The sequence below is a fragment of the Beta vulgaris genome, chromosome 2 (assembly GCF_026745355.1).
Source record: "Beta vulgaris subsp. vulgaris cultivar EL10 chromosome 2, EL10.2, whole genome shotgun sequence".
NCBI classification, from domain to species: Eukaryota; Viridiplantae; Streptophyta; class Magnoliopsida; order Caryophyllales; family Amaranthaceae; genus Beta; species Beta vulgaris.
In genome coordinates, this window is record NC_079203.1 from 29,579,782 (window position 1) to 29,651,870 (window position 72,089).

The 72,089-nt window shown below is 37.2% G+C and overlaps 3 protein-coding genes across 3 annotated transcripts in view; 2 read left to right on the top strand and 1 right to left on the bottom strand.

The window, feature by feature from the left end:
* The window catches only part of LOC104887019 (major allergen Mal d 1-like), a 4,443-nt gene extending 814 nt beyond the window's left edge, over window positions 1-3,629 (top strand). The window contains 2 exon segments of the mRNA XM_010671595.4: window positions 3,090-3,190; window positions 3,192-3,629. Of these exon segments, the coding sequence (XP_010669897.2) occupies window positions 3,090-3,190; window positions 3,192-3,392 (302 nt within the window). The 3' untranslated portion in view covers window positions 3,393-3,629.
* A 36,018-nt stretch (window positions 3,630-39,647) lies between these two features.
* On the bottom strand, window positions 39,648-40,235 carry LOC104887045 (uncharacterized). The gene has a single exon (XM_010671628.1). The coding sequence runs from the start codon at window positions 40,233-40,235 to the stop codon at window positions 39,648-39,650; it is 588 nt and encodes a 195-aa protein (XP_010669930.1).
* A 12,606-nt stretch (window positions 40,236-52,841) lies between these two features.
* Window positions 52,842-56,613, top strand: LOC104887020 (CASP-like protein 4C2). The gene is made up of 3 exons (XM_010671596.4): window positions 52,842-53,469; window positions 53,577-53,712; window positions 55,862-56,613. Exons 1-3 carry the CDS (start codon window positions 53,171-53,173, stop codon window positions 56,081-56,083), a joined length of 657 nt encoding a protein of 218 aa, XP_010669898.1. The 5' UTR covers window positions 52,842-53,170; the 3' UTR covers window positions 56,084-56,613.
* Window positions 56,614-72,089: the final 15,476 nt, after the last annotated feature.

Below are 72,089 nucleotides of genomic sequence, written 5' to 3' on the forward strand. Positions count from 1 at the left end.
ATGGATCAGGAATATTATGCGACTTTAATTTAGTTGAGTAAGAGACTATTTTGTGTGTATTATTTTGAGGTTTAAAAAGTTTAAATAATTTTACATATCTTTCTAATTCGTAACTAACTTAACTGGCTCTGGGAATTTTACATAGGTCATATTTAGGCTTCAGAAACTTTTTAAATCAATCAAAGTATTCTGGGATGAAAAAGAACAAAGTTTTTTTTTTTTGACAGGAAGAAAAATAATTTCATTGATAAGGGATAGCCAAATGGCACTTACAATCAATTCTTGGAAAATCGAAAATTCCAACATAGGTATATAACACCTTAGAACTAGATACATCGCATATTTGATAAAAAATAGCCTTAATAAAAACCTTCATCTCAAGCAATACAATTTGTGAGTTCGCCTTGATTCGGCTTAACTTCCGCTGATGCATAGTCGTTTGGGTGAAAAATACTTCCGTGGTCTTCTAGATTCTTACAGAGAATAGTAATTGTTAGATCTTCCTTCTTCATTAGACGAACAAAAAAAGAAATGGAACATCCTAAAATAAATACATTTAATGATGGGATATACTTATTGGAAGCAATTAAAAAGGTTTTTGGGGCTTACCACCGATACGAACACCAGTGGAAGCCCCTACAAAGATTCACAATTGAGACCAAGAAGAAAAGTCATGAAAAAACAAAGAGAAAGAAGAAAGAATGAAGGAAAAACCTTCAAAAAAGAAGAAAAACCTAGCAACGGAGGCTAGGAAAAAACCCTCCCAAGGAGAAACCTAGAGGGAACAAAGAACAAGGTTCCTGTTACTAAATATTCACAAATCTAAACAATAGAGTTACTTATTAAATAGAAAGTAAACAATAACACGGAAAATTTGTCAAAAAGAACATTTAAAAGTTTAATTTTTACAAGAAAAAACCTTTTAAAACTTTCTTTTTTTAAAAAAATCACAAACTTATTTTTTCTTGCAAGTTGAAACCTATTCTCATTTTTCGGTGTGGTTTTTCTCGATTCCGTCATTGACCCTTCAATCTTCTTTTAACCCCCTATTTTCAATAACTACAGTATCACCCTTATTCATCTCAAAAACCACATCAAAAAATGGGAATAAGTTTTATTTTGAAAGGAAAATTAAGTTTGTGGTTTATTTTTGCGAAAAATATTTTAAAAGGTTCTTTTTTCATAAAATTGAACTTTTGAAAGGTTTGTTTTGGCAAATTTTCCTAACATCAAAGATAATCTCTCCTTTTTTTTTTTTTACCGAGACACTTTAATTTGGCACAATTTTGAATTTGGCGTGTTTTCCTAATGCTAAGGCGTATCTTTTACAATTAATATTTTGATAGAAACAAATCTGATAGAATATGCATATATTTATATTAATATGATATTTTGTGAAGTCTACTAGATTATTTTAAAAAAATGTTATCTGATGATTATATTTCTCCTTATCTCTATTATATAAGGGAAATGAGGAGCAATGATGTCCTCTTTTGAAATGCCTTTTTTTGCCCCCCTTTCCTTTCTATATTAGAAAAGAAATGTCAAAATCAAAATCGACACTCAAAGAAAACTACCGAAAATTAATTTACAACACTCACTCACAAATCACTTAAAATAATAAACTTTACAAATCACTCATACAATTGAGAAAAGCACGTTATAAAAATCACGCAAATCACTCAAATAATAAGGAAAAACTTAAAATCAACATACAAACTAAAATCAATAACCTAGAACGTCAATACATACAAAAGTATTTACAAAAAGTTACTCAATTCACTATTCTCAAGAACCATTCATAATTAATGGTGGGTTATGATAAAAAATAGAGGTGTATTTGTAGTAAAAATCAGAATTTAGAAGTTAGACAAGGGAAAAAAAAATACTTTTTTATAGTATTTCCTATATATAATGAAACTTTTACATATATTTGGAACTATCTTTTTCTATTATATAATAGCGATTAATTATCAAGGTAAAAAGGTTTATGTAAAATATCATTCAAGAATTAAAGTACAATATATCTTTATTATATAAGGAAAGGGACGAGCTATAGTGTCCCCGAATGAAGAGACTATGTTACCCCCTTCCTATTCTAAATTACAATTTCAAAGTATCCACTTTCTTTACAATTTGTGAAGTATTGTACTTAATTCAAAAATCAACTAAAAAATTATAATATTAGAAATCATAAATAAATTCAATAAAATTTCTATTTTGTTCATAGAATTTAACTTTGAAAAATAAAAAAAAAAACAAAAAGAATGGTGAGAGACTTAAGTGACAGAAATTAAACCAATCAAATTTTGCAACTAAAAACAATTATACTTTGTATGTTTAATGTTAAAATTTTGACTCTTATGCCGAAGAAAATCGAGTTTCTGTTTCGAAAAAAAATTCAAGCACGCATCGCGTGCAAAAAATTTCTAGTTTATAAATAATGCTTCTTGTCATCAAACTGTTATATGTGAATAATGTGTCAATCTTTTTAAAAGATTGGGAGTAATAGTTATCTAATACTCACCCTGTTTCTTTTTGTTCTTCCTATTTTGAGTTCTTCGTTTGTCAATGTACGTTTTGACCTTAAATATCTTTCATTGTGTATTACTAAAAATAATAATGATTAAATATTAATAAAATACTCACTCTGTTTTTTATCTTTCCTACTTTGACTTTGCACGTTTGCCAATGCACTTATTCTACATTAGATATTTTTCATTACATATTAGTAAAAATTATAATAATTGAATATTAATAAAGTACTCATTGAGACGAATCAAACAAGACCCCACATGACTATATTTTTTTTATATATTGAGAAAAATCTAAAATATTCTCTCTCATTGTGAATAGTGTCAAGATTTTAAGTGAGAAAGATAAAAAAATACAGAGGGAGTACTCATTAAGACGAATTAAACAAGACCTTACATAGCTGTATTTTCTTATCATATGTTAAAAATAATTTAGAAGATTCTTTTTAATTGTAATAGTATCGAGAGTCTACATAGGAAAAACAAAACAGAGCGGAGGGAGTAATAATATGGTTAGTTATCTAATTTGTTTAAATGATGATGATGAATTTTTAGGGGCTCCATTCAAGTATGTGAAAAATAGAGTGGACGAGATTGATTGTAGTAAGTTTTACGTCAAGTATACCAGCTTCGAAGGAGATGTACTTCGTGATACTTTGGAGTGTGCAGACTGCAGTCTACGAGCACAAGTTCGAGACTTCTAGCACCGGAACTCACTACAAGATGTTAGCACACTTTCACACTAAGGGAGATAATGTCGTGACAGAAGAGCATGTTGCACATGGAAAAGATAATATTATGAAGATTTTCAAGAATGTAGAAGAATATCTCATTGCCAACTCTCAAGTCTATGCTTGAAAGTACAATACTCTATCCAAGTCTAATGAGTGATCTTGACTAAAATTTTACGTCTTTGGTGTGATAATGAAAATTGCAAAAACAAAAAATAAATAAATAAATATGACTATGTAGTATACTATGTGGTGTTGTCTTTTGTTTACTATTTTTTTTCCTTTGGAATAATGTTGTTGACAAGAATAAATATGTGTTCAAAAGTACTTGGTGATTTATAAAATATGAAAGACGTCTTCGAAATATCATGTTACACCATAACTTATTATATAACAATTTTTTATATGTGTGAACTAATTCATATTATTATTAATTACTCATTTTTATGTCATTATTGGCGTGTTTCATATCATCTTTGAACCGTCTCATATCACTTTCTATAATTTGTTTCATGTCATTTATAAAATATTTTCTTGTCGTTATTACTGACTTCCATCACACTAATCTGTAAACTCTTATTGTTTTGGAGCTGGTTCATGTCATTTTCCCGTATTTCATTATCGTTTGTCAACTCTTTACCACCATATCATTATTATTCATTTCCGTATCATTTTTACTCATTTTTATGTCATTTTTAGCAAACTTACATCATTTTCCCTATTTTAATATTATTTATAAACTCTCTATATCCTATATTATTATTATTATTATTATTATGTCATTATTACTTATCCTTATGTCATTTTTCCGCAAACTTGTATCATTTTATTATTATTATTATTATTATTATTATTATTATTATTATTATTATTATTATTATTATTATTTGTCAACTCTTTATATACCATATATTATTACCCATTTCTATGTCATTTTTCAGCAAACATATATCATTTTTCCCTTTTTTAATTTATTGTTATTTGTCAACTCCTTATGTAACATATTTATTCTTGTATCAATTTTACTTAATTTTATATCTTTTTGAGAAAACATATATCATTTTCCCCATATTTTATTATCATTTGTCAATGTTTTTTTTTTGTAAATCCTATCATTATTAAACAAACTAATATCATTTGTAAGAGAAATGATATCATTATTACTAGCCTTTATGTCATTCCATATCAAACTTATATCATTTATGTCATTCCATTGTAATTCACCTATTTAAACTCCCCCCTCTCTCTCTTCCACCACTTTTTCTCCTCCTCCACTCATTTCCCTCTTAAATATCAAATGGCCACCTTTATGTCATTCCACTCTTTCTCTCTCATCCACCAATGCGAATGACATGATCTGGAAAAGCTGGATCGAGCGCCACTTCGTCTACATTCTGCTCATCTGGCACGTCGGGCGTTGATCCGCTCGTTAATTGCTAGATGGACGCTTTAGAGGGCTTTAGCGACGAATTGTAGGACTCCCCAGCGGCTTTCTGCTCGCCCTTAATCTCCTGGACGCGCATTTGGTAGGGAATTTTAACGTCTGATGGTACGTCGAGGGGACTGCTTTCATTTTGTGGATCCAAGGTGTCCCAAGGATGATGTTGTAGGCAAAAGGACAGTACACGACATTGAACCTCGTTGGTATATTGATACCTTTGGCTAAGGTTGGCAGCACGATCTCACCAACAATTTGTTGCACCTCTCTGCTGAAACTAACTAAAAAAAATAGATTTTTTAGTTATATCTTTATCACAAAGACCCATACCTTTGAGGGCGCTTTTGAAGATGATGTTGGCTAAACTTCCACCATCTACCAGCACACGTTGCATCAAGCAATTACTGACAGTTAGAGAGATGATCAATCCATCATGGTGCTCTCTGTCGCACACATCGTCGTTGTCGAAAGTGATGATCGATCCATCATTGGTAGATTGAAATCGCGTCCAATTTGCATTCATCATCGAACCTCCAAGATTTAGAAACAGTGGACGAGGGGGATCCCTCTTTAGCTAGCCTTTTTGCTGTTGAATACGTTAGTCCACAAACATCTAATCCACCAGAGATTACGTTTATTACCTTGACGTGAGTAGGGAATGCAAGCGGGTATGGCTTAGAAGGATTTCGTTCGAAGGATGCCTTTCCCTTGTCGCTTAGGAGATCTTGGAGATGTCCTTTGTTTAGCATGAACGCGACCTCTCGCTTGAGCGCGATGCACTCCTCCGTCTTGTGGCCATGATCATGGTGAAATTGATACCACTTAGTCTGGTCTTTTTGAGTGTCTAGACGATCACTCTTACTCGACCAACTGACAGGGACTCCGATCTTTGTTAATGCATTAACGACACCTCCGACGTCGATAGAGAATCCATAGGATCCAATGTCAGGGTATGATAGGTGATCCGCCTTACCCTCAGTACCTGCATTTTCAATTACGTCATTAACATTGTGTACCTGATTAGGATGGTTATAGGAACGATTCTGCCATTTATTTTCTTGGGGATGAAAGCCTTGCAATCTCTCGCACTCTCCGGCACACGGTGAGTGGAGATGGTGTTGAGAATGGTATCGTCTTCCTCCAAGCGCATCTGAGCTAATGCCCTTGCTTTCACCTCTTCGAACGTTGAACACGCGTGATTTGTTAGGTAGTTGTACAGTTTCGACCAAAGGATGAGACCTTTCCTAAAACAATTAATAGCAGTCTTAGTGTCAACATCTTTAATGCTAACCATTTCCTGAAACATACAATAGCAGTCTTCTCAATGAACGACGATGCTGCATAACCATCTCGATGCTCGATGACGCTGGGTGTGGGTGCCTCGGGGAAATGAGACACGAGCTTCATCAAGCGTCGATTTTGCTTCTCGATCAAAATCATCCGCTTCACCATAGGGTCTTCATCTCCATTCTCAGGAGTCTTCTTGAGGTTTCCTTCTTATTAATCTTTCAGGGGAACGTCGTTCATAAAGTCTTCGTCGTCGTCTAACTCGGGTTGTCTGAATCAGTGAGAAGGTGCATGAGGGGAATATCATCCGTACCGACACGACGCCAGGTCTTGGACGCTTTTGTCAAGGCCCATTCTTCTTGTAACTTTTGGATCTTTTCTTGCGAGGATGAGAAGTTAGAGGATAGACGTTCGTTGGTCTTTCTCATTTCAGTCATCTCTGCCTTCATTTGATCATAGAGTTTATGCATTTCGTCAATGCTCTTTGGTGTGGCCATTTCGATGGAGTTTGGGAATAAGTGATCAACAGGAGTCTCCAGTGTACCGAATTCTCAGATCCCCAATAGATGCAGATGCAGATGTAACAGATGCAACGGATGCAACAACAGATGTCTCCCATGAGGCCGGCACCGCCTACGCATCCTTTCATGCAGCCTGGGATAGGCTATCATGTGGGTGAGACGAGTGGGGTCCGGGTCGAGGAGCGGGAGGATTCCTCTTCGAGAGAGTAGGATCTGCCCTCCTCTTAGATTTCTACATTGATTTGTGTTCTTGTGTTCTGCACTTTTGCTATGATGTGTATTTTGCATATTGCTATGTATTGCGCGTTTTGTTCAAACATTATGTGTAATCCCCCGTAAATTTATGAATTTTATAAATATATTTTGGAATATATATATATATATATATATATATATATATATAACTTCTTTAAAAGGTTGACTATTTGAAAGTCAAAGGAATCATTTTAAGGATTTAGAAGTTAAAATATTTTGATTAGGCATGCTTTGAAAAACATTTGAAATACTTTTTGGATTTGAAAAACGAGTTTAATGGACTTGAGGAACCCAAATAGTAGTTAGATTAGGAAAAGGACTTCTAGTTGTGTTAGGAGTTTTAATCACCAATCCTACTCATCATTAAACTATATTTAAAGCCCAATTGCCTTTTCCTAAGCCCACAAGGAAAACACATACTTCCTACGTGTTTTTACATGTTACACTTTTATAAATTGCGCATACATATGCAAAAATTTAATTGAGGATTAAGTAAAAGTAAGGATAGAGACTAAAGAAATGGGCCCACCCCTCCCCACCCACCAACCCACCCCACCCCACCCAACAACCAATGCCCTTCCCCCACCCCATCTCTTTCCCCTCCAACCTAGCCCAAACCCGCAAACCTTCCCTCTCCCATCCACTCCACCGCCGCAACCCCCCACCCCTCCCGCTGATTTTCCCCTCCACTTCCACCGTCACAACCCCTCCCCCTCCCGTCGATTACCCCATCCACTTCCACCTCTGCAACCCCTTCTCTTTCGTACAAGAAATTCCAAATCTGAACGAAAAACGACGGGGTGGCGAGCTTCGCACTTACGATATTCCAGATCTGAGCATAAGGAAGTTACAACAGTGACGGGGTGGAGCTTCCTCTAAAGATTCACGAGCAGTGGTGGCGCAAAGAAGGAGAGCAGAAACAACGGGGAGGGACTGCGGCGGTGGAGTGGAGGGGAGAGGGAGGAGGTGGGGGTTGCGGCTGCGGCGGTGGAGTGGAGGGGAGAGGGAAGGGGTGGGGGAAGGGGTTGGGTTGCAGGGGAATGGTGGAAGGGAGGAAGAAGGTTTAATTAATTTAGATTAGTATATAACGAGGTTAAATTAAGTAGGTTTAATTAATTTAGATTAGTATATAATAAGGTTAAATTAAGTAGGTTTAACTTAAGTTAATCCTTACAAATAAGGGTAAATTGGTAATTTTGCAGCATAAAACTTTCCATTTTGGGGAAGAACAAAAAGTGTAACATGTATTTTGAACTATTCCATTTAAGGAAAGTGTAACATGTAAAGAAAAACGGAGGAAGTATATAAATTCATTAAACCCATAATTTTACTCACACATAATTTTCTCTCTCCTCACTCCACACAACCCAAACCGGTGCCCCTTTTTCTCTCTTCCTCTCTCACGATTTTTCCCCTTCTTTCTTTCTTCTCTTCCCAGAAACGATTTCTTCTTCAACAAGAAACCTCCATTCCTCACTCAAACCATCGCCGACCATCGTGCACTGCTGCCACCGCTGCCAACTCACCACGCTGGCGCCCCCTTGTCTTTTCTTTCCTTTGTTTTCGATTTCATTACCTTTCTTCCTCCTCAAGTTTTATTTAAAAATTATGCTTTAAGATTTATTTTTAGTTTAATTATGTTTATAAGCTTTGATTTGATGATTTGATTATGAATGCAAGATTAATTTTTTTTTGTATTGAAGAAATAACAATTTAGATTAATATATTATGTATAGATTGGATTTTAAATGGATTTTTAGGGTGTTAAAGATTCGAAAATCATAGTAGTATGTTATAAACTGTGGAATTGATTATTCTTATAACTTTAAGTTTGTTTAAAGGGAGTTTTGATAAATTATATGTTTCTGGAATTTTCAAAAGGATATTATTAATGGAGTTTTAAGGATTTTAATGACTGGTATAATAGTACTATGCTAGGACGTATTAGTAATTGAAGTTTAATTAAAAACGACTTTTAAGTATTTTTAAAGGAGGGTTTAAGTATTTTTAAAGTTACTGGAATTATTTGAGTAAGTATTATAAATAATATTGGTTGTTCTAGGCGGAGAATTCTCTCTAGGTGACTTTTATGATTGTTAAAGTGGCCTATCAATTTGTTTACACAAGGTACGTACATACCTATGTGTTGGTTGATGTAGTATCATGATTTTAAGAAGGAAAGTTATGTAGTATCATGTATAGGAACTATGTGAGTTCATATATGATTGTTATTATGTTGGATTTTGCATGTTTTATGCCTTTGTGCTAACATGTTAAGTATGAGATTTAATTATGAGATCCATATCATGTTTGTATGGAAGATTGATGCAGCATGTTGGTTGGGAACTTTATTTTATTAATTCACATGGGGATATTAATGTATTTATTGGTATGGATCATGATTGAATCATGTTGTTCCCTTTTATTATTGTTTCACTACTCTATGAGGATCGAGAGCTTTATTTGATTAGTTGATATTTTTATACCTTTCAAAGGTAAGTTGGTTATTGACTAGGTTCAACAAATAAGAAAGATTGGATTAAAAAAGGAATTAATCTTGAGTTGTAAGTTGTGTGATCACTTATTTAATCCTAAGATAAAAATGAAGTTGTGAATGTTTGATTATGTATTATCCGTGTTGCTTGTGTGTCATAACAAGCAATAAATGATAAATCATATAAAGTGAAACTCTGATAGTAATAAGCTTTAGGCTGGTCCACGTTTGAAGTTGGACAATCAGGAGTTGGGGTACATGGTGAGTGTGCCATGGCTTTTGTTGGGTTCAGATTAATCGTCGTTCCTATTTTTATTCAAAAGTTTCCTTGATATCGTAGGTCATGGGAATATGGAGTCGCACCCGTAATGGAAGGCTGGTTTTAGTTAGGCAACTCGGTCTAGTGACTATTCCATTAAAAGTAATAATAATGTTGTTAAAGTTTAGTTCAGTAAAAGTTATCTGCAAGTTATTATGTTATTATTTATCACTGCTTACTATTTATTAGCATCATGTTAGGATTGTTTATTTATTTATTACGTAGTACTCATCTTTGCTGATTACGTATTTTTTTTTTGTGTGTTGATCATGGCTTCACCATATTGATCCTGTGATGATTCATTCTTGGATATCATATTCTCTAGTGCATTGTCATTTATAGGTGTGAAGATAATGCATCATGGGGTTCGAGAATAATGGAGAGCTGGTTGATTAATTATCGTACTTTAGTTGATACACTTTATATTTAACTGGTTTGAATTAATGTTAAAGTTATTGGTTGGTTTTAAAGTTAACTTGGTTAATTATTTATTAAATTCAGTTCTAAAGTTTTGTTATAGGCTTTCTGCTGCAAAATTCTAAATAAGCCGATACGTTATCACACGGGCGATAATGCTTTGATGGTTCTCTATATTTTATATTGAAAAGTTATTTTGGAAAAGAGAATTATCGGGGTATTACAAAGTGGTATCTTGGAGCTTTAGATTTATTTTAAAATTTTAGACGCCTAACTAGCTAGTTATTTCAAATGAATTTCTTAGATTAAGCTCCTACTTATTCATTGTGTTTGAATTAATTTTTGAAACACGTTATTATTCACAAATCACTAAAAAAAAAATTTAGTCGAAATATATAAGTCTCAAAATCTTTTTTATTTTTCGAAATTTATTTTCGAATTTTATTTATTAAGTTCGACCTTTTTTTTATTTATTTATCTATTCGAAAATTATAAAATATTATTAACCATTATTTTAATACTTCTAATTTATTTTCTCTACCTTATTGTTTTGTGAGAGATAGGTAATATAAGAAAGGCATATAGGATAGACATATTATATGTCTGCATTAAATAGGTAGTTCAGCATAATTATATTTTTTCTTCCCCGCTAACTGTTTATATTCTTATGCCTATATTGTTGATTGTGTTTACTTATTGTTTATTTCTGTCAATTACATTAAGTGAGGGTAGCAAATATTTGTGGAAGTACGTTTAACTGTTGTAGATCCATAGCCATGTCTGACAAACAAGATAATAGGTAGGAAGCTCTCACAACCCGATTATCCAGAGTGATAATGAGATTGATGGGGACTATGAGTCTGACAATGATAGCTATACTAGTCTAGAGTTCATTATGAGTAATGTATTAAGGGCAGACAAGCTTAATATTGATGATGACGTAATTCAAGAGTTTGATCGTACTAGAGCGCAAACCTGGAAGGACATCTACAATGTTACTTGGAGACCTTATCTGAGCGATGTGAGTGATTTAGAGTTGGATGAAAATGGACATCAACCCAAAAGGATTCGAAGATCTACTAGATCTAGGAATTCAAATTATTATGAGCCTAGTGAAGACTCTGGAGACTTGGAAGATGAAATGTTTACTCCATAAAAGTATAAAGGAAATAAGGATAGGAATGATATTATAACTCCATAGAATATTTATTTGTGTTCTAAGGTTAGTAGTTTAATAAGTAGCCAAGTTACAATGGTTTGAATTTCCTTATTTAGCATCTTCATATTGTTGAGGAAGAAGTTGGTTATTTTGGATTGGAAAAATATTCTTATCATCATTCGAGGAATAAGAGTTATTATTGAGTTATTTGAGTTGAATGAGAATATATTTTAGTACGCGAAAGGGGGAATATTTTATTTATTGTTATTGGTTTCATTTGATTCTTATGTGATTATTAATGTGAATATTTATTCATGCGTACGTGAATATATGATTGTTATGGTTCATAATGTGTGAACTTAGTGCTATAATAACTCCATGAGAAATTGTTTTTTGATGAGATCATTAGGATCAAATCAAATATTGTCTTCGTAGAGAATGACAAGTAAGTTGTGAATCGAAACCAAAGTAGAGTCACGTTAAATTTCAGTCGCGAAGTAGAGTGTCAAATAACAATGATGCCTTAGCTTCTGTTATTCGCCTATTGGCAGAGATCCTGACCCAGGAAAAAGTTGAGCGTCCCAATTATGCTGGGGAGATATTTGAGAGATTAGCTAAGGTAAGCCATCATACTTTAAGGGGCAAGTCCTACCTTTTTAGAGAACTGGATTAGAGAGTTCGAGAACATCTTTAATTTGGGGCTGTGAACAGTCTTGAGGGCATGAGAGTGGGTCAGGATGTGTTGTACCTTAAGGATGAGGCTCACTTGTGGTGGAGAGAAAATGGAGCTAGAATTAGTATGTGGAAGAGTTTCATTGCGAATCCTTCATTGCTGCTTTAAGAGAAAAGTTCTCCCTGCTTTTATGAGGAAACTGAAGGCCCAAGAGTTTATCAACCTTAGGATGCGAAGCATGACCATCTCTGAATATTATAGAAAGTTCAGAGAATTGTCTAGGCTTGCACATGAGGTAGTAGCCACTGAGGAGTTAAAGGCTCAGTGATTTGAGCAAGGTTTGACTGAGAGAGTTATATGGGTTGGGGTTGTAAGGGAAGGAAATGGCTCGCGCGTTTTTTTAAGAAACTCTGATGCAGTCCACAAGAGGACCGCATCAGATTTTCCTTCCAACTTTCCTTCCCATTTTTTAATTGATTTTCTGATGCGGTTTTATGAAAATCGCATCTATTACTAAGTGACAGATGAGGTTTTTTCCACTAGTGCTCTAGGAACCGCATCGGTTAGTGTTCCCAAGTTTCTCACCCAAAATTTCGAGGACTTACCGATTCTGTTATCTTAAGGACCTCAGTTGTTGTGTTTTGACATATAATGCTCTTTCCACTAGTGTTACCTATTGCTACTATGTTACCTGTAAGATTGTCTCCAAAAGCCACCGTTCCTCCTCCGTAAACTGAAAGTGAGAAAAATATTGATTTGTCTCCTGTCATGTGCTTAGAACGACCGCTATTGAGAAATCACAAGTTCTTCCCTTTCACTTTAGTCTGCATCCACAATAATTAGTTAGTGATAGGAACCCAATCCTACTTGGGTTCCTTTGTTGGACTTGAGTCACTCATTAATACAAAAACTGGAATATGGAATGCTAGATAGAGAACAGTTATGTTTTTTAAGCGTTTTGTAGGTTTATATAGAATGCCTTTCTCTCACAACCGTTAAGTAAGTAAACAATATAGAACGCCTTACTTTAGATAACAATTTGTTGGTCTTTACCAAAATAATAAATTATTACATTTACGAAAAACAGTTGAATTTTTTTGGGTGAAATAACAGTGGATGACTCTCTCTTATTCCTATATCTTTCTCTAAACGACATTTCTCTTTCCTTCTCTCTCTTCCTTTCCACCTCATTTTTGTACTTGTCTTCATATCTAGGCTCTGTTTGGCATTACCAGTAGAGGTAGCGGTTAGCGGTTGGACAACATTAAAACACTACTCAAGAAAATTATGAGTGTTTGGTAAGGTAGTGGTTACCCCCAATAGCTACAGCTACAGCTACTGCAACCGCTAACCGCTAGTTTTGCCAAACCTGCCCCCTAACCTTCACTTTAATTAACCTCCCACAATTTTGTTCCCAACTTTGCTAACACTCTCTTAGATTTTTTTTCTCAAGTGCCTCTAATAATTAATCTTTCGATTTCTACTAGGTATGACTTTTCTATATGTTTTTAATTTTGGCCTCTGATTTTGATTTTGTTCCTTTTTCCTCTCTTTAAGAGGTTTATTAAACATCGCCCTGAAGCTACTTAAAATTGCCCAAGTATATTTTTGTAGACTATTTTACCCTTCCTCTTTTCCACACCACCACCTACCTTCTCCACCCACTCTCGACCTCCACCGCCATCACTGACCTCCACCACCCACTTGCGACCTTCTCCACCCACCCGCAACCTTCTCCACCCATTCACGACCTCCACCTTACCTACCTCCACCACCCACCTTCGACCTTCTCCACCCATCCGCGACCTCCATCACCCACCCGCAAAAATTGGTAAATTTTTTTTAGGGTCGTGGGCGAACGTCCGTCGTGGACGTTCCACCCATGACCCGAACGTCCAGGCCAGACGTTCGGGCCATGGGGCGAACGTCCACGGCGAACGTTCACCCACGAACCTAAAAAACTTTCACCGGAGATCAGCGCCACTGAAGAGAAGAGGAACAAGGTAAAGGGGAGGCCCGATTTCCAAGTTTAATGGTGGAAGAAGAAGAAACAGGAGGTTGGGGTATTGAGGATGAAGAACCAGAAGGTTGGGGTATTGAGGAAGAAGAACCAGAAGGTTGGGTATTGAGGAAGAAGAAACGGCAGGTTCACTGGTGGAGGAAGAAGAAACAGGAGGTTGGAGTGGGGGTTGAAAGAGAAAGAATGAGGCAAGAAGGGTGGTTGTTGGGTTGGGTTAAAAATGTAATTTTAATTTTTTTTGGGCGATTTTAATAATTTTGGGGCGAAGATTAGAAGTTCATCTCTTTAATACCACTGGAATTGCAATATAACTTCCGCTCTATTTTGATTTTTGTAAGTCTATACAAGGTATTCTCACTGAATTACACCATCTTTCTTCTCGTTATGATGATTGTCGGTTATTTTGGCGTCATCACCGACCCTTATTTATGGTTTCTGATTCATTCTTTTTGGTTTATTTTTAATCTTGAATGCAGTTGATTTTATTTATCAAATCGAGGTTTTTGGGGATGATTTAGGCTTGCAGATTTGGATTTTGAACCAAGAAGCGGTTTGTGAAGATTCAAATGAAGCTAAATAACTGCAGCTTGTTCAACCGACTTTCAATGCCATATTGGGGATATTCTGGGATAGTGGAGAAGCTTAACTGTTTAAGAAAGCATTTGGCAAAGGGCATGTTTGGCACAAGCTTTTGAGGTAGCTTTTAGTGTTTTTACTTGGTCAAAACACTAATTAAGAAAAAAAAAAAGGAGTGTTTGGTTAAGTAGTGGTATGAGTAGCTTTTAGTGGTAGAAGTAGTATTTTAGTAGTGTTTGTCAAAAGCTATAATTTGTAGCTTTTGGAGTAGTGTTTAGTGGTCTAAGAATTTTATATTGAAGTTTTACTTGAGTTTTTTACTAGTTATTCGTAAATAGTTACTGTTTATGCTAAAATTTATCACTAATGATGAAATTGAAGTTTGTGGGACGTGTCAACCAGATGATGCTAAAGTCGATGCGACAAAAGAATGCAAAGGGGAGTCAAAGGGGATGAACACACAAAAATGGTGACGCGGAAAACCCCAATGAAGATGGGTAAAAAACCGCGGGTGGTTGGAGATCCACCAAACTAATATAGTTCACTATCTTTCTTGTGACTGATTGTCGTTTACAAGAATGCTTAGTTCACCCTAGTGTCTTTCTCACAATGTTGCGTAAAAAACATGACAATGACCTCCTCTCTCTTTTATATGCCTTCTTTTTCTTTGGCTTTTCCCCAACGAATACAATAATAAATCTACTCATTATTACATTGATTTTCATGCTTAAATCACGTGATTCCTTCACTTATGCTCCAACGTCCTGACTCACGCTCCTCAACGGCTGAATTTATGGCTTGTTAAACTCTTCCCTTATTTAGCCGGACCGTTACTTATTTAATGCTCTAGCTTCAAATCTCACATTGTTTGCTACGTCTTCGGGTCTGAATTTCTTCGTCACTGTGCCACATGGCGTCACGTCATCGAGTCATCACGTCATTGCGTCAATGCGTCAATGTCAACCTGTAAAAAATTCAGCCATAACAGTTTGCCCCCAATTGTTGAAATCGGGGTAACACAAAGCCCATGAGACAATTGTAAAAAATTTCTTAAATTAACAAAGAAACTCTGTTAAATCTATTAGGAGATCAAAAATCATAAGCTAAATCTTTGCACTTGTCAGTTTTTAGAAAAAATTCCGAAGGGACATAAGGAAGGAAAGGAGATCCATTTGAGCGGTTTATCTTTGGCAGTTCAAGAGTCACCAACTGCAAAAAGGTAGTTGTTGTCAAAATTGTCGTTTTAATTATAACCGTTGGTCCCATTGTCATGATTACTTTTAGTTGGCATAAATAACTAAGGCGGTTTTTAAACAACTCAATCCCCACTTCCAATTTCATTAAATCTTTCTCTCTTTTTAAGTAAGGCAACTTCCTTAACTCTCTTTATTCTCTCCGCCGGAAAATCGATCGCTGACACCAGGTAATTTCGCACTTTTTCGCTCATTTTTTCCTTTGATTCGCTCTATTTTCTCTTCCTCTACCGTTCTCATGGCACCCAGTAGACGCAACATTAGGACTTTTGTGAAAAACCAAGAGAAATCGAAAGGGAAAGAAAAAGCTGTAGAATTAAGGGTAGAAAATGAGGACGAACTGTCAACGATGTCAGAACAGGACCTTTTAAGGTTTTTAGACTTAGGAGATTTGCCTAAGAGTACTGTTATTAGGAATGCTTAACCTGACGAACCCCCAGAGTCGTGTCCCCAAAAATGGGTAGTGCTCTATGAATACCCTTTCAAAATAGGTCTTAGGCTTCCCTTCACCCCCCTGGCAAGGGACTTGATGCAGATTTACCAATCAGTCCTGGCAAATTATGCCCCAAGTCTGAGGATTCTTAGTGTCATCGACAGGGTGACACGTCATGGGAAGAGGCCTTCACCCTTCACGACCTACTGTTGCACTACGAAATTAGGGTTAAAGCAAAAAATAGGATAGCCCTAATGCAAAAGCGAGGTTAGAACCTCTGGTCGGGGGAATTCAATCAAATGACAGGGGTTGGAAGAACAGGTTGTTTTTGTGAAGAGGTCGTCGCTAGGGGAACGGGGCGTCTCTGGTTGGTGGCTGGAATACCGAAGGTGTGTTTATTTCAAGTTTTTCTAAGTTCGTGACATGTCGTTAACACCATTCTTACATCGTTTCTACTGTAGGTCTTAATCCAAAACTATTGTCGCACAGAAGAATGAGCTAGACATGCTCGAGGCTGAAGTGACAACAAGGGTTAGTGCCAAGCTGATGTACCAATTCCTGATGAAAAAGACAGCATCATGGACGCCGCAAAAGGACATTGATCTATACATCCAATTCATGGGGTCAATGAAAGATCTTATGGATGAGGAGGACTTAACTGCGACGGCGGATTCTTCATCAAAGGTTGATGAAAACGCCCCGTCTTGTGCTGGGTTCATAGCGTCAGATGTGCTACCTGACCCTGAGACTGAGAAGGAAGCCCCAACCACTGTCTTGCCAGCTGAAGCGTCACAGGAGAAGGAAGCTGAGAAGGTCCCTGACGTTTAATCTCCTAGTCCCTTATGTCACGCCTCTTATCGTTTAAACTTTTTAATCAAACTATGTTTTAAGTCACTCAAGGGAGTGACTGTTTGTATTATACTTTTGGGTCACCTATGGGGGTGACCATAACTCTTATAATTTCTATCGTCGTTCTTTTTGGGTCGCCTATGGGAGAGACCATTTACTTCATTGCTTTTGAATTTTTAACATAGATAATCTTATGTCTCTACTGTGTGTCACATGCATGTGTCTCGGTCGTTATTCTGACGTTTCTAGAGGATTAGCCAGGCGTCCAATATGCCATCTTTAGTCGCTCGGACGTATCATTTGGACTTAATAAGAGTCATCATTGGTCGTTCGGACATATCATTTGGACTTAATAAATGTCGTCATTGGTCGTTCAGACGTGCCGTTTGGACTAAACGACTTTTTAGAATACACATAGGAAATACATAAAACTTACATGTGCCCGTCAGGGAGATGGCTAAAATGTCATCAGTGGCTATGATTTTAAAATGACTGTGCCCCTGTCGTTGCGTCGGCTGAGACAATGGTGGAAATCGTCGGGACGTTAATAAGTTGAATGGGGATAATTTGCCTGCGACTTCAACAAGTACCCAGTGAGAGAACACTATGGTCGCTAACACCTAGCGACCCAATCATTATAGCATTACCAACCAATCTACATCTCTATGTATACATATGTTGTTGTCTTTTTTTTTTTTTTAAGACTGAGAAAACAAAGCTCGTCACTTGGCTTTTAAAAGTAGTATCGTTTGAGGTGTGTGGCATTCCAGCTACGAGGCGGAGCTTCCGTCACGTCGGACCAATTGGTAGGCTCCATGGCCTACTACTTTACTGATTTGATATGGTCCTTCCCACTTCTGGCCTAACTTGCCAGCGTTAGCCTCTTGTGTGTTCTGGAATACTTTCCTTAGGACCCAATCTCCTTCGACGAAGGACTTGGCTTGGACGTTTTTGTTGAAGCTCCTCGCTACTATTTGCTGTTGTGCTGCCATGCGCACCAGCGCTGCGTCACGCAATTCCTCAATGGTATCTAGGTCGTTAATCAACTTGTCGCGGTTCCGTCGCTCCGTCGCTAGGCTGCATCTCGCAGTTGGGACGCTCACCTCCGAAGGCAAGACAGCCTCGCAACCATAGACTAGTGAGAACGGAGTTTGTCCGGTGGCGGTGCGCGGTGTCGTGCGTTTGCCCATAAGATGGAAGGCAACGCCTCCGCCCATTTACCTTTCTTGGCTGTGAGCCGCTTCTTCAAAGAGTCAATGATCGTTTTGTTGCTGGACTCAACCTGTCCATTGGTTGCGGATATCTTGGCATTGACGTTAGCAACGCTATGCCCCATTCATCGCAGAAGCGTCTTGTTTCGTTGCTAATGAACTGCGACCCGTTGTCGCATACTATCTCGGACGGGACGCCAAATCTGCAAATGATGTTAGTGTATATAAAGGAAATCACTTCCTTATCACGTTCTTATTGAAAAGAACCTGCCTCAATCCACTTAGAAAAATAGTCAGTTAGTGCCAACATAAAGACCTTCTGACCTGGGGCTGGAGGTAATTTACCAACTATGTCCATGCCCCACTTCATGAAAGGCCAAGGTGTTAGAGTAGGATGCAAAATTCACAAGGTTTGTGCGTCATACCTGCATGTCGTTGACAACTATCACATTTGGCGACATACCTTATTGCGTCCTTCCTCATTGTTGGCCAATAATAGCCCATGCGCAATACTCTATTAGACAAGCTGCGTCCTCCTGAATGATTCCCACAGGTGCCGTCATGCATGTCCTTCAGGACTTGCCCCCACTGCTCCTTTTCCAAACAACGTAGGTAGGGGCTGCGGCAGACTTTTAAGAGCTCCTGAATGAGTACGTATCGCGACGCCTTGAATCGAATTCTGCGTGCTTCCGCCTTATCTGTTGGGAGTACATCATTAGCAAGGAAATCATAAAATGGTTTTTTCCAACTGACACTTACTTCCTCGTCGTCAGGGTCGCTTCCTGGTGCGGGATTATCAACATTATTGACGACCCACGACTGTCTCGAGGCTGGTCGGTCGCTGTTGCGACAGCGTCCCCGATACTCCTAGGGATAGCAGGGTTTGTCAAATGAACAATAGGGACCGACGTAAACGAAACGTCCCTTAAAGAAGATCCGAGGTTGGCCAATGCATCCGCTTGTGTATTTTGTCCCTAGGTATCTGCAAAATGTCAAACGAATTAAACACTTTACTTTTACTCTGAGCTATTTCCAAATACTGGCCATTTTGAGTCTTTTGCTGCGAATTCGCCTTTGACTTGGCTGACTATCAGCAGTGAATCGCTGAAGACTTTCAATGCTTTCGCTCCCATGTCTTCTGCTAACGTCATTCCGGCTATGAGCGCCTCGTACTCGGCTTCGTTATTCGTCGCTCTAAATTCACAGCAAATGGCTCGTACTATCTTGCCCCCTTGTGGTGACTTTAGCACAATGCCTAGACCTGCACCACGAAAATTAGAAGATCCATCAACGAACAATATCCAGTAGTCGTCGTTCACTTGGTTAATCCTTGCGACTTCGTCTGTGAGCTTTTCTAGCTCTGGGCTAAAGTCTGCCACAAAATCTGCCTAAGCTTGTGACTTGACACGTTCTTGGATGAAACTGGATGTCGTACGCGCTGAGTGCTATTGCCCACTTGCTCATGCGACCTGTCAATTCCGGATGTCGCAAAAGACAGACTTGATAGGATAATTAGTCATAACGACAACGTATGCGTTTCGAAATAATGCCTAAGTTTTCTTAACAGCTACGACTATGGCTAAAATGAGCTTTTTAATGAAGAATACCTGGTCTCCGCGTCTAGCAGAGACTTACTGACATAGTAGATTGGTAGCTGCTGGTCTCCGCTTCCCGCGTCAGGACAGCGCTGACGGACACGTTACTTACCGCAGATAGAGCTGCAACGTTTCCCCGATATTCGGCTTTGACAGCAATGGCGGGAGCTAAGTAGCTTTTCAGCTTTTGCAGCGCGTCTTCATGTTGTTGCGTCCACTCAAACCCTTGTTCTTTCTCAGGACGTCATAAAATAGATGACACTTCTCAGATGACCGGGATATGAAACGATTTAGCGCGCCACGCGACCGGTCAACTTTTGCACTTCCTTGACGCTTCGTGGGGACTGAATGTTGATGATGGCTTTTATTTGATCTTGGCTGGCCTCAATTCCTCGTTGCGTCACGACGTACCCTAGAAATTTTCCTGCGGACACTCCAAAGGTGCACTTAGTAGGATTTAATTTCATGCCTACCTTCGTAATACGTCGAAAGCCTCCGACAGATGTTGAATGTGATCGCCTGCTTGCTTGGATTTGACGAGCATATCGTCGATGTACACTTCCATGGTGTCACCCAGTTGATCTTTAAACATTTGATTAACAGTCGCTGATACGTGGCACCTGCATTTTTCAAACCAAAAGGCATAACCTTGTAACAATATATACCTTTATCAGTAACAAACGCGGTCTTTTCCTGGTCGTCCGGATGCATCAATATTTGGTTGTACCCGGAATACGCGTCCATGAACGTTAAAAGCTCGTGACCGGCCGTCGCGTCGACCATTGCATCTATATGAGGGAGAGGAAATGGATCCTTAGGACATGCTTTGTTTAGGTCTGTGAAGTCGATGCAGACTCTCCACTTTCCGTTCTTTTTGCTGACCACCACGACGTTGGCTAGCCAATCTGGGTACTTTACTTCGCGGATCTTTCCGGTATCGATCAATTTCTGGACCTCTCTTGATGACTTGGTTCCTTTCAGGAGCAAACTTGCGTCTTTTCTGCTTCACAGGCTTGTGAGCGGGTTCGACGTTGAGTTTATGCGTGATAACGTCAGGACTGATTCCTGTCATGTCTTCATGGGACCAAGCAAAACAATCTTGGTTAGCTTTCAAAAAATCAACTAACTGACCTCGTATCTCTTGTGACAATGTCGCTCCAATTCGAACGACGCGATCGGGGATGGATGGATCGAGCATCACTTCATCCACGTCCTGCTCGCTGGGCGCGTCGGGCGCTGACCCATCCTTTAATTGCTAGATAGCCGCTTTTGGGGGTTTGAGCGACGAACTATAGCATTCCCTTGCAGACTTCTGCTCGCCCTTTATTTCTTGGACGCCCCATTTGGTAGGAAACTTCAGTGACTGATGATAGGTTGAAGGGACGGCCTTCATCTTATGTATCCATGGGGTACCGAGAATGATATTGTACGCTGACGGGCAGTCCACAACGTTGAACCTGGTTGGGAGGTTGACGCCTTTGGCTAGCGTTGGCAGTGTGATCTCTCCGACAGTATGTTGAGCCTCTCCACTGAAACCTACTAAAACAGTAGATTTTTTAGTAATATCTTTATCACACGACCCATACCTTCGAGGGCGCTTTTGAATATGATGTTGGCTGAGCTGCCCCCATCGACCAACACTCGCTTCAACAAGCAGTTGCTGACAGTCAGGGATATGACTAATCCGTCATGATGCTCCACGTCGCAGACGTTGTCGTCATCAAAGGTTATCGCCATCGCTTCGAGCTTGCGCTCCTCAGCTGACCTGCAAGATTTATAAACGGGGACGAGGGGACCCTCTCTTGCTAGCCTTTTGGCTGCGGAATACGTTAGTCCACATACATCAGATCCACCAGAGATGACGTTAATTACCTTTACAGTGTGGGCGACGCAGGAGGGTCGGATTGCGCGGTATTTCTTCCAAAGGACGCTTTACCTTTGTCGCTCAAGAGGTCCTTAAGATGCCCCTTATTGAGCATGAACGCAACTTCACGTCGCAACGCAATGCACTCCTCCGTCTTATGACCATGGTCATGATGGAACTGACACCATTTTGACTGATCTTTTTGCGCCTCCGGCGGTCGCTCTTCTTCGGCCAACGAACTGGCGCTTCGATTTTAGATAAGGCATTCACAACGCCTCCGACGTTGACGGAAAATCCGTAGGAGTCTAAAGCAGGGAAGGTTGGCGCTCCGTCCTTGCCTGTTACCTGCACTTTCGACAATGTCAGTAACATTGTTTACCTGGTTTGAACGGTTGTAAGGGTGACTTCGCCAGTTGTTCTTCTTAGGGACAAAGGCCTTCCGATCAGCGGGAGTATCCGGTGCGCGTCGGGTGGATATGGTGTTGAGGATGGCGTCGTCTTCCTCCAACCTCATCTGTGCTAATGCTCGCGACTTGACTTCCTCGAACGTCTGGCACGGGTACTTCGTCATACGATTGTATAGCTTCGACCGCAAGATTAGTCCTTTCCTGAAACATTCAATAGCAGTCTTAGTATCAAGATTTTTAATGCTAATCATTTCTTTGTTAAAGCGATTATAATAATCGCGAACGGATTCTTTGGGTCCCTGCACGACGCCATATAGGTCGCTCGTTTGCTTTTCCAGGCTGCGACTGCCTTCAAACTTCTCATAGAACTTATTGACGAGGGTGGAGAAATTGCAATGCTTCCTGGCTTGAGAGATCCCACCACTTGAGAGCGGGACCGGGAGCGTGGCTCCAAACGACTTGCACATGCATGCCTCACCAAATGCCAGGGAATTGACGCTTGCCACATCCGTTGCTTGTATTGGCGAGACGTGGTCGCCTGGATCGGTTGAACCATCATAAGTAGCAGCTAAGGTAGGCAGGTTGAGCTTTTTGGGGAGCACGCTCTTGAGATCCTATCAACGAAGGGTGACTCTGCGTAGCCGTCGGGGTGTTCCACGATGCCTGGTGTTGGAGCTCCGGGGAGCTGGGACATGAGCTTCATCAAGCGCTTGTTCTGCTTTTCGATTTGAGCCAGGCGCTTTGTCATAAGATTCGCTTCTCCTCCACCTTGGTCGTTCTCTTCATTGTTCAAGGGCTCTTCGTCTGGGCTCTTCGTCATCTTCAGGTTCTTCATCATCCGACTCACAGAGATTCCCCATAAAAGAGATGTCATTCAGATTTTCTCGACGTCGGGTTTACGAGGCCTTGGACGATGCTAACTCCTCTTGCAATTTCTGGATCCTCTCCTTCGATGTCGTAAAGTCGGTAGTTAGACGCTTGTTAGCTTGCTTTATTTCGAGCATCTCTGCTCTCATTTGCTCGTACCGCCTTTGCATTTCCTAGAGGTTAGGTGTTTCTCCCATTTGACGGATTTTGAATAGTAGATGGTCTGGTTATGCCCCACGGTGGGCGCCAAATTGTTTATGCTAAAATTTATCACTAATGATGAAATTGAAGTTTGTGGGACGTGTCAACCAGATGATGCTAAAGTCGATGCGACAAAAGAATGCAAAGGGGAGTCAAAGGGGATGAACACACAAAAATGGTGACGCGAAAAACCCCAATGAAGATGGGTAAAAAACCGCGGGTGGTTGGAGATCCACCAAACTAATATAGTTCACTATCTTTCTTCGTGACTGATTGTTGTTTACAAGAATGCTTAGCTCACCCTAGTATCTTTCTCACAATGTTGCGTAAAAACATGACAATGACCTCCCTCTCTCTTTTATATGCCTTCTCTTTTCTTTGGCTTTACCCCAACGAATACAATAATAAATCTACTCATTATTACATTGATTTTCATGCTTAAATCACGTTGATCTCCTTCACTGATGCTCCAACGTCCTGACTCACGCTCCTCAACGGTTGAATTTATGGCTTGTTAAACTCTTTCCTTATTTAGCCGGACAGTTACTTATTTAATGCTCTAGCTTCAAATCTCACATTGTTTGCTACGTCTTCGGGTCTGAATTTCTTCGCCACTGTGCCACATGGCGTCACGTCATCGAGCCATCGCGTCATTGCGTCAATGTCAACCTGTAAAAAATTCAGCCATAACAGTTACGTTGACAACTTATTTACCGAACATCAACAAGTTATACCGTTACTTTAACATCTAACAGCTAAAAGCTAACATCAACCACTAACAACTACTCTCACAGCTAACCGCTAAAAGCTACACCACAGCTACCGTTGTTGAACACGCCAAAAGCCTTCAATGGAGGGGAAGGGTGTTTTGCTGCGTCGTCCCACAGATGCGAATGATTGAATGAATAAACCATTAATGTTTCGGTGAAGGATATGCAGATGTTGTATTGAAAAAACTGGGATATGTGATATGTCTGCTTGGTTTGCTTTTTTTATTGAAAATTAAGTCCAAATTGTCTGTGATCTAGATGAATAAATTGGTTCTATAATTTTCAGGGTTGTGCAATAGTAGTATAATTTTCATTTGTTAAATGTCAATAAGTCTTATTGAAAGTTGCAGATTAAACCAAGTCAAGTTCATATCTTTATCTACCTAATTTGTAGTTAAAGTATATAATTAGCTATAGATGAATGTAGATCAGTTGCATGTTCGCCTAAGATGTAGCCTAATATCAAGTTGTAAAGTTGTATATAGCTGACAAGATGAATGATATATCTCACAACAAATATTCGCTTAATTCTTATATAATTAGTTTTACTAAATCCGAAATTATAGTATGCAGAATTCAATTAGCTAATAATAGAATATTCATTGGTTTATATTTTTTTTTTTAAAAAATGGAAGAATAGAGGACAGTTATCTACTATAATAGTTCTTTGTATCAGAAGTTTACATAACTGTTTGGAATGGTAACTGCTTTTTACTCTTGTCTTACTTCCTTGTTTTAGGAAGGAAAAGAAAATGGTGCTTTGTGACAAGCGCTCTCTTTGAATGAGCATATAAAACGCCTCCCAGGCCCGTTCTATAACTTATATAGAGCACTTAGCAGGAGAACGCTCATGAGGCGTTTTATAAAGCATATTTCGACAGTTCTCTAAACCCTTTTTTGTGGAAGTGACTCTTTATTTTCCAAAGCTTTTTAACAAGATTAGTGTTCCATTCAATTCGTTCTCCTCTGGTGGAACAATCTGTCACTAAGTGACCACTGTTTCCACAATAAGAACATATTTTGTTACTTGGTAGATTTACATACTTTTTCTTTTTGTTCTTGTTTTTATGGTTGAAACCAAGACCATTATTTCCTTTATTCAGTTATTTTTCGATCCAACTAACTGGATCAGGAAGTTTGTTCCTTGAGGATCCCAGCTCATTTCCTAGTACCAAATTTTCTTTTAAAGCAATTTCATAATCGAGTTTTAACTTTTCAACAATACATCTTGGGGAATGAAATGTTCCTTTCGGAACAAACAGTTTCAACTTTGCGAGTTCCATATTCAAGAGGTAATTCTCATTTTTCACTTTGCCAAAACCTTCTTAAATAGCTCTGTTTTTGTCAAAAACTTCAAAAAATCGTTTTTCATTATTAGACTTTAAAGATCTTAGCCCAGTATAATGTTCTTTATGACTATCAACGCATTTTCTACTTGTTCTCTTTTTAAGCAAACTTCTTTATAGTTTAATGTTTGTACAAGTAGTTTAAGAAACTGACTTTTATATAGTTTTGTAAGTTCTTCTTCAATAGTACCTAGACATACCTTAGAGTTTAATGGTTCCTCGTTGTCATCAAGCTTTGCTATGAGATAAAGAAGGGAATTATCTTCTTTAGCTTGCTCCTGCTCCTCTTCTTTGTCGGACTCTCCCCATGTTGCTACCATGGCTCTTTTCATGTCGATCTTTGAGAAAGATTTATGTAGTTCTTTGCCCTTCTCCTTGAATTTCCCTTTTGCTTTCTCCTTCTCCCATAGAGGGCATTCTTTGATGAAATGATCAAGGCCTCCACATTTGTAATAGCTCATCTTAGTTGGGTTTCTTGCATTCTTCCCCTTGTAATTCTTGTTGAAGAATTTCTTGAACCTTCTTACAATCATGGCTGTTGCTTCATCATTATTATTTGATCTTCTTGTTCCTCTAATTTGAGAGCTAGAGATTTGGGCCTGATGGTTTCAGTATTATTGGTTCCTAGATGTAAATCATGAGTCATCAAGTACTGAGCAAGTTGTTTAATATTGAACGTTGGGAAGTCCTTTGTTTCTAACAGTGTCATCACATTCGCCATCTATTTTTCTTCTTGTGGAAAACTTCTCGGTAATTTTTGTACTTGTTCTTCTGGAGAAATGACTTTGCCAAGATATTCAAGTTCATTGATTATGTTTGAGAAGCGAGTAAGCATATCCTGAACATGTTCTTTAGGGTTCATTTGGAACGACTCATACTTATGCATTAGCATATCAATCTTGGATCTTTGACCTCGCTAGTTCCTTCATGAGTCACTTCGAGAAGTTCCCACATTTGTATGGTAGTCTTGCATCCCATGACTTTTTTATGCTCATGGGGACCAAGACTACAATGGAGAAGTTTTTTGGCTATTTTGTTCATTTCCATCTTGTCGAAGTCATCTTTGTCATACTCTTCAAATGGTTTACGAACCATTTAACCCTTTTCATTATATTTCGTAACTTCAAAGGCACCTAGTTTAATGACTCGCCATAATTGGTAGTTCTGAGCTTTTATAAAGATCTTCATTCGAGTCTTCCATTATGGATAGTGTTTGCCATTGAACATTGATGGGTGTTGGGTTGAGTATCCTTCATCTAGCTTTTCTCTAGTGGCTTCATATTTCTAGGTACTATCTCCTCAGTGTTAGCTGATTCTGGAGGCACCAGGCTCTAATACCAATTGTTAATCTTTTATAAACACGTTACCAACTATAAGGGGGGGGGGGATTAGTTAAGAGGAATTTTAAAGTATTTTATAGAATAAATGGAACTTTAAAGTAAATAAAAGAAATATTGATACTAAGAGAAGAGACACAAAGGTTTCAACCTATAATGAAAACTTCCTAGGCCCAATAGGAAGAAAAACCTTTACCACTATAAATTTTGACTTCTGGCTTCTCTTATTAATAATAGGACAAATGACTTTATACAACCTATTAATATATCTCACTCAATTCCTCTAAGAACCAGTTCCCTGTCACTCAGTTCCTCATGACATTATCTTGACTTTTCTAGAAGTCTTCTCTTTCTCTTTTTCTCTTTCTCTCTTGGTTACAGAAGTTCTGTTTGATTTTCACTCACCCAACACTCAAAAGTATTACAATAATGATTTCTTATGAAGAGGAGTAAAAGAACATAAAACTTTCTTAGTAAATAATTCAATTGTAAATATCAGAAATTCTTAATTTCCTCCGAGCAGTACTTTCTCCTTATATATACTGCTGCAACTTTCTTGTTCTTCAATTGTAGTACTCCACGTTTTTTTCAAGCTTGTCTCACTAGTGGAAAAAAGCCCATCTGATGCAGTCAAAATCGGGCTTACTAATGAGGTTTTGGTCCGCATCATGTGGTCTTGCAACAGTTATGAGCGACAAACTGATCTGGTCCAAAACCGCATCAGTTTCTCACTAACTGATGCGGCTTTGCAAGACCGCATCAGTGTTTTGGGTCAGAATATTTAAAATAAAAACTGCTTTGCACTGCAGGTCTGCAGCAACAAAGCAGGACCGAGTAAAGACAGAAGACAAACCAAACAATTATACAGGTCTAAGCAACGAAAATTCAAAAAATTCAGATCTAATAACAAATATTATACAAACTAAAAAGAATTCAAATATTACAAACTAAAAATGAATTCAATTATACAAATATTATACAAACTAAAAATGAATTTAACTATACAAATATTATACAAACTAAAAAATTCAGATCTAATAACAAATATTATACAAATAACAATGGTGGTGGTTAGCCAAAAGAGATTTTCGACAGATCTAACAAAATTAACGGATATGGGTAATTCGAAAAATTATGCAAGCGATTATATCTGACAAATCTAACAAAAGAAATTACAAAAATAAAACACGAGGCTTCGAAACTAAACATCGAAAACCAAAACTTAGCTTGACGGGAGTTTCAGCCTTCACCGGGAGTTTCGACCTGCCTTGATGGGAATTTTGACCTTCACTAGAGCTTCAACCTTCACAGGAGCTTCGACTGTTCGTGAGGAATGCGAAAACACGACTGTTGTTGATGTTGTTGTTGATAATGCTTTTGGTAATTATGCTGCAGTGTACGTCTCTGCACATATTGTGGCTGGTCGTTGTGCTGATTATAGTGGTACGACGGCCGAATCTAAAAATTAGGGTTTTGTTACGCGTAATTACCGCCGCCGCGACCGTTGTCGATCCCCAGCGGATACCTGGGGCGAGCACTGTGGTTCATCGGAATTTTTGAGATTAGAGGAGAGAGAAAGAAGAGAAGTCACTGCGTCAACTTTTTACTAGGGAGAGAGGTGAAACGATGAGGGGTTTACCAGTTTAGGGTTTGGAAGAGGGAGGGAGTGATGAGAGAGAAAAGAGAAGAGATGATGGGTGTTTAGGGTTTGGGAGTTATGAGGAGAGGAGGGTTGTTTATTTGGGTCGTTTCCTTTTGGGCCGTTCTAAGGGAGCTAGCAGCGACAAATAAACGAAAAATCTTATACAGTCCACCAAACCGCATCAGCTTTTTAGAAAAAGCGCATCGGTTTTTTTAATTTGATGCAGTCCACAAGAGGACCGCATCAGATTTTCCTTCCAGCTTTCTCTTTCATTTTTAATGTTCATTTTCGGATGCGGTTTTAAAAAAACTGAATCTGTTACTAAATGACATATAAGATTTTTTCCACTAGTGATTTTAGGCTTCATGACCCATAACCTTGCTGCACATGATCTTCTATGTTTTTTGCAAAAGAGGCGCAACAAAATATTAGCCAAATGCATGCCCCACTTTCCTCCATTGTACGCATGATACATTCAACCTATTTTCCACAAAACAAGCAATAACTTCTATCAAATTTTGCTTTCTTTTTTTATTGTTGCAAAGAAGTGATGACATTTATCTCCGGATTTAAAAAGAAAGCAATCTAGGGATGCCAAGCACCCTCTCAGACGTTGAACTTCCTTAACTTTGGACGGAGATGTCATGTCTAGAATCGCCTGAATCTTATTAGGGTTTGCTTCAATTCCACTCTGGTCGACCAAGAACCCCAAAAACTTTCCGGCCACCACTCCAAACACGCATTTCTGCGGATTCAGCTTTAGCTTGTATTTTCTAAGAGTCGGGAATGTTTCTCGAAGATCCTTCATATGATCTACTTCCTTCCGGCTATTGACGATCATATTATCAATGTAAGCCTCCATATTCCTCCCCCAACAGCTGCTGGAAGACAGTGTTTATTAGCCGTTGGAAGGTAGTTGGCGCATATCGAAGGTCGAAAGGCATCTTCAACCAGCCATAGAGTCATTTCTCAGTGATAAATGAGGTCTTGTCTTGATCCTATGGCCACATTAGAATCTGATGAAAACCAGAATAAGCATACATGAAGCTTAGTAGTGCATGCCCCGCCGTGGAATCGACTGACCGATCTATTTAGGGTAGAGGAAAGTTTTCCTTTGGACAAGCCTTATTTAGATCGGTTTAATCTACAAACATCCTCCAAGTCCCATATGGCTTGGGGACCATGACGACATTGGCAATCCAATCTGGATAATAAGTCTCCCGAATGAATTTTGATTTTACCAGCTTTTGTACTTCTTGATCAACAGCTTGATTCCTGGCCGGACCCAAGTGCCTCTTTTTCTGCTGGATTGGCTTTTGTCCTGGATCTATGTTTAGGTTGTGAACGGCAACTTCGAGATCAATTCCCGACTTTTCCTCGACCGCATATGCAAAAACATCCTCAAACTCTTTTAACAGTTTAATCAATTCGTCCTTGATCTTGGGATCTAGGACAGACCCAATCTTCAGCGTCCTCTCCGGACGTCTTTCATCCAAACAAATCTCAGCCGACATTTCTAATGGCTCTGGTTGTTCTAGCTCAATACCCATTGTTAGTCTTGGACGAACACTTAAGCAACTACAAGAGGGGGGTGAATTGTAGTTGGAGAGATTTTCAAACTTTTTGCGGAAATAAAAGAATGATTGAATAAGAAAGAAATAATTGCATGAAATAAGAAAGAACTAGGAACACGAGATTTTTACAAGGAAAACTTGCTATGCCCAATAGGAAGAAAAACCTTGACCACGAGGGATTTTGACTCAATTATCTTTAATAACTTTTAAGCCAAAAGACTCTCTTTTGTACAACCTAAACTTGGACCAACTCTGTTCCTCTAGGAACTGGTTCCCTGTCAGCCTGTTCCCCCTGAACAGTTGACTTCTCCTTTGACTTCACTCGAAGTCTTTTCTCTTTCTCTCTTCTCTTTCTCTTTCTCTTTTTCTCTCAAAATGATCACAGACTTAGATTCACTCAAGCTAATCTATAATACATCAATTTCTAAGAAGAAGAAAACTGAATGTACTTTCACTAAGAATATTACATAAAATTCTAAAAGTATATCTAATAAGATCATTACAAAACTCTATTTATAGGGATCTTTCTTCTCGAGTTCTTCTCCACGATCTTCTCCAAGATCTTCTCCATTATCACACGTAGCATCAGCCACTTCTCCACAATATGTCCGTTGTGATAATTCCGTTGGCAGTTGGGCTTCCTTAAACTTAGCCACTTCTCCACGTTCACACGCCTTATAAATAGATTAGTTGTTGTGGTCCCTAAAATGTAGGAACTACCTCAACGATCTATTTTTAAGCGCATGCTTAGGTTAGTGATTGGCGGCTCCTTGATTGTAGGAAAAACAAAGATGCTGCACACACTAACTAAACAAAATATTATGGAAACTTAATATATTAAATTGGTTACCTCCATAATATTAACCGAATATCACAAATAAGGTATAAACAACTTAATCTTGATTAAACTCCTAATCAATTCATCATAAGTCATTTAAATGTTATTCATGAAATCTAAAGATAAATAAACTAATTAAAACTAAAAGAATAAAACTAATAAAATAAAATAAACAAAACAGGAAAAATAAATCTAAGACATATGAAATTACTTCTAACATAATAAACTAAAAACCGAACTTAATAAACTAAAATCCCGAAAACTTTAATTAAATGTCATTATCAAAATAGTGAAATAACAATATTCCCCCCTTTTGATTATGACAAATAATTAAAAAAAATTTAAGTTTTTATGTTTTTGAAAAAAATCTAAAGAAGCTAAAGACTAAGAAAATAAACTACACAAACTATCCACAACCTAACCTAATTAAAACTCTACTGAGACTGGGAACAGGATCAGACTTGACTGGGAACAGGGATGAGAAAAATATACATAGGAACGAAGATAAAAAAATTTGAACACTCATATCTCTCCCCTTTGTCATTATCAAAACCAAGGATTGTACCTGCACACTAGAGAGTCAACAGTCTAGGCACAAGCAAGTTGCTCAAACATACATCTCATAATATTAGCCATCCAAACACACAAACAAATAGGCATGCAGAAAGCAACATTATAGACATCAATAATTACACAATATGCAGAGTAAGCCAAAAGAAAGTGAAGAAATTAAAGAGAAATTAAAATTACTTCATGTGTCTCAGAAGGACACAAGAAGAGAAATCCAAAAGATTGTTTAATAATTACAGCAAAAAAAAACTTGTTCAGTTGTGCCAAAGTTAAGAGAAGTTAGGGTTTGGTTCTTTTGAAGAGAGAGGAGACCACATAATCTATCTTGGAGAGCACACCATCCACCTTGTTCCTGATCCCAGTATCAGCATTCTTGATTGCAAGCATTGTTGTTGCTGCTAGAGTCCAGAACATTGACAGTAGCTTCAATGGCATTGATCCTGGTGTGCAGAAGGGTCAAGGAGTCCTGAATTTCCCGGAGTAGCTTGTTAAGCCCAGTTGTAGAAGTAAGGAAAATCCACAGCAGTAGAAGGGACAGGATCAGAATCTAGGTGAATAAAGATTGTGTCACCTTGATCCTGCTCCTTTGGAACTTGGACCCAGCCAACCTTTGGCTCTTTTCTGACAGACCCTCTGGAACCCCTTCTTCATCCAACTTTCTCTTACTACCCACTTCAACCTTTACTGGAGTTTCTTCTCTCTCAAAATCTATCTTCCCATTTACCAACCTCAAGCTCAGCCTAGTCAGAGTTTCTTTTGTAAGATAATTTTCTGGCTCAAGAAAAAGGAGGGACTAGAGGAGTTTAACTTTGCATTGTTTGAAAACAGAGGAAAGAAGTTTCCATAACCCACTTTGGTGTTATGGGTAATGAGTGAGAGAGATGTGAAATTATCAAGGAGGGAAGGTTGATTTTTATGTTTTCAGCAAGGCAGTACATAATGGAAAGATCCATTAGACTTGCTGGGTTCTTTTGAGGAACGGGGTAAAATGAAACGCCAAACCAATGAAATAGCAGCTTATGAAATGGAGACAATTTTTTTGATCAAAGATAAAGCATTAGAATTGCCGTTAAAGAAAGCAAGAATTTGAGCATTGAACTCCATTTATGTTCAACTTAGCCCTACCCTTAATGTAGTCCTTGTAACCCTCATTGCGGAACATCAAACCATTCTCCCCATTTCTTCTCAGTATGGTAATACAGACCCATTGACAATTGACACACACACACCTCAGTTAGGTAAACCCAGAACAAAAAGCTTTCATCTCTTTTCATAAAGACCCTCATCTATGCTAACAATTTTTAACCACTTCTGAAATTTTAAAATTTTAATAACTCATTCCACTTAGACTTTTTGCACCATGCAATATCTACACAAAAGCCCACAAGAAATTGTGAAGATTTTTTTTCTTACCTCTTTTGTAGGTACAGTATTCTCTTGTTCTTGATCGCTTTCAATCTCGTTTTCACCTTCTTCCTTTTTCGGGAGAGAGAAACAGGAGCAGGGATGCCGATTTTGACCACGGTAAATCTGCGTCTTCTTGGATGATTTTTGAGCACTTAATTCATCATATGATGGTGTTTTCTCTCTTGGGAAATTTTCATGATCACCGAAATTTTGAGTTTTGGAAGACATGGTGACAGAATTTTGGTGTGAGGTTGAAGATGAGAAAGAGGAGAGAGAGAGAGAGACAGTGAGTTGATGTGAGAGGGAAATTATGAGGGGTCAGTGATGTGATGGTTTGGGTTTATAAAGTAATCATGATTCCGTGTGAAAAGGAATGGAGAGTTAGGTTTAATGAAATGGTTTATGGGTTTTTGGAAGGCAATTAATGGAGTTTCTTCATTTAACTTAGATTAATTGAACACGTAATAGTGGCCATAATTCAGATTAATATTTTTAATTTTGGACGAAAGGTGTGAAAAGAAAAAGAACAAGGAAATTTGGAGGTAAATTAAGAAATGGAAAAAGAAAAATTTACTCTTGCATATGATAAAAATGTGTCCATAATATACAAACTACATACGTACCAAATATGTGCAAGGACACTAAGGGTAATATTCAGAGACATATGTGAGTCCTTATACTTGACCCTAGGTGTATGAAATTTAATTCATGAAGTTGCAGGACATACTTAAAGAAACAATTTGGGGGAATCCACATCATGTGTACATTTAAACAATTTTTATCATTCCTAGTTCCAAGCGTATCTTTTCAAACCTGTCCCTAGATAGAGGTTTAGTCAATATGTCAGCTATTTGATTTTCAGTAGGAAAAAAATCAACTTTGACTAATCCCTTCTCTACATTGTCTTTTAGGAAATGATGTCTAATGTGAATATGCTTGACTCAGAGTGATGAACTGGATCCTTGAAATGCAAATGCACTAGTGTTATCACAGATATAGGAACACACTTAATTATATGCTAAAGTCACGTACCTGTTGCTTGATGCATAATACCTGAGAGCAGTATGCAGCAGCTGCCACGTATTCAGCTTCTGCTGTGGAAAGATCAACAGTGTTTTGTTTCTTTGAGCTCCAAGAAACCAAGCTTGATCCTAGGAACTGGATAATACCGATGTACTTTTGCGATTCACCAAGTCTCCAGCATAGTCAGCATCGGAATAGCTTACTAGATCAAAGATGTCACTTCGAGGATAGAACAAACAAAGATCATCACTTCCTTTCAAATATCTAAGAATCCTTTTGACAGCTGTCAAATGGGATTCCTTAGGATTTGATTGGAATCTTGCACATAAACCAACACTAAAGGATATATCAGGCCTACTAGCAGTTAGATAAAGTAAGGAACCAATCATACCTCTATAGATTTCTGATCTACGGACTTACCACTTTGATCCTCATCTAACCTTGTACCTGTTCTTATAGGAGTATGGTTTGATTTTGCTTGATCCAGTCCATATTTTTTCAATAACTCCTTTACGTATTTTTGTTGATGGATCATTGTTCCTTTTCAGTTTGCTTGATTTGCAAACCGAGAAAGAAGTTTAACTCTCCCATCATACTCATTTCAAATTCACTACGCATTAACTCAGCAAATTCTTTACAAAGAGATTCGTTAGTTGCACCAAAAATTATATCATCCACATAAATCTGAACCACTAGGATGTCTGTTCCTTTGGATCGAAGAAACAGGGTCCTATCAACTTTGCCTCGTAATAAAGTCATTAGAAAGTAAGAATTTTTAAAGTCTTTCATACCATGATCTAGGAGCTTGCTTAAGCCCATAAAGAGCTTTATCTAGCTAATAGACATGATTTGGAAGATCCGGGTTTTCAAAACCAGGAGGTTGTTCCACATAGACGTCTTCAATCAAATATCCATTTAAAAAGGCACATTTGACGTCCATTTGGTACAACCTAAAACCCATGAATGATGCAAAGGCAATCAAAATTCTTATTGCTTCTATTCTAGCTACAGGAGCAAAGGTTTCATCAAAGTCAATACCTTCTTGTTGATTGTACCCTTTGGCTACGAGTCTGGCTTTGTTTCTTATGACTGTTCCATGTTCGTCTAGCTTGTTCCTGAAGACCCATTTTAGTCCAATCACCTTTTGGTTTTTAGGCTTGGTCTCAAGATGCCAGACCTTGTTCCTCTGGAACTCATTCAGTTCCTCTTGCATGGCGTTTATCCAGTCAGACTCCAGTAGGGCATCATTGTGATCTCGTGGTTCTGTCATAGACAAAAAGGCATGGAAAGCATAAATTTTTCAGTTGGGATCTCGTTTGAGTTCCCTTTTCAATATCACTTACTATTAAATCCAATGGATGGGATTTTAAGTGTTTCCAGGTCTTGGTTCAAATCTCTCTTGTCTCTGCTCCTCCAGATTGAGGAGCTTCATTCGTCTCGTCTACTGGATGAATTTCTGGTGGTTGTTCCTCCTATATAACAGGATCAGGACTAGCTATCTCTTCTTCAGAAATATGCTTTTTGTCGGTTCCTGCAGGTGTTAGTTCCTCATCAATGTTTACTGACTCCTCAATACGAGTCAGTCCTATTTCAAAGTCATTTTCATGACTTGGTTCCTGCAGAGAGTTAGTTTCATCAAAAATAACATGGACACTTTCCTCAACACACATTGTTCGTTTGTTGTAAACTCTATATGCCTTACTACTTAAAGCATATCCAATAAAAACAGCCTCATCGCTTCTAGCATCAAACTTTCCTAAATTGTCTTTACCATTGTTATGTACAAAGCATTTACAGCCAAAGATTCTAAAGTATGAGATATTGGGTTTTCTTCCTTTGAGTAGCTCATAAGGGGTCTTCAAGACAATAGGTCTTAGCATGACTCTATTGATTATGTAGCATGCCGTATTCACTGCTTCAGCCCAGAAATTCTTCGGAAGATTGCTTGCTATGATCATTGTTCTTGCCATGTCCTCCAAAGTGCGATTCTTCCGTTCTACCACGCCATTTTGTTGTGGAGTTCTAGGAGCTGAGAAGTTGTGATCAAGACCTTCATTTCTGCAAAACTCATCAAATTTGGAGTTTTCAAACTCCTTACCATGATCAGAACGCAAGTGCTTAATTTTAAAACCACTTATTCTTTGAGTTCTTTTTGCAAAGTTAACAAATTCATCAAATGTCTCATCTTTGCTATGAAGAAAAATAACCCAAGTGTATCTTGAAAAATCATCAACTATTACAAGCACATATCTCTTACCAGATCGACTTTGGATTCGAACAGGGCCACACAAGTCCATATGAATCAATTCAAGGGACTTTGTGTGCTTACCATTTTCTTTGATTTGAACGAGGATCTAACTTGTTTACCTTTTGCACATGGTCCACAAACTTCATGGTTTGAGACTTTGATAGTTGGTAATCCAACCACCAAGTCCTTACCACTTAGCTTCTGGAGTAATGCCATACTTGCGTGACCACATCTTTTATGCCAAAGAAGTGGTTCATTATCGACGGCACTTAAACACGTTAGATTGTTCCTAGGAACAAGGTTGAGATCAACAACATAGGTGTTCCCTTTCCTTGTTCCTTCTAGGATTTTGGTACCTGTTCCTGCATTACTTACTAGCAACATTCATCAGTAAAATTTACACTGTTCCCTTTGTCGCAAAATTGAGAAATACTAAGCAGATTATGTTTTAAACCCTCGACCAAAAATACATTGTCTATGGAATGTGACTTAGACTTTCCTACCTTCCCTATTGCAACTATTTTGCCAGTAAGATTGTCTCCGAAGGTCACAGTTCCTCCATCATAGGCTGAAAGCGAGAGAAATTTCTCTTTATCTCCTGTCATGTGTTTAGAACAACCGCTATCGAGGTACCACAGGTTGTTCCCCCTCACTTTAGCCTGTATCAAAGCAATCAGTCAGTGGTAGGAACCCAGTTTGACTTGGGTTCCTCTGTCGGGTTTGTATTTCTCTTAACTTTCCAAACTTGTTTAACTAAGTGGGTGTTCATTTCAATATGTTCTTCTCTGGAGGAACAGTCAGACACTAAGTGTCCACTGTTCCCACAGTAAGAGCATATTCGGCTGCTTGGAAGATCAACATATTTTTTCATTTTTTTTTCTTCTTGTGATTGAAACCTAACCCACTTCTTCCTTCATTTTTATATTTTTGTATCCAGCTCACTGGATCAGGAAGAGTCGTTCTTGAAGATTCCATTTTCTCTTTAAGTACCAGATATTTACTCAAAACTTTTTCATGTTCGAATTTTAACTTTTCGAACTCGGATCTGGTATTTATAGAGGAACTGGTTCCTTCAGGAACGAATAATTTCAATTCAGCCATTTCCATATTCAAGAAATAATTTTCATTTTTAGCATTTTCAAAAGCTTCTCGAATACGTCGGTTTTCATCAAAGACTTCAAAGAATCTTTCCTCAATGTTTGCATTCACTATTTTAAACCAATTTGAATGTCCTTTGGTGACTTCTAAGGCTTTTTCTAAATTTTCTTCTCTAACACAAATGGCCTTGTAGTCACAAAGTTTCCAAAAGTAGTTTTATTAATTGATTCTTTGAAAGTTCTTTTAACTCTTCTTCAATAACATTTATGCGTACCTTGTTGTTTGGCAAGTCTTCTTCTCGTCTGTTTTTGCCATGAGACATAAATGAGTTGTCTCCTCTTCTGGTTGTTCCTGCTCCTCGTCTGAATCGGATTCTCCCCAGGCAGCAACCATGGCCCTTCTCATATCAACTTTTGAGAAAGGTTTTTGTTGTTTTTCCCTTCTCCTTGTACTTTCCTTTGCTCTTTTCATTTTCCCAGAGAGGGCATTCCTTTATGAAGTGATCCGGACTTACACTTGTGACAGCTTAACTTTCCTGGCTTTTTCAAGTTCTTCCCTTTGTATTCTTGTTGAAGAACTTTTTGAATCTTTTCACGATCAGTGCTGCCTCTTCATCATCAGTTTCTGAATCCTCTAATCATCGGACTTGAGAGCCAAGCCTTAGGCCTATTAGAGTCAACTTCATGAGTTCCTAGATGGATTTCATGAGTCAACAAGGAACCGGAAAGTTGTTCGATATTGAATGTGGTGAAATCTTTTGTTTCAAGCAGGGCAGTACCTTTGCCATCCATTTTTCATCCTGAGGAAGACTTCGTAGAACTTTTCGTACTTGTTCCTCGGAGTGATGATCTTTCCTAGAGATTCAAGTTCATTATGATGTTGGAGAACCTTGTGAGCATCTCTTGAACAGACTCCTTAGGCTTCATTTGAAATAGCTCATATTTGTGCATGAGCATGTCAATCTTTGATCTCTTGACTTCGTTTGTTCCTTCGTGAGTAACTTGAAGAAGTTCCCACATTTGCTTGGCTGATTTGCATCCCATGATTCGATTGTGTTCATGGGGACCAAGACCACAGTGGAGAATTTTTTTGCCAAGTTATCATCTCCATCTTGTCGAAGTCATCTTTATCTATTTGGAGAGGCTTGGGGATTCTTCACCTTTTTCATTTTTCTCTGTGACTTCGAAGTCACCAATCTCTATTACTCTCCAAACTTGATAATTTTCGGCCTTGATAAATATTTCCATACGATTCTTCCAGTATGGATAATACTTGCCATTAAACATTGGTGGACGCTGAGTTGAGTAACCTTCTTCCAATCTTTCTCCTGATGTGTTCATCGTTTCCAGGAACTAGCTCCTCAGTGTTAACTGATTTTGGAGGAACTAGGCTCTGATACCAATTGTTAGTCTTGGACGAACACTTAAGCAACTACAAGAGGGGGGTGAATTGTAGTTGGAGAGATTTTCAAACTTTTTGCGGAAATAAAAGAATGATTGAATAAGAAAGAAATAATTGCATGAATAAGAAAGAACTAGGAACACGAGATTTTTACAAGGAAAACTTCCTAGGCCCAATAAGGAAGAAAACCTTGACCACGAGGGATTTTGACTCAATTCTCTTTAATAACTTTTAGGCCAAAAGACTCTCTTTTGTACAACCTAAACTTGGACCAACTCTGTTCCTCTAGGAACTGTTCCCTGTCAGCTGTTCCCCCTGAACAGTTGACTTCTCCTTGACTTCACTCGAAGTTTTCTTCTTTCTCTCTTCTCTTTCTCTTTCTCTTTTTCTCTCAAAATAATTACAGACTTACATTCACTCAACCCAATCTATAATACATCAATTTCTAAGAAGAAGAAAACCGAATGTACTTTCACTAATAATATTACATAAAATTCTGAAAGTATATCTAATAAGATCATTACAAAACTCTATTTGTAGGGATCTTTCTTCTCGAGTTCTTCTCCAAGATCTTCTCCATTATCACACGTAGCATCAGCCACTTCTCCACAATATGTCCGTTGTGATAATTCCGTTGGCAGTTGGGCTTCCTTAAACTTAGCCACTTCTCCACGTTCACATGCCTTATAAATAGATTAGTTGTTGTGGTTCCTAAAATGTAGGAACTACCTCAACGATCTATTTTTAAGCGCATGCTTAGGTTAGTGATTGGCGGCTCCTTGATTGTAGGAAAAACAAAGATGCTGCACACACTAACTAAACAAAATATTATGGAAACTTAATATATTAAATTGGTTACCTCCATAATATTAACCGAATATCAGAAATGAGGTATAAACAACTTAATCTTGATTAAACTCCTAATCAATTCATCATAAGTCATTTAACATGTTATTCGTGAAATCTAAAGATAAATAAACTAATTAAAACTAAACGAATACATCTAACAAAATAAAATAAACAAAACAGGAAAAATAAATCTAAGACATATGAAATTACTTCTAACATAATAAACTAAAAACCGGACTTAATAAACTGAAATCATGAAAACTTTAATTATATGTCATTATCAAAATAGTGAAATAACACCCATGATGGTAATTACTTCTTCTGACGAAGCTTTTTATTCTTTGATGGCCAAACATTTTCTCTTTTTGCTTGGCAAAAGGATGGACGGTTTGCTGACCTGAGAAGGCTTTATCTGAGTTCTTTCTACTTCATTCTTTAACTCACTTATCTGGCCTTCTACCCTCTGGGTTGGTCCTTCCTCTATGGCCTTTGGCCGCTCTGGTTTTTCTCCTTTCCAAGATGAAGGTTTTAGAGTGGTAAGGTAGCATTCTCTTGCTGTCTGCTGATCCAATCTTCCCTCCATCGCACTCAAACTTCATTAGCATCAGATGAGTCACAATAACAGCTTTGATGTGGTTCAAGGTGGGTCGTCCGAGGATGACATTGTAAGCCGTCAAATCTCGTACCACCAAGAACTTAACAAACAACGTCCTGGAGGCCTCCTTGTCTCCTACCCTGACGGGTAAAGTGACAGTTCCCATTGGGTGGATTATTCCTCCCCCAAATCCCATGATGAGATGGTTGACTGGGACCAAGTCATTCTCATCGAACTTCAATCTTGACAAACAATCCGCGCTGATGATATCGGTTGAACTCCCTGTATCAATCAAAATCTGTCTTACTCTGAGGTTTGCTATTTTCATCTCCACCACCAACGGGTCGTCATGGGGGGTTCTTATCTTCTCGCGATCCAGCTCGCTGACAATAACCTTAGGGAAAAGGTCAGATTCTGCCTGATTGGTAAGCATTATCTGGCCGAGTTCCCGTAAGTAAATTTTATGGCCGCGGTTGGTGGGACCTCCTGCTGCGAAACCTCCAGATATCACAAGCACTACATCTTTGTCAGTGCTCTCGTCCTCCTTTCTTCAGCCTTGACGGCTATCTCTCTTCTGAAATTTTCTACCCGCTTGAGGTAGATAGGAATTCATCGTACCCTTGCGAGCCAAGTCTTCCAAAGCTCTTTTTAGATGCTTGCATTCGTTTGTTTCGTGGCCATAATCCTTATCGAAATGGCAATATTTGCTTTTATCCCTATTATGTAGGGAGTCTTCATTTCACCTAGCGCCTTCAGTTCATACTGATCTTTTATCTCCATAATAATGAAGTATTGATCTTTGCTGAATTCTATCGGCTCAACCGATGTTGCTGGTTTAGCTCTTTTACTCCTCTTCGATGAGGTTGTCATCGAAGCCACTGCCCAACTTTCAGCTTTCTTGGGGATGCTCTTCTTTGGCTAAATTGTTTCTTCAATCTTTTTTGCCTCCCGATGCTTTTCTTCCGCACAAACTTCTGTAGCATGAATGAATGCCTCTACCTCCCGAAGGGATTCTGTTATAGCAGAAATCTTCTTCTTCACCAAATCAAACTTAAAGCTTCCTGGGCTTAGACCCCTGATGAAGGCGTAAAAGGCCACCACTGCATTCAGATCATGGATCTGCATTGCTTCTAGGTTGAATCTCTTCACAAAACTTCTTAGGGTTTCTTTGGGTCCTTTGATGATCTTACCCAAATGCATGTTGGTCTTTTGTTCTTGCCGGTTTGCTACAAAGTGGCTAGTAAACAAGATATTAAGCTCAGTAAAATTATTCACTGAGTTAGGGGGAAGATTATTGAACCACTTTTGAGCTACTTCCTTCAGAGTGGCTGGGAAATTCTTGCACCATGTAGCATCATCAACTGCTTGAACATACATCTGATGCTTGTATGCTGCTAGATGATCATCTGGAGCCGTAGTTCCGTCAAAAGGTTCTATCGTCGGTAGCTTAACCTTTGGGAATGGAGGAGACTCCATGATTTTGGCCGAGAATGGGGTCGGCCAGTTAATTTTGAGTTCCCCAGCATGTCCTCTGTGGATATGTGCTCCCGACGATATTCTTTTAACACCGGATTAGAGGAGGTGTTAGCTAGGGCTTGGCGCTTATACACCATAGGTTGTAAAATAGTTTTTTCTTGCCTTGGCTGGACAACCGAAGGTCTTTGACTTCTTTATTCAGTTCTTGACGGCAGTCTTAATGGAGGATCCTTCATGTAAGGGGTAGACCCTGAGGCTGAACAGCAGCTGCCTTCTTGGCCTCCAGATACTCCCTCGCATCCGTCTCCATCTTATGACCATTGGGAGGAATATTATCTCCTGGACGGACTACCAACTTCCAGTCCATCTTTCTTCTTGGTTCACTGAGTGCTGGTTGCTTCCCTTTCGACAGTCGCTTGGACATTTCCTGCCAAACAGGCCGGCTTTTCCCTGGACGACCTTCTTGAGACTGCCCCATAGGCGGCACTACATCGGCATGGTCTGGGTTGACCTGGAAAAACAACATGTTATTTTTGATTTGCTCCTCCATGACAGCGGCCATCCTAGTTTGGAAGTCGTTCTTGATAGTTTCCAAATGGGCAACCGTGACTGGACGCTCAGGATTTTCTTGAAGGATGGGCTCCCTGCTCCGTCCAGAGAGACGAACAGCAGCAGAGGGCCTATCCCTTCCTCTAGGTGGCCTTTCATCGCCCACCGTATGCTCCACTTGAATCTCAAAACTTATATTCCTGGCAACATTGGATGAGTGACAATCAGTCATTGTTGCGTCTCCCCACAGACGGCGCCAAATGTTACGTAGTGCTAGACTTGTAAATATATACTATTATCCCCAACAGTAGGTTCAACAATAGGAAACTTGTGCAATAATGCCTGGACTCAAATCCCGAACCTGAGCTCCGCCTTTAGACCTGTAAAAAGGGACCCACCCTGGAGGTTTGGGTGGTATTTCCCCCTCCGAAGCTTAAGTCAGGTATCAGGAGTAGAATAGGAACTTTTAGAGAGAGAAAGTGTAGAGAGAGCATTTATGGCAGAATAACAGTACTATACTCTGAAAAAATGTACCTTTTTCCTGATTTCAAGGACTATTTATAGTGTCTGAAATGACTATTGTGCCTTGATATCACCCTAATTTGGGAGCATTTGATTGGCTAAGCAATAATACTATGACACACGGCGGTCACTTGAATACATGTACATTGGATGTTTACACGATGCTAATCATTGATAATCTAAAGTATTTGACTAAGGGAAGTGTTATACAAGAGTATATTTGAGAAAATATAATTACTTTGATGATCGTGGAGTGAAAAGTATTTGAGTGAGGATGGCCTTTGATGATGTATTTTCTCTAGGTTATCTCCTCTTAATCTCCCTTGAATGATGCTGATGTGCTCTCCTTTTATAGCTCTTTAGGCGGTTCTAAGTGGTTGACCAAAGAGACATGTGCCTCCTACAATGTAGGACATAGTGGTTGTACTTATGACTTAGTCTTCTTGTTGTTTATAGACTCCTCCAAGTAATGTATATTGCTTTGACACGTTCTAGGGCAGTAGTAAGTGCTTCATTGATTATAGGAACGATTGCAACAACTTCGTTTGGTCTATTGCTCCTTCACATATCGGTTGACTGCATCCGTCGCGTCGGTCAGTACTATTGGCGCCACATAGAGTATAAATCAGTTATAAATGTCCTTGATTGGCTCCTTGATTCTCTCCAATTGTTTTGACCTTGGTTTCTAAGTAGTCCTTTATCCCATGTGTCATTTGAATAGTCAAGTGAGTGGAATAAGGATCCCATAAACATAGGAACAACTTTTGACTCTCTTTTGATATTGGTAACCGCCTCCGTATTTAGGGATTTCTTCTGCGTTGGTTATGTTGGCGGGTGTCGACTGCTGGCTTTCGGGCGTCACGACAATACTCACCTTGCGTCGTGTCGATACTTACCTTGCGTCGCGACGTCACTTTCTTGTCGTCGCGATGTCACTTTCTTGTCGTCGCGACGTCACTTTCTTGTTGTCACGACGTTTATGATATGTCGTTCAAACGTCGCTCGTCTCTGGTCCAAGCGTCATTCGCCTGTCGTCCAAGCGTCATTCGTCCGTCGTCCAAGCGTCACTCATTCGTCGTCCAGACCTCACTCATCCGTCGTCCAGACGGAATTAATTGTCATCTAGACGTCTTTCATTTGTTGTGCAGACGGACTCAACTGTCTTTCCAAGTGTTATTACGTCACTAATCTATTGTCTAGATGTTGTTCATCTGACGTCATGTCATGTAGATTTTGATCATTACAGTTAGCCCCATTTTCCTAATTGAAGCATGCCGAAGATTAGGAAAATAGCCTTTTCCTTTGAACGTCATGTCTATTGTTCTTTCGCATCATTGACTAGCGAGGCATGATTGTCAGTTGGTGACTTTTGTCACCGTACATTTACTGGCGACATGGCCAATAAAAGACTCTTAGAATGAATACAGAGAGTGAAGTTAAATTATATGTCATATAACATATCTAGGGGGAAATTTCGGCCACATGGCCACTTAAGATGTCGTAGAAATAATTATGGCGACATGGCCACTTATGATGTCGTAGAAAGAATTTTGGCGACGTGGCCACTTACAATGTCGTAGAAAGAATTCTGGCGGCATGGCCACTTCCGATGTCATAGAAAGAATTCCGGTGACATGGCCACTTGAGACGATGTCGTAGAAAGAATTCGGGCGACATGGCCACTGAAGACGATGTCAAAGAAAGAATTCCGGCGACATGGCTACTTAAGACGATGTCGTTGAAAGAATTATGGTGACATGGCCATCTAAATTGTTGTCGGACGAAGTCTGGCGATGAAGCCGCTCAAGATCTCAAAGCATGAGATTTTGGCGTCAAATCCTACCCAATATCTTAGTATAACAATAGTCATTCTTTTGTAATCATTAAGTTTCTTTTCAGGTCGCCTTGAATGTGTAACCTTGTTGTGTCATGATGCAGATGTTATGTCATAGGTTATACGTCATTAAAAAGCATGTATGCATGTCGTCGTACGTATCGATGCTTAGTGTGTTTGAACATATGCATGCATTAGCTCAAGATGAATAGCTTAAATTAAATAATTATAGGTACGTTTGTTGATATACAGTGCTAAACTCAAAGGTCTTACTGGGTGCTTTGGTGAATTTAGGCATAAATACAGTTTTATGCTAATATACGATCAAAGCAAACCATGTCATTTAATGTCACTTAGCCAATGCATTATCCATTGTTACGAAACTTCATTTACATTGAAACACAAATGTCATGAAGTATAAAAAATCATCATTGAAATATATATTGTGTGCCTATATGCGCCCATGTATGTCTATGTGTGTCGTTTAGGTGTCGTGTGTAAATACTACGTGCGGTGTGAACATGTGTATTTTTTTACCTCACAATGTAATGTTTGAACTTTAATAAATGAAGTGATCATCAGTCGGTCTGCCGATATCTTGCGTTAAACTGTATGTGCTTAATAGATGCATGTGAGACAAAAAATGAGTACCTTTGTTATGTCGTCATAGCTAGTAGATCATATGAACTAATGTCATGTGATGTTATTGACACGATGCATGTTCCATGCCATGGAAACTCGTATAATCCACGTTTGTGACATCATGGTTGGTCCCTATGTCAAGCTGGTGCACAGCGATTAACATCGCATCCTCTAGTAGTACGCATTGTATCGTGTATAGATACGTGTCGCGTCGTCTTCTGGCTAACGTCGCGTCATCTGGATGTAGGCATCGCGTCGTCTTTTGACTGGCATCGTCTCGATCATCTGGCGACAGCTGTCATGTCGTTTGGAGATAAGTGTAACGTCGTCTGGAGACAAGCGTCACGTCGTCTGGAGACAAGTGTCATGTTGTCATCGTGTCGTCAGTCACTAATTCTGCGAAAGAAAGGATACCCCAACGAATTTTTGTTCTTGTGGTAACCAAGTTAGCAGTGCTTGTAAGGACCAATATAAATATATGTAATTGATCATAAACAGAATAGAGCGTTCAAATGTTAGCAATAAGTAATTCATAGGAGTCAATGATAAGAGTAAAAATTGCAGAAATAGATTAGCAATTGTTTAACTGTCGGCATGAGTTTTAGCAAAGTTAGTGACTGGTCATGGTACAGCAATGATTTGTTTTCGTGAATAGCGCCTGAGCTGTTGAGTCTATGTTGTCGTCCCCTAATACTTGTAATATTTAAGATTCTATGTCATCTACCATAATCTAATATATGGTCTCGTTTACCGTTAACATACTCGTTGTCTACTGATCTTGACGCTGACGACTAACGCTGGTTTTAGTGATGAATGTCTTATATAGTGTCAAACAACTGAAGTTTGGCGTTTGAATTCAATGGACAAGGATACTTCTCAAGAGTCAGAATTTCGTCGATGTCATTGTTAGACGATTGATCTGCAAAACTAGTTGTAAACGCAATCTCTCTTTGGAGGTGTAAGTAAAAAGGACTTTCAAAAGTATGACAAAAATATATGCTTTATAAACAAGGGATAGGCAAAACCGTCGAAACATATGTAAGAGATGATGAGAATCATAAAGGTATAAGTAATAGAGACAAACAATTGCAAAGAATAAGGTGAAACGAATAATATCAACAATGAAGGGAGGAACGAAAGTACTATAAGATTGAGTGACTTTAGGATTGAGTACTCGTTGATGATGTCTCGATATCCGCATGGATCTTCACAGTGCTAAGTGTGGGTGTCAGGTCCATTCGTCAATTGATTCTTGTCATCATTGTCATGACAGAGCGTCGTTGTCATTGAACTTGTCATCATTGTGTCAAACGATTTTCAATCTACATTTTGATGGTTAGCTTGGAATGTCTTATCGTTGATAAGAAATCTTGGTGATAGAATTGAGTCCGGTAATTGACGTTAGTTCAAGCAAAAATAATAACCTCTATGTCACTTTTCAACACAGAAGAGTTGTCAATAGGGTAATAGACAAAACAAGAGTAAATGATAGTGTAATTACGTTATGGTCAAGTGTGAAAGATAATTTACATAATAAGTCTTCATCACATTCATCTAAACCATAGCATAGAAAATAAAGTTTTGAAAGAGTTTTGTAGCATACCTATGTGACATCTACAACGATCACAAGTTGCAACTTACTTGACGACGTTAATGGTCAAAGACATTCGAATGTCAAATTTTGTCATGCTGGTATCAGCCCCCAATGTGGTCTTTGCCTGATTTTTTTGGATGTCCTTCATGTCATGATGACACTGAAAGTTTATAGCGTCTTTCTGCTTCAGTTCTTTAGACTTCTTTGAGTGACAGTGTGTAATCATAGTTGAACTCGAGCTCCCATGACACTTATGTCGTTGACTAACGTTGTACCTTGTACTCAAATTCTATAAGCATAATTGTTAATCGCTTTCAAAGTCATGATAAAAAATATCATAAGTTACAATATAAAAGTCACAACAATTAAATCATACTATCATATCCCCCTGTGGCAACTTTAGGACAAAACAAAGGTTTTCACACATCGAACTTAGTTTTGGACTGAAGTCAGCCACAAAATTGGATGACGCTTGTGACTTTAGAATCGTCCTTGGGCGGTAACTGATAGTGTAGACACTTGACGCTATAATTTATTCTCCATTTGTTCTGACAAACTTGCGTTATCTCAAAACAAACGGATTGATGTAGTTAGTCATGTTTGAATCCGAAACATATTAAATTGATACCATGATGTTAAATTGTAGTTTACCAAAGCAAATGTAAGTAATTTTAAAGAGAATTATCTTACTGGCGAAAAAGAACTTACTAATGTGTCGCACGGGTGACGGTTCGTGCCAGAGGAGACGTCTTTGGTTAAAGATTGGCACTAAGACAACGTCACTGTTAGGTCGACGCTGGACTGTTTGTTACGACGACTTCATTTGTCCCGACGAACTTTCTGGTTGCGACGGACTAATTCATCTGTCACGAGGACCTTCTCCATTCCAACGCGACAACAAGACGACATTCTTCAATTGGTCACGACGATCTTCTTAGTCGCGACAGACTTTTGATTGTCACAACGACTTTGACTTTTCGAATAAGTCATTGACATATACTTACATCATGGTAAATGCATGCTTGGTTGGTCACGACCTTAGGATCGATACATGTTGCATCTCTACGAGAAAAAGTAACACATTTAGAAATTAACAAATAAAACTTTGTTACCTATTTCGTCGTGAAGTCGGGAAGTTCACGAAGTCAACGATAAATAAGGTCTTTGCATCATCACAATCAACATCTGCTTAATTGGATCGACTTCACCAATGTGATTGTTGATCCTCAACATCATGACTGAGTCTACTCATGCTTGGACTTCGGTCACACTATGACGCCGCTTTATGCTTTGATTTCGCTGAATTTTTGGATGCCAACCGGCGTCTGGATATCAAGAGATATTCTGACGTCGCCATGCACACGGTCGTGACGCAAAGAAGATGACAAATTACTACTTCGACACTGACGCTTCAAATAAAGCTATATGACGCATAGACTGGACTGTGTCAAAATGTGAGGGTTTATGGAAATGTGTTTAGAGGAAAAAATCTAGCCATCGGCCCCACGGTGGGCGCCAAATTGTTTATTCCAAAAATCGCACAAGGGACGATCATTGGTTGGGACGTCGATAACTAGATTATAGCAGAAGAAACAAAGGACGAAATTCAAATGACAAAAATAAAGAAAAGGAAGACAAGAAATGGTGACGTGGAAAACCCCAATGAAGATGGGTAAAAACCGCGGGTGGCTTGGATGTCCACCAATCCACTATGGTACCGGCGTTAAAGCCACGTTGAATACATGTACATTGGATGTTTACACGATGCTAATCATTGATAATCTAAAGTATTTGACTAAGGGAAGAGTTATATAAGAGTATCTTTGAGAAAATATAATTACTTTGATGATCGTGGAGTGAAAAGTATTTGAGTGAGGATAGCCTTTGATGATGTATTTTCTCTAGGTTATCTCCTCTTAATCTCCCTTGAATGATGCTGATGTGCTCTCCTTTCATAGCTCTTTAGGCGGTTCTAAGTGGTTGACCAAAGAGACATGTGCCTCCTACAATGTAGGACATAGTGGTTGTACTTATGACTTAGTCTTCTTGTTGTTTATAGACTCCTCCAAGTAATGTATATTGCTTTGACACGTTCTAGGGCAGTAGTAAGTGCTTCCTTGATTATAAGAACGGTTGCAACAACTTCGTTTGGTCTATTGCTCCTTCACGTCGGTTGACTGCATCCGTCGCGTCGGTCAGTACTGCTGGCGTCACATAGAGTATAAATCAGTTATAGCTGTCCTTGATTGCCTCCTTGATTCTCTCCAACTGTTTTGACCTTGGTTTCCAAGTAATCCTTTATCCCATGTGTCATTTGAATAGTCAAGTGAGTGGAATAAGGATCCCACAAACATAAGAACAACTTTTGACTCTCTTTTGATGTTGGTAACCGCCTCCTAGTATTAAGGGATTTCTTCTGAGTTGGTTATGTTGCTGGGTGTTGACTGCTGGCTTTCGGGCGTCGCAATAATACTCACCTTGTGTCGCGTCGTTACTCACCTTGCGTTGGGACGTCACTTTCTTGTCGTCGCGACGTCACTTTCTTGTCGTCGCGACGTCACTTTCTTGTCGTCACAACGTTTATGATATGTCATTCAGATGTCGCTCATCTCTTGTCCAAGCGTCAGTCGCCTATCGTCCAAGCGTCACTCATCCGTCGTCCAAACGTCACTCATCCGTCGTCCAGACGGACTCAACTGTCGTCCAAAGGGAATTAAATGTAATCTAAACGTCATGCATTTGTTGTGCAGATGGACTCAACTGTCTTTCCAAGTGTTATTATGTTACTAATCTATTGTCTAGATGTTGTTCGTCTGACGTCATGTCATGCAGATTTTGACCATAACATGTCCCTCCTTAACATAATCCACGTTCCATACAAAGGATTAAAATGGGTGAAATGTAGCAAGCTAGCATTAATCCTAATTATCCATTTACCCCTATATAATTAATTGTTTTTGTCACTTGAACAAATATGACGTAGTACTCTTTCCATTTTTCAAATACTTTCTCATTTGCGTTTTACTCGGACTTCAATGCACCGTTTTGACCATTCTTCAATTATATAAAAATTGAAATTATAAAAATATATAGGGAACGAATGCAACAAAATATCCCATGATTGTGTTTTTCACATATATTAATTATCACATACTACCTCCGTTTTCTAAAGATCTTCCTTGTTGCTATTCCTACATATACCAAGAAGGATCCATTTGTGTGGGGTGTGGAGTGGGTAAAGTAGGAGAGAGAAAGGGGTTAAGATAAAAAGAACAAATAAAAAGGGTTTGAAATAAGAGAGAGAAATGGAGTAAAATTGAATTAATAATGTGTTGGTGGACCATATGATAGGGACATGAGAGGGTATAAAGGGAAAAAAATTCCAAATAAGGAATAAAGTAAAAGAGATAAGATCTTTTGGAAACGCACTTAAACGGAAAGAGAGAAGATTTTAAGGAAACGAGGGGAGTACAATTAAGATTTTTAAAATTTGACCACTTGAATAATGGATGGGAAGATCTTTAATTAAAGAACGAATGGAGTATATGCATTATTTTGAGGTTCTATATTCTGGCCCTTGGTATTAATAAGGTAGTGAATAATATGTTCATGTAAAAGAATAGTTTTACAATCGTTATATTGAGTATATATATTGTGTTTTTGTACTAATCATTTTCCCTATTGAAAAAGGAAATTAAGAAGCAAAATATAAATATTAGATTTTTGTATCCGTATTATGTTAAAAAAGCAATTAATTGCATATATATCAATAAAAAATTACATGTATATAATATGATAGCAATTACAGTATATACTTCCTTACTTTTTGTATACTTTTATATACCTTAAACCCTACAAAAACACTTTATTTTTAGTGTTAGTTTTTACTATGATGCTTATGAAAAAGTTTCACCCCTCCTTAACATATACTCCATCCGTTTCTTTTTAAGTTACTCACCTCACTTTGGAGAAAAATCAAGGACAAATTTATAAAAGTATGAAAAAGACTGAAAAGGTGGAGAGCAAAACTAAAAAAGTGAGTTAAAATATTAAAAAGTGGTTGATATGAGTGGAAAAGGAGTAGAAAATAGATGTGACATATTACAAAATTAAATAAAACAACAACAGTGTGTACATTAGAAACCAAAAAAAAGGAAGTGTATAAATTAAAAAGAAAAGGAGGGAGTAAAATCAACATTCCATACAAAGGGGGGAAATGAGAAGAAACATAACAAGCATTAATATTATTCGTTACTCATTCAATTCCTGTACAATTGTTTTCCTTGTTTGAACATCTATATGTATATATATAACTAGGTTTTTGACCCGTGCAAAATGCGCAAAATTTTTTTATTTATAAATTTTATGATGTTTCTCCCAAAATCTGTGTGTGAATATTATATCATGATTTAAACTTTTTATAATCATATCGTTTATTAGAAATACTTTAAAATTGATTTATAACTCGTGTATTCAATGACTGATGTAGTTAATATTATGGTGCGACGTTGACTGAAAAATTCTTTGCTCTAACCATTTGTTTCACTTTGGGGATCAAATAAAATCACAATTCTCTCCACTATTGGAATTCGATCGTGCAACCACTTCATCTCTCACTTTTTGTAGTCCCTACTTTCCACAGTCCCGCTCACCCCCACTCTTTTGTTGTCTTGAGATCCCGTGATCTTTATCACAAATTAAAATTTTAAACCCTAATGTTGGTAACTCTTGATGTGGCTAACTGAACCTGTGCAAATTGCAAACCAAAAATGGAGATTTAAACATTAGCTAAAAATTATTATATTTAATTGAATCTTTCTCCTGAATTTGGGCAATATAATATTTCAATAGAATGGAGATTTATTCGAAAAATTGCTACATTCAATCAATGAATCTTCTATTATTAAAGAAAAAGTTTCTGCTCAATACCAGATTTATTCGAAAAAAGTTATCCAAAAAGTTTTACCACGAATTCATCGAACACACTTGATATTTTTGAAAATGGAGAAAAACGAATTTTGATTGTGTTTTTTATCCATTGACGTTGGGTGTGAGATTCAGATGTTATCTACATAAGTTTTTATATGAAGATGATGATTCACTTTCTAGATGTTCAAATTGAGATGGAAAAAGACAGAATTTTTTGAGTGAAACGAGAGTTCTAAGCAAGGGTTTGTTACATTTGGAACTTTATTAGCAAACTTAGATTTTGTAAGATTATATTCGGCTTCTAGATAGAAGTAAGATTTTATGCACCTCTCTTGGAATTTAAAGCTTGTAAGTTTCATACTATTTGACCCATTTTTTTATTTGTTTTTGGAAAGTAAAATATAGAAGAAAATGTATTGTCAAATTTTTGTTACATGCACAATTCACCCTTTTGTTCATTTTTATTGTGAGTTTGTATTAGCTCACTGACCCAGTCAATAATACTTGTTCCAAATGAACGGTACTATATAGAAATAAAAATCAATTTACATGTGGAAATATATTATATGACATTTTATCTTTTCTTTGAGATGAACACCTAGAAATTATGAGCTCTCAAATTTCATATGTATGGTAATATTTTTTTTTAGTTGTGATTTGATTGTTTTGAATAAACTGAACAATATATATGACTTATAAAATTCACAAAGATACAATTACACTAAAATTATGGACAATAAATTTCACATAAGTTCAATATGTAATTTTAATCTTTAACCTTACATAGAGATGTCGTACAGTTAACAGTTAAAATATCATATTCTTAGCGGACTTTAAATATTGCGATGTGGTATTTTGTACAATGAAAAGGGTCCCATTGTTATTATACTAAACTTTAAGACATCTCATGCTTGTTGTTACAATTAGGCTACTCTCCTTTAAGTTTTACAAAACTCATGAGCCAAGTAAAAGTTACCTTTTGTTGAGACTTTGTTATCTTTCCTTATCTATGTGTTTCATGGAGCTTTTTATCGTATATAATTGGTATCTCTCATCAAAGTGAAATTTGTATATTGATTAATCTGTTTTTTAGTTGATAGTTTAATATCAGGTGTTAATACATAATCCCCTACAAAAAAAAGGTGTTAGTACATAATATGTTTATACTTTTGTGTAAGTGTTAGTACATAAGATTCATATTCTTTCGTGCAAGCTAAGTGTTAGTAGATAAGATGCTACCAGTTACATTTCCTACATGTTAAATGTACAATCACAATTTCAATTCACTTTAATATTCTTATATAAATATATATTTCTAAAATCTAAGTATAAATTCCTCTGGAAAAAAAATCTAAACATAAAGCAAGTTAGAAAGAAGTTATAGATGATATTTTCTGGAACACAACACGCCATTAGAGATTTGCAGTACTAGAAAATTAAAAAAGTCCTTGAATAAATTTACTCCAAGATGCTCCTACTAAAGAATTTTATATCCTGAGAAAGAAAAACCCAAAATGAAAAGGAATTCTCTTTCATACACAGAACACATACCTTTCCACAACCCCGCGTGTCTCCTCTTTTTCTTTTCACTCTCTCTCTCTCTCTCCTCTTCCAGTTTTCCTCCCCCCCATTACTTTCCCCCTCATTCTTTTTATCCTCTCACCAGTCACCACCCCTTCCTCCCGTGAACACCCCCCTCTCTCCCTCTATTATAACTCCATGTTCTCGTGTTTGGCTCTCGTGCATCGTTATCGACAACAAAAAGCACAAAGTCTACTGGTTCGATAGACAAATAATAGAAACCTCAGTTTTGCTTAATTAGATGCCGCAGTCATCACAATCACCACCGCAGTCATCTCATCATCTCTATAACAACGGCGGAGGAGATAGAGATACACTCTCTCCGCCTACACCTTCACGCCGTAACCAAAACAACTTCCCTCCTTCCCCACATGATATCCGCTTCCAATCCACTCTCTCCGTCCACAAACTTAAACGATTTAACTCTCTTATTCTTCTCTTCCGTATAGCTACCTTTGTATTTTCTCTCTCCTCTTTCGTCTTTATGCTCACTAATTCCCGCTCTTCTCCTCCTCACTGGTTCGACTTTGACGCCTTCAGGTATTCTTTTCTAATTCATATAGCTCCGTTTTCTTTATCATCTTGCTAGTTTCACTTTTTCTTTGCGCTTATTCCAACTACAAACATCAATATTAAATGAATGTTAGGTTTGTGTTGACGGCGAATGGGATAGTAGCAGTTTATTCGTTGGTTGAAATGGTAGCATCTGTTTGGGATATTACTACTGGAGCTACTCTCTTTCCTGAAGTTTATCAAGTCTGGTTTGATTTTGGACATGATCAGGTTTTTGTTTATTTTTCTGATTTTCTCTCTCATCTATTTGATTTTGATTGCCAATCTCTAAAAATTGCTCATAATGTCGGAATATAACAATACTGTGTCGTTTTACTGAGTAGTAGTTGGAAATGATGCACTTTTCTCCGCTCTTTTGTCTTAGAATTCAAATTTTGAATTTTGGACTTTTTAGGGCTGTGAATATTTGTTGCAATTATTGTGACTTTTCTATTGATTTTTTAGACAAATTTCGGGGAAGTGGGGAAAAATTAGGATTCCCTACAAAATTTCTTAGATTATTAATTTATATAACTAGCTAAATATAGCGACACTAGGTATTAATAATGCCGATCGACTGGTCATAAACCTCCACAAGAAAGATTTTGTATTTTGGCAGCTATAATAAGAACATCATACATACTCCCTTCTAAAATTAATTAAATATTCATCATTTTAAATCGTTTAAAATATAATAAAATAATTATTATTTATTAATTTCTCTTCATCACATGGGTTTTTATATACTTATCTTTTTCCTCTGCTTTTTTTCTAACATCCATAACCTTATGCCTCTTTAGTTTTACTTTTCATTTATTTTAGAACGGATATATATTATCAAGCGATGTTATCTTTTACTCTAATAAAGTTGGTAGTTGATTGGTATGTTAATTGAGTAATTATTATTTGTTGATGAGTTTGTCTAGGCAACCAACCGTTTGAGTCTCTTAGGGGACTCAAACGGGGGCATTTTGGTCATTTTAAGCCTTGGAAATTTCACGCGCGTGTTGTTTAGTACCAATGCTAGGTTAGATTGGTACCATTGTCCGAAAATTTTGATACCAAAGTAAGGTTGCTTGGTACCAATCCTGATAACAATTTGATACCAATACCAAGTTATAATGGTACCATTGTGTAACTTTTTGAGTGTTTGAGTCTTTTTTGGACTCAAACAATTGGTTATAAGGCTTTCTCATTTGTTGATCACAGTTCAATTGTTTTCTTGACGTCATGATTATGATTGGTACTTATTAGTCGAGCTGTGTATTTTTCATAGGAGAGAGATTGATTGGTTTGTAGTTTGAATTTTATATATATGCAGTTCGTACTATGTCGGAAGAAAATTTGTTTTGTTTGACTAGTTTCATCAAACTTTGACGAGTTATTTTTTTTTTTTTTTGGAGTAACGAGTATTCTATTCTATTTGATTACCGTTTACCGTATTATATGGAGTTTGCTAGGAGAAACATGAATATTTTTGTGATTTGTGATGGAACTATTTGTTGTCAAGAATCTAATTTACACCACCATATGTCCATATCGCTTTAAGGCTTTGCTATTATTCACGTGTAAAAACATTATCTGAAATCTAAACTTATCAAAATACTTTTTAGTTTTGGACATAATATGGATAGATTCATAGATCTTACTCGTTCTTATTTTGTTTTGTTTTGTTTGAAGTAGAAAACCTACTAGTTTTTGCAACTTATCAAACATTTTTACTTGATTTGAAGAATTGAAGGTGAAAGAAATAAAGCTTCAGTCCAAAAAATCATAGGAAAAAGTACACTTGACAATGTAATAGTATAACCAAAATACTAGGATGAGCACAATAACCTCACAACTAAGCTAACCCAACCTTGGTGATCCGACTTGAGATCGAATTTGAAACAAAAATGAAGGCACGATAAGTTGGATCAATAAGTTAACTCAGTCGTGCACTAACGGCCCATTTGGTAGTTGGTCATAAATGGTGTTAATGAGAATGAATTTGTGTGTAAATTTGTGAAAAATATCATTGTTCATTCCCATGGTAATGCTAATTTATCATAAAATGTCCACTTTCTTTCTTGAATTTTCATTCTCATCCAATACCACCTTGTAGGTGGTAATGAGTGGTAATGAAAATTGCTTCCTTTTAGAGATCACAAAAACACAAGTTTAGGGGTGAGATTGCTTGCCCATGGAGAAAAAATGTCTTCCTATAGAGATTTTAAGGGTGCTTCGCTAATAAAATTACGCTTAACATTCATTACATTACCGTAATTTATTAACGACTACCAAAGGAGCCGTAATAGTAATACTCTTGAATGTTAATTGCCATTAATACTTGTTTCCAAGACGTAGAAAAGTTGAAAGTATATGTAAATATTTGTTACAGGTTTTCGCGTACATGCTGCTATCAGCAAACTCAGCAGGAACGGCGTTGGTAAAGATGCTAAAGGGAAGTGAAACATGTACGACCACAAGTGCATTTTGTGTGCAATCTGACATTTCTATAGCTCTAGGATTTGCTGGATTTCTATTCCTTGGCTTCTCCTCCTTGACGTCTGGTTTTCGAGTTGCTTGCTTTCTAATCAATGGCTCTCGCTTTCATCTTTGAATTTTCTTTTCTTTTCTTTTCTTTTCGCCTAGTTACTAGTTTACTACATTACTTAATATTATCATCATTTGCATCTATTATTACTCCCTTAATTCCATAAAATATGGCATTCCATTCTTTAAGATATAAAATTTCGATCACAATTTTTTTTATTGATTTGAATTATAGGAAACACACATTCTATATCCTTTTAAAAAATTATGATTGAAATTTAAATTTCTTAAAGTATAAATAGCTTAAATTATGAGAATAAGGGAGTAATAAATTTGTTTTTGCTTTATAACTTTAAGATTAGATTAGAATAGAATTTTTCAGGTGAGACAGAAATGATACTGTTGCCTTTTTCTTTCCATCTTTAGGATTTTTTTTGGGTGAGGGGTGGGGTGTGCTTGTCTGCTGTATGTCTCACAGACACACAAACTGGATAGATCATAGATTGGAGATCTTGGTATTAAATTATGTGTATAGGGCGAGTTGTTGAAACCTTATTGGTTTCTTGTGCATATGAGATTACCTTTTGTTTTTGTGCATCCGGTAGTTTTTCAATCTTGTTCTTGCAAAATGGATAATTTTCATTGTTATTCTCGAAAGGCAGATTTCCTTATTGATCTTACCAAAGGGGAAAAAAAAAAAAAAAGACTACAAGTAACAAAGAAAATATATGTTCTCCAGCAAGTATTCTGTGTGGCTGACCACACAATGGCAAGTAGCCGCACACATGAAAAACAAACATGAGTAACCCTAAACAAATTATAAGTAACACTAAAAAATTAGAAGTAACCCCTTAAGATTGGTAACTCCGACTATATTCAACAACTCCTACAATAGTAGTAGGTAATTTCAATAATTATAAGTAACTCTTAGTATATATTTCCTCCGTTTCAAAATAGTTGCACTATTTGCTATTTTATGTTTGCCAAGACTCTTTTTTGAACGTTAATATTTTTAATTGCGTATAAGTAAAAATTATAAAAGGTTGATATTTAAAATTTTCATAGTGAGACAAATTTAACAAGATTCCACTTGACTATGTTTTTTCTTATATACTTGTTAGGGAAGGCTTGTTAAAGTTGGTTCATGGATAGTGGTCAAATATCAAATGGTGCAACTATTTTGAAATGGTGAAAGTATTAATTAGTAACCTCAAAATACAATTAGTAACCTTATATGTGGATTGGCCCACCATTAACTATAAATGTGGTCAACCACATATAAGACTTAGTGTATGGTCTTCGTGATTTCCCACGTTGATGAGGATTAGTTTTAGTTTGTTGAATTAAGATAATAATGGGACTATTTTCAATTGTAATGTCCCGTGAAAAATCATGATAATATAAATAGAGAAAACAAAAACACTTATACAAGTTCAACTATTACTATAATATCAAGAAGTTTTCTTGAGAGGGCGCGAAAAGGGTGATTTGCTCTTTGTTGCATCCATGGCAAGACCTCGAACGAAACCTTCATCTTCTAGTGTGAAATATCATAGATCGAACACAAGAGCGCCTAATAGAAGTGACATTGATGCTATTCTTGAAGATGAGAAGGTTGGAGAGGTAGCTTCAATGGAGTCCGATAAAGACCCAAAAATTCTGACTGCATTTTATCATCAAATTTGACTCCCAAATCTTCACTATGAGAGTTGCAACAACAATCCCAAGTGAAGACTATCTTCAATGCATGGATTCATGATATATCGCAAGTAAAATCTGTAAGTTCTCATTTTCGCCCGATTTCAAATTCTGGCGGCAAGAATGTGCAATTGAATGTTTCTATCTTGCGATTGATAATGATTTGATGCGAATTGAATTAGAGGATATAAAGGATGAAATTATTTTCTGGAAATCTGCTATTGTATGCTATATCTTGGGTGCTAGTCCACCTTATAATGTCATGGAATAATTTGTCAATCGAATTTGGGGTAAAATGGGAGTAGATAAGGTCTCATTGGCTAGAAAAGGGGGTTTTTCTTGTTAGTTTTACAACAATGGAGAATGCTCCAAAAGTCTTACATGGGGGATCCTTATTCCTTTGACTCGATACCTGTGATTCTGAAAAAATGGCATGAAAATATGAATCTAGTGAAGGATCATGTTGAACGTACAGGTTTCAATTTAGGAAAAATTACAGGGATTTGATGTGAAGTTGGGGAGAAAAGAGCCTTACTAAGATTGTTAAGTCTCTTGCACAACTTGTTAAAATTGACCAAGCCATAAATGGTTGAGGTCATTATGACTTAATCATTTCCTGAAATGATTCAGTTCATGAATGAAAGAGGGGAGGTTGTAAAACAACCAGTTGAATATGAGCGGCTTCCTATCTCTTGCACTCTCTAAAAAGGGTTGGCACACGATAAAAACCAATGTATGAAGAAAGCTACAACCATAAAGAAATATATGGTTCCAAAGAAGCTTATTGAGGTCAGACCTCAGGATCAGATACTTGTAGCAATTGATCCGGAGGATGGGTTTGTTCAAGCTGCTAAGTTCAGTAAGACACATAGTACATAACTTAGACCTATCGTCAATGTTAACAGATTTTAGGGGTTAGTTAGATCAGGTGACTGGGGATGATAGGAGTTTAGTAGGAGACAAGATTGTTCAAGAGGATCTAGAAGTAGCTAAGGACTAGGGGCAACGATTGCCCCTGAGCCTAAAGGATAGATTCCTTTGCTAGAATATAAGGGGGTTATACGACAAAAATAAGCAAGGTCAAGTGTATCAGATGATACAAAGTCACAAGTCAAGTTGTTTAGCCTCATTGAAACAAAGGTGATACCACCTATATTGCATGATCTTTACCTTAGATTGTGCTCTAGATGGATTTTACTACAAGTATCAGTCATTGTAGTACAGGAAGAATAATTGTGGCATGGGACGCACTTTCTTTTGGAATTGATATTAAAGCAATGAGTGCTCAATTGATTCATTGTTTTATTGTTCCTAAAGGGGTGAGTAGAGAATTTTCCTGCACTTGTATCTATGGCAGTGATGATACAAATATCAAAAATGATTTCTGGGATCAATTAATAGGGTTTGCAAGAGGTATGAGTGATGCCTGGATCATAATGGGAGACTTTAATGCTATCATGGAGATTCAAGATAGAGTTGAGGGTGCTCTCGTTAGAATGAGGGATATTCAAGCAATGAAATGTGTGGCTAATTGCAATTTGGTTACTCATAAAAAAAGTGGAGAGCAGTACACCTAGAACAATAAGCAAGATGTAAAGTCAAGAGTTTTTTTTCTAGAATTAATAGAGTTTTCTCCAACCAAGTCTGGGATGCCATGTTCCTTAACTCTGAACCTACTTACCCGACTGAAGGTGAATTTGACCACTATCCAATGATTTTGAGCCAATATGTTGATACTCCAGTGAAGAGACCTTTCAGGTTTTATAATATGTGGAATAAGGTTGAGAACTCATGTCCTTAGTTATATAACTGGGAGAAGCCTGTAAGCTAAAAAAAAAAACAGGTTCATCTTGTAGAAAACACCTATCCCAAAAAAATGCCTTAAAAGATATTGATACTCCAACTTGCAAGTAGTTTCATAATAATATGTCATGAAAGACGGAATAATAACTCAATTCTTATAACAAGGTTGTAAAAAATGTTTAAAGTCATTCAGAGGCTTAAATGGCTTAAGACTGACATTAAACAATTGAATAAAGTGGGATTTAATGACGTTGAAGTTGAAAGTAGAAAATGGAAGGCTCAATTGGAAGAAATTCAAGAGTAGCTTCATGCTAATCCTAGTAATAGCAATCTTTCAAATGCAGAGTAGGAAGTAGCCACGCATTACAGAGAAGCTCACAATAAACACATGTCTTTTCTGCGGCAAACAACCAAGGTTGACTAGCTGGAATGTGGTGCTAAAAATTCTAGGTTGTTGCATCAAAGTATCAAGCAAAGGAGGAGGCATAATAATATTCACTCTATTCAGGATAAAGGTGGGAAAATGGTGAACTCTAGGGAAGAGGTGCAGCAGGCTTTTATTTAATTCTATTCTTCCTTGTTTGGCTCTACACTTGTGTATAAATGTCCTGTGAATACAACTATAATGGACAAGGGAGCTAAGCTGACTGATGCTCACAAGGAGATCCTGAAGCGCAATTTTTAGCATGGATGAAACTAAAAAGGCTTTGATAGACATCCCTAATAACAGAGCTCCTGGGTTGGACGGTTATAGTAGCTTATGTTTTAAGACTGCTTGGCTTGTGTTTCAAAATGATGTTTGTTCTGCTATATTGGATTTCTTCACTACTGGAAAGATCTTAAAAGAGATTAATGTGACCTCTATCACTATTACTGCAAAAGTTCATGTTCCAACCACAATAAGAGACGATAGGCCCATTATCTACTCTTTATAAATGTATTTCAAAGCTTTTCTATAAAAGGCTAAGTCAAGTCCTCCTTGATATAATCTCTCAGAATCAAGGAGCTTTTGTTTCAGATAGATCTATACTTCAATGTTCTTATTTACCAGGATTTGATCAAGATGTATAATCAAAGGAAGCTCCTCCTTGTTGTTTGATGAAGTTGGACCTTAAAAGGGCCTATGATATTGTTGAATGGGAATTCATTAGGGAGGTCATGAATGATATTCGGTTTCCACTATTCTTCACTCAGCTTATCATGACTTGCTTATCCACTACAAGATAATCATGATTAATGGTTCCCATACTAATCTGATCCAGCCCAGGAGAGGGCTCAGGCAAGAAGACCTATTATCTCCTCTCCTTTTCACTCTTTGTATGGAGAATTTTTCAAGGTGTATGAAGACAGTTGGTGATCATCTTGATCACTTCAAATTCCATTTCAGATGTAGATACCTCAGGCTTAATCACTTATGTTTTACTGATGATCTGCTCATATTCTTCAAAGGTGATGTGCAAGTTGTGCGTCATGATGAGTGCTTTCCAAACTATATCTAACACTACTGGACTTAGTGTGAATCCCTCTAAATCTTCCATTTATTATTGTGGGATGGATGCCAACACTAGAGAGTGGTAATATCTCTGGATTTTCATTTGGCGAATTACCATTCAGATATCTTGGAGTTCATATCAGCACTAGGAACTTCAAAGCAGGAGAACGTGAGCAATTAGTTGATAAAATGGTGGCTAGGATTAAAATTTGGAGTTCTAGGCATTTATCCTTTGCTGAGAGGGTTCGACTTGTGAGTTATGTGCTTATGAGTATAAGTGTTTAGTGTTTATTGGAATAAGATGTTCATTATTCCCAAAAAAAGTGAATATTAGAATCAAGGATGTGTGTAGAGTTTATCTTGTGTTTGGCACCTATCGTGATAGCAGACCAGAACCAGTGACCTCTGAAATACTCTGTCTCAAAAAGAATCAAGGGGGGCTTGGGTTTAGGAATCTAGCTTAATGGAATCAAGCGGTTGTTAGTAAGTTAGCTTGGGTAATAGCTAAGAAACAAGATAACCTTTGGGTTAAATGGGTGCATGCTATCTATATTAAAGATAAAAATTGGCTGGAGTATCAGTACACAGTTAATGCAAGTTGGGCTATGAAGTATATTTGTAGAGCCAAAGAAGCTTGTATCGTTATATTCAACTCTACAACTTGGCTTAATAAGTACAAGCTATTCCATTGGAGTTACTTACAAGCAACTGTGTGGAGCTCGGGTGAAGGTGAGAAGTGTTATATAATATGAGCACTATAAGAGGGGGGTGAATTATAGTGAGAGACTAAGCTATACTTTTTGCGGAATTAAAAGTAAACTTGGGAACAAACAATGGGAACACGAGAGATTTAACGAGGAAAAACTTCCTAGGCCTAGTAGGAAGAATCAACCTCGACCACAAGGGATTTTAAAACAACTTTCCACTCTAATAGGCCAAAACAACTCTGATTACAACCTATTACTTTTCTCTCGATTCTCGACTTAAGTCACTCAACTCAAGTTCCCAACGACAGTTCCCACAACTGACGTTCCTCTCAAACTTCACTCGAAGTTCCTCTCTCTTTCTCTTTCTCTTGCTTCACTCAAAGCTTCCCACACTTACAAGACTTCACTCAAACCCTTTTCTCAAAAATACACTTTGTAAAACAATGGAAGAGTAATAAACTCGATTAATGTAAGTATGAATTCTCTTAAAGAAAAGGCACTGACTCTTTTAGACAACTAAGACAAATTAGCTAAGTCATACACTCTTTTGGTGTGACTAATAAAAGTCAGACACACTTTGTTCTAATTAATGAATTAGGCGCCTATTTATAGACAATTAAGACAAGACATGTTCTCCACTAATTAAACCATTATCACATTATCTTCATGATTTTAATTAATTAATTAATCAAATTAAATATTCCATGACAAGTAAATAACCCACTAATCCACTACTTCACTTCATAAGAGAAGCAGTAACATATTACGTGGTTTTACCAAACTTGGGGAATAATAATTAAACTCATTTAGTTAATTTAAATACTTGGAGGATAATTAACTAAGCTACTAAATCCACCAACTACAAAAATCGTGTAACAGTAGCTTTAGGCGTGCAATCCAATTTTTAGGAAATAAAATAAATTATTTACTTTAGCTAGTTTTTAGGAAAAATATCTTTTTAAAATATCATTAATAGAATCGAAAAACAGTTTATATCTTAAAACCAAAATCTTTTAAAAACCGGAAAGATATTATTTTTGAAAACAAAATCTTTTAAATAAAATATAAAAGATAAAAGATAAAAGATAAGATTTAAAAATCGGTTAGTTTAAAATCAGAAAATCTTTTTAAAATCTTTTCCTAACAAACTAAAACTAAATTCCTAAAATAGTGTATCTTAGTTAAAACAACCCTAAAAACTCTAACAAATATATTGGGCGCAATTGAGTTAGGCGCACAACTTTAGAGACTCTTAGGGTTCCTAAATCAGTTTTAAGTCTTGTTCCCTAACCTTATTCCTATAGTGCCAGGTTTGTTCCTTTCATGGGAACAGAACCAAGTTCCTTTGAGAATTCACCACGAACTTAATTGAGCTTTTACTCAACCTTAACATGAAGATAATAAATACACCCTAATGTATTCTAATCTTCATTCCATGCTTGATTCTTCATCACTCGAACACTTTACTTCGATCTTGATTAATTCTCCGTTTTAATCTTCAATCAAGTATTCTCTTTGCTCAGAAATGAATTACCTTGCAACAACATAAATAAAATACACTATATCTTTTGTGGTTAAGTCATCTTCAAAACTCAAGGGTCAACAATTTCCCCCTTTTTGAAGATGGCAGCAAAAGGCATATAATATAATAAAATGTAATATAAACAAGTCATATAAAACTAGTTTTAACAAAGTATGCAACCAAGTTAATTAATTATTATAGACTCGTTTAGATTCATTATTTTATATGTGTAAAGAACATAAACCTTGACAAGAAAAAAATTTACTCTGATTGCCTTTCTCTTTCCCCCTTTGGCATCTTCAAAAACATTAGTCCACAATTTCAAAAAGATGAATTTTATCTACTAAACACATCACACCACCAATCTTGTGAGGAACAATTTGGTTAATATAAGTAAATAAAGCATTCAACTCTCAAAACCGCAATCCAAGAATATTAGTCATTCAATAGACGCATACATGCAAAAAGATTAAACTAGAATTATCAGATTAACAAGTTCCATTGTAGCATGATTAAGAGAGAAAGATAGAAAAGACAAAGATTAATAAGTTCATGTTCCCACAAAACTAAACTAAGAGAGGTTTAAGGGTTAGGAGAGGGAGGTTGCTCGATTTCTTCCACCACATCATTAATAAGCTTAGCCATCACCTCCTTATGATTTTCAGCCATGGTATGATCACTCTTGAGCACATCATCCTCCAACTTCAATAACCGAGAGTTCATCACTTGGATGGAGGAGGAAAGTTCACCAAGTCGTTCCATGATCACTTGTTGTCCTTCCAAAGCCTTGTCAACTTTGTTCATTACCCCTTTTACTAACCCATTCAAATCCTTGGCTTCCGTAGCAAACTCCATCATAGCTTCCGAATGACCCATAACCAAAGAAAACAAATAGTCCAACCTTCTAACATGAGCTAGAGTATATGTAGAACCAATGGAAGGATTTCGAGAAGAAGAGGGAGCATTTTGAGAAGGATTTGGTGCGGCTGTGTGTTCCTTAGATTTGGGAACACCAGGTTGTTCCTCTGGAATGGGAACAGAACATGAAGGCTTTGAGGTAGAGGGAGGGAGAGGATTAATTTGTGGTGCTATATGAGATGGAGAGGCAGATTTTTGTGGAGAGGGAGGAAAAGGAGGAATAGTTTCCATAGGAACAGGATTCTGTTCCCTAGAATAAGGAAGGTTAGACTCATAATCTTCCTTAACAATCACCTTAACTTCTTCTTCCTCAAAACTTTCATCGGTGTCAAGCAAAGGAAAGTTTAGCACTTTCATGTTTTGAACTCTTTGACTAGTTCGAGTGCTTTTTGTAACCGGTTTCACCACCTCTTCAACCACCTTCTTCCCTTTCTTCTTAGCTTCTTCTTTTTCTTTTTCATTTTTCTTTTCTTTTTCTTTTTCGAATTTTTCTGTTTTCTTCTCTTCCATTTCTTTTTCAACTCCAACTTCCATCTCTTTTTCTTCTTCTTCCACATCATCATATTCATCATCATCCTCATCATCATCAAGGTTAGCTCTTCCCTTGATTACTTCCCCATTCACAACACATACGTTCAAATTATTCAAGGCATGCACATTCAACATATTTTCCGTAGATACACCAATGGTTTGAGCCCCCAAAATTTTCACATTGAATTTAAGCAAGATTTCGGTTATTAGAGCCCCATAACCAACAACAAAACCATTTTCAATACAATGACTCATATGTTGAATCATTAAAGAGGGAAAATTTATGTGTTTATGAGAGGCTAAGCAATGGATATAGATCAAGTCCAACATGCTTACTTGAGCACGTTTAGAAAGACGAGGTAATAAGGCTTTCTTTAGAATGTGGAATAAAATTTTGTGGTAGGGAGAAAGAAGATTGTGATCAAGAAATGTTTTTCCCTTTTGACCACCATATTTCACAATTAATTGATCAAAAGAAATATCAGAAAAGGGATATGAACCTCTTTGCTTCTTAAAATAAACATCGGTTCCTCTCACAGGAACACCGAGCAATTTACCCAAAGTTTTAGCATTAAAATCAATTTGGATTCCCTTCACAAGTGTAGCACAATTCCCTTCTTCATCAATAGGAAAAGTTTTCACAAAATTCATCCATTAATTTAGGAATCAAACTTTTACCATAACAATTCGGAAAAATTGACGATAGAGGTCTCAACTTTGGGTGATAATTTTTAAAAGGTCTGAACTATTGATTAACCTGTGTAGGTCCCAACTTTAGGGGGTATTAACTTTTAGCGGGCCTTAGTGACTTAAAACTGGCTTAATAGGTCATAACTTGTAAAACTTGGGTCACACCAGAAGGGTTAATTGAGGGAGGGAAGTAGGAACTACGTGAGATTTTTAAAAAAATCGTCAGTTTTAAGTCACCAAGGCCCGCTAAAAGTTAAGACCCCCTAAATTTGGTACCTACACAGGTTAATCAATAGTTCAAACCTTTTAAAAATCATCGCCCAAAGTTCAGACCTCTATTGTCAATTTTTCCTAACAATTCACAAAGAGATGTTCTCAACCTTGAAACTTGATCATATTGAGCAATTGATGAAAATTTACCCTTTTACACCAAAAAACATCAATGTAAAGACCATGAACATACCTAGTTGCCGTGGTATTTCTTCGCGCAACTCTTGTTGTTCCTTTCTCAGGGACATCCGATTCCCCCTCACTTGTTGCATGTTGTTCTTCTACTTCCAGTTCCACGGTTTCCTCAATTGTCTTCCTTTTTCTTAGGATTCTTGTTGATGAATTTGGAGAGATATCCATGGGAGTAGGTGATTCTATGTTAGTGGAGAGATGAGAGGGTTTTTCGGATTTTTGGGAAGAGAGAGAGTGAGAAGTGTTTTTGGGATTCATGATTTTGTGGAGGAGTTTTCGGGTTTTATGAAAAGTAAAACAAAGGAGTTATTTTTTGGTTTTAGGAAAGCTAGGAAATAAAAGAAAATAAGTTAAGAATTGTCTTATGAACAATAAGGGGAATATTATTGGACATTGGTGAGCAGTTTTCCGACATTTTTACTTATATACATGAAATAATCATATAAGGATTGTGATGTATTTAAGCAAAATAAAAAACACCGAATAAGCACATCCAAACATAATGCCAAAGAATCAACACAAAGGGGAATATTGTAGCAATCATTTCAACTTGATCAAGCCAAGTTCAAGTCTCAATTTTTCAAACCTATCTCTATTTAAGGGCTTTGTCAAAATGTCTGCAATTTGACGTTCAGTCTCACATAATTCCATTCTAATAATACCCTTTTCAACATTATCTTTCAGAAAGTGATGCCTAGTATGGATGTGTTTAACTCTTGAATGATGCACGGGATCTTTAGAAATACTAATATCACTAGTATTATCACAAAAGATGGGAACACATTCAAAGTAAATTCCATAGTCACGTAGTTGTTGTTTTATCCATAGCATTTGGAAACAACATGCTGCTGCTGCAACATATTCAGCCTCAGCTGTAGATAAAGCAACTGTGTTTTGTTTCTTGGTGCTCCAAGAAACTAAACTATGACTAAGGAACTGAACCATACCTGATGTACTCTTCCTATTGATAAATCCTTTTAATTCAAAGGTATCACTTCTCGAATAGAATAGGCTTAAATCATCTGTTCCCTTGAGGTATCTTAGGATTCTCTTCACAGCTGTGAGATGAGATTCCTTTGGATTGGCTTGAAACCTTGCACATAACCTACACTGAAAGCAATATCAGGACGACTTGCAGTTAGATATAGTAATGAGCCAATCATACCTCGATACTTGGTTTGATCCACACTTGTTCCTATAGAATCTTCATCCAATCTGGTTGAATTCCCATAGGTGTATGATTACTTTGGATGCCTCCAAACCATACTTTTTCAATAGTTCCTTTATGTACTTTTGTTGATGGATGTAGATTCCTTCTTCTGTTTGCTTGATTTGCAACCCCAAGAAGAAGTTAGCTCCCCATCATACTCATTTCAAATTCTTTACTCATGAGATTAGCAAAATCCTTGCACAAAGATTCATTAGTGGCACCAAATATAATATCATCAACATATATTTGAACAACTAATAAATGTTTTCCTTTTGATTTTAAAAACAAGGTTCGATCCAATTTTCCTCTTTTAAACTCATTTTCAAGAAGGAACTTAGAAAGTCTTTCATACCATGCTCTTGGAGCTTGCTTTAACCCATAAAGAGCTTTGTCAAGCTTAAAGACATGATTAGGAAATTCTTTACTTTCAAAACCTGGAGGTTGTTCTACAAAACCTCCTCATTAAGATAACCATTTAGAAAAGCACATTTTACATCCATTTGATACAATTTAAAACCCATGAAAGCAACAATGCATGAAATTCTAATTGCTTCCAATCTTGCAACAGTGCAAAAGTTTCTTCATAATCATCCTTCCTGTTGATTGTATCCTTTCACAACTAACCTGGCCTTGTTTCTTATATGGTTCCGAACTCATCTAATTTTTCTAAACACCCACTTTAAACCAATAACCTTGTTGTTTTAGGTTTAGGTTCAAGGTGCCAAACTTTGTTTCTTTCAAATTGATGAAGTTCATCCTGCATAGCTACATCCAATCAGCATCAGTAGAGCTTCTTCATGGTTCCTGGTTCCACATAGAAAGAAAAGCATGAAAAGCACAAAATTTTTAATTGAGATCTCGTTTGAGTTCCCTTGTTTATGTCACTGATTATAAGTTCCACAGGATGGGAACGATGAGTTTTCCAAGGCTTTGGTTGGAAATCCTGGATGAAAACTTGATTTCTTTGATTTTCTTCACTTCCCTGTTCTTGGGATCCAGGTTCAACAGTAGTGGATTCATTCACTTGTGTATCCTCACCTAGTTCTTCTTCTCCTTTATTGGGAACAGGAACAGGATGCTGTTCCCTAGGCTTTGTTCCCTTGACTTCGTCTTCCAAAGTCTCATCAATAAGACTTTGATATTTTGCCAATCCTATTTCGAAGTCATCATCAACCTATGTGCTTGCATCAAATTTATTTGTTTCATCAAAAATAACATGCACACTTTCTTCTACACACATAGCATCAAATTTTCTAAGACTTTGTTTCCCATTATTATGAACAAAACATTTACATCCAAATGTTCTAAAATATGTAATATTGGGTTTTTTACCAAAATACAGCTCATATGGAGTTTTATTTAATAAAGGTCTCACCATGGCACGATTTATGATATGACAAGCAGTATTCACAGCTTCGGCCCAAAAGTTCATAGGAAGACCACTAGCTATTAACATCGTCCTAGCCATTTCTTCTAATGTTTTATTCTTCATTTCAACAACACCATTTTGTTGAGGTGTTCTAAGGGTGGAGAAATTGTGATCTAAGCCATTGTCTCTACTAAAGTCATCAAACTTAAAGTTCTCAAATTCTTTGCCATGGTCGGATCTAAGGTGTAGCAATTTTTGACCACTCAAATTGTGAACTTTCTTTGCAAAAACAAGGAACTCATCATAAGTCTCGTCCTTGCTAGAAAGGAAAATAACCCATGTAAATCTAGAGAAGTCATCTACAATAACCAACACATATTTCTTGCCACTCCTACTTTGTATCCTCATAGGTCCACATAAATCCATATGAATCAATTCTAAAGGTCTTGTGGTACTTACCACATTCTTGGACTTGAAAGAGGACCTAACATGCTTACCTTTTGCGCATGCATCACAAACATGATCTAAATGAAACTTAATTGAAGGTAAACCTAAAACTAGTTCTTTAGAACGAAGTTTGTCAAGCAAAGAAAAACTAGCATGACCTAGACGCATATGCCATAACAATGAATCATCATCAATAACACTAAGGCATGTAAATTTGTTTTTGGGAACAAGGTTGAGATCCACAATATATGTGTTCCCTTTTCTTGTTCCCTCCAAAACGACATCCTTTGTGCTTTTGTTGACAATTAGGCATTTTTCACTATTAAACTTCACATAGTTCCCTTTATCATAGAATTGGGAAATACTCAACAAATTGTGCTTCAAACGATCAACTAGAAAAACGTTATCTATGGAATGTGACGATGACTTACCAACTTTCCCCATGGCAACTATGTTACCTTTCTTGTTGTCACCAAAAGTCACACTTCCACCATTATAGGCTGAGAGTGAGAGAAATCTTGATTTATCTCCAGTCATATGCTTAGAACAACCAATGTCTAGGTACCATGTGTTGTTCCCCCTCACTCCAACCTCAAGAGATTCAATCTCTTCATCAGATTCGGAATTGTCAAGAGCCATAAGACAGAAGTTTGCAGCCTCCTCATTTGGTTGAGGATCATCTTCTTCTTCGGAGTCAGAGTCTCCCCATGCAGCAACCATAGCTTTCTTCATGTCAGATCGAGTATAGGAACTTTTGTATTCCTTGTTCCTATCTTTGCTTCGTTCCTTCCTTTGCCTTTTTCTTGTTCCCATTGGGGACATTCCTTGATAAAGTGCTCAGAGCTGCCACACTTATGACAAACAAGTTTGTTAGAATATTTTTTATTCTTACCTTTGTAGTCTCCATTCTTCATGTTCCTAAACATTCTTTTGAATTTTCGGACCATGAGAGCGGACTCCTCTTCATCAGTTTCTGAGTCTTCACTTTCATCAGCTTTTAAGGCAATTGATTTTTGCTTGGACATGTCTCCATTCTCATTGTCCAATTGCAGCACATGAGTCATAAGGAAACCAGCAAGTTATTCCAGATTGAACTTCGTAAAGTCCTTAGTTTCTTGTAAGGCATTTACCTTAGCCATCCATCGATCCCTAGGAAGGCTCCTTAGGACCTTTCGTACCTGTTCCTCAGATGTAATCACTTTTCCAAGAGATGTTAGCTCATTAATAAATTAGTAAAGCGTGTAAACATTCTTGGATAGACTCTTTTGATTTCATTTGAAAAAGTTCATATTGGTTCATCAAAAGATCTATTTTTGATCTCTTAACTTCACTCGTACCTTCATGAGTGACTTCAAGAAGATCCCAAATTTGTTTTGCGGTTTTCCATCCCATGACACGATTGTGTTCATGAGGTCCAAGACCACAATGAAACAGTTTTATAGCAAGAGCATTAATTTCCATCTTTTCGAAATCGCTTTATCAAAATCAGATATAGATTTAGGAATTACCTCATTCTTGTCATTAGTGGTAGTGACTTCAAAATCACCTACCTCTATGACTCTCCATACCTGGTAATTGTCGGCTTTGATAAAGATCTCCATTCTGTTCTTCCAGTAAGTGTAAAACTTACCATTGAACATTGGTGGCCTCTGCGTAGAGTACCCTTCTTCCAGTTTCTCTCTAGTATTCATATTTTTCAAGATCTTGAACTCAACAGGGTTTCCTGATTTTAGAGTTCCCGCTCTGATACCAATTGTTGTATAATATGAGCACTATAAGAGGGGGGGTGAATTATAGTGAGAGAATAAGCTAACTTTTTGCGGAATCAAAAGTAACTTGGGAACAAACAATGGGAACACGAGAGATTTTACGAGGAAAAACTTCCTAGGCCTAGTAGGAAGAAACAACCTCGACCACAAGGGATTTTAAACAACTTTCCACTATAATAGGCCAAAACAACTCTGATTACAACCTATTACTTTTCTCTCGATTCTCAACTTAAGTCACTCAACTCAAGTTCCCAACGACAGTTCCCACAACTGACGTTTCTCTCAAACTTCACTCGAAGTTCCTCTCTCTTTCTCTTTCTCTTGCTTCACTCAAAGCTTCTCACACTTACAAGAGTTCACTCAAACCCTTTTTCCAAAAATACACTTTGTAAAACAATGGAAGAGTAATAAACTCGATTAATGTAAGTATGAATTCTCTTAAGAAAAGGCACTGACTCTTTAGATAACTAAGACAAATTAACTAAGTCAGCACACTTTGGTGTGACTAATAAAAGTCAGACACACATTTGTTATAATGAATTAGGCGCCTATTTATAGACAATTAAGACAAGACATGTTCTCCACTAATTAACCATTATCACATGATCTCCATGATTTTAATTAATTAATTAAATTAAAATATTCCATTCAGTAAATACCACTAATCCACTACTTCACTTCATAGAGAAGCAGTAACATATTACGTGGTTTTCAAAACTTGGGAATAATTAAACTATTTAATTAATTAAATACTTGGAGGATAATTAACTAAGCCACTAAATCCACTAACTACAAAAACGTGTAGCAGTACTTTAGGCGTGTAATCTAGATTTTAGGAAATAAATAAATATTACTTTAGCTAGTTTTTAGGAAAAATATCTTTTTAAAATATCTTTAATAAAACGAAAAACAGTTTTATTTTAAAAACCGAAAATCTTTAAAAACCGGAAATATTATTTTTGAAAACAAATCTTTTAAATAAAATATAAAAGATAAAAGATAAAAGATAGATTTAAAATCGTTAATTAAAATCAGAAAATCTTTTTAAAATCTTTTCCTAACAAACTTAAACTAATTCCTAAAATATGGATCTTAGTAAAACACCTAAAAACTCTAACAATATATTGGCACACATTATTAGGCGCACAATTTAGAGACTCTTAGGTGTTCCTAAATAGTTTTAAGTCTTGTTCCTAAGCCTTGTTCCTATAGTGCCAGGTCTGTTCCTTTCATGGGAACAGAACCAAGTTCCTTTGAGAATTCACCACGAACTTAATAAGCTTTTACTCAACCTTAACAGAAGATAATAAATACCCTAATGTATTCTAATCTTCATTCCATGCTTGATTCTTCATCCTGAACATCTTTACTTCGATCTTGATTAATTCTCCGTTTAATCTTCAATCAAGTATTCTCTTGCTCGAGAATGAATTACCTTGCAACAACATAAATAAA

Excerpts from the sequence above, each read along its gene's own strand:
- LOC104887045 (XM_010671628.1), bottom strand. The coding sequence starts at position 40,235 with ATGCTTACCAATCAGGCAGAATCTGACCTTTTCCCTAAGGTTATTGTC.
- LOC104887020 (XM_010671596.4), top strand. The coding sequence starts at position 53,171 with ATGCCGCAGTCATCACAATCACCACCGCAGTCATCTCATCATCTCTAT. Across the intron at positions 53,470-53,576 it reads TTCGACTTTGACGCCTTCAG|GTTTGTGTTGACGGCGAATG; the intron begins GTATTCTTTTCT and ends AATGAATGTTAG. Across the intron at positions 53,713-55,861 it reads TTGATTTTGGACATGATCAG|GTTTTCGCGTACATGCTGCT; the intron begins GTTTTTGTTTAT and ends TATTTGTTACAG.